The 72,089-nt window shown below is 34.9% G+C and overlaps 4 protein-coding genes and 1 pseudogene across 4 annotated transcripts; 3 read left to right on the forward strand and 2 right to left on the reverse strand.

Moving 5' to 3' along the window:
* Window positions 1–640: 640 nt before the first annotated feature.
* LOC134245864 (uncharacterized protein K02A2.6-like) lies at window positions 641–8,211 on the reverse strand. Its single transcript, XM_062728109.1, has 3 exons — window positions 6,214–8,211; window positions 5,347–6,132; window positions 641–1,099 (listed from the first exon to the last, which is right to left on the reverse strand). The coding sequence occupies exons 1-3, from the start codon at window positions 8,209–8,211 to the stop codon at window positions 641–643; spliced, it is 3,243 nt and encodes a 1,080-aa protein (XP_062584093.1).
* A 327-nt stretch (window positions 8,212–8,538) lies between these two features.
* LOC134245861 (uncharacterized) lies at window positions 8,539–9,711 on the forward strand. The gene has a single exon (XM_062728106.1). It carries the CDS (start codon window positions 8,539–8,541, stop codon window positions 9,709–9,711), a length of 1,173 nt encoding a protein of 390 aa, XP_062584090.1.
* A 12,409-nt stretch (window positions 9,712–22,120) lies between these two features.
* Window positions 22,121–54,089, forward strand: LOC134245862 (uncharacterized; annotated as a pseudogene).
* A 3,490-nt stretch (window positions 54,090–57,579) lies between these two features.
* LOC134245863 (F-box/LRR-repeat protein 21-like) lies at window positions 57,580–59,652 on the forward strand. The gene is made up of 2 exons (XM_062728107.1): window positions 57,580–57,595; window positions 57,897–59,652. Exons 1-2 carry the CDS (start codon window positions 57,580–57,582, stop codon window positions 59,420–59,422), a joined length of 1,542 nt encoding a protein of 513 aa, XP_062584091.1. The 3' UTR covers window positions 59,423–59,652.
* Window positions 59,653–59,665: 13 nt separating this feature from the next.
* On the reverse strand, window positions 59,666–62,686 carry LOC134245865 (B-cell receptor CD22-like). The gene is made up of 8 exons (XM_062728110.1): window positions 62,512–62,686; window positions 62,060–62,356; window positions 61,585–61,875; window positions 61,128–61,421; window positions 60,696–60,836; window positions 60,419–60,443; window positions 60,180–60,259; window positions 59,666–59,970 (listed from the first exon to the last, which is right to left on the reverse strand). Exons 1-8 carry the CDS (start codon window positions 62,570–62,572, stop codon window positions 59,966–59,968), a joined length of 1,194 nt encoding a protein of 397 aa, XP_062584094.1. The 5' UTR covers window positions 62,573–62,686; the 3' UTR covers window positions 59,666–59,965.
* Between the last annotated feature and the right edge of the window lie 9,403 nt (window positions 62,687–72,089).

Consider the following 72,089-nt stretch of genomic DNA (forward strand, 5'->3'; position numbering starts at 1 on the left):
AATGAAGAAAACTCGCGCGAAAATGCTACTGTACCAAAATTTATAAACAGATTACAGTGTTGCATTTAAATGTGTGGGATAGTCTCAAAAATTAGAACCCTTGAACTCATTGAATATGTTTCTCAATTTGATATCGTATATTTCACTGATACTAAAATTGATGTATATGATGATATATGTATTAAATGAACTTCTGCAAGATTGGTCAATTAAATTCTTGTACAGTTAAATATAATTGTCTAAATCGGACAATATAGGTAACGAAAAAAATGGAATAGATTTTTTACAAGACATTTGCAAATTTACTATGATTTTTGACCACATGACATTGATCTTAAAGCTTATCCTAATTAGAAGAAATAACACCACTTTCAATTGACATTTATGTCTTAAATTAAAACATTTAATTTAAGACAATTATGTCTTAAATTAAAACATTTTTTTCTCGCTGGTTATGCGATTTGTTATTTTGAAAAAAGTAATTTGTTTATTTCAGGTGATGCATCAGTGCCGGCTCTTGCTCTGGCTATCCCAGGTAAATTGATCAAGCCATAAATCTTGCTTATATTTTAATCTTTATTTAGTGAAGAACTCTTTATACCTTAAATCATCATAACAGTGCTTGTATGCATTTGTAATTTCATTCATTCTTATTGTTCTTGCCGCTTGTAGGCCCGCTGTTGATGAACCGGTTCCCATTCAGGACGTTGGTCATTTTGTTGTTGGTCGGGTTACGGATCTTTTCATACTTAAGATCACTTTTCGGCGAAACCCCTAGTTTATTTAACATCTCGTGTATCGCTGAGTCGTCCACAGATAGGGGAACACCACATATTGTTACTTTTAAAGCTTGATCTCTTGGACCTTCCAGGCCAGCGGAGTACGGATTTGTGTCGTATGGAGATATATGCTGATTTTTAAAATCGAAACCTTCCAGTAGAATTTTACTTCTGCTGTGGGCATTGGTCAGATATATTCGCCACAAATCTCGGTCTAATTGAATGCATTTCACCGCATCACCGACGCACGAAGTAACAGCTTGAAGCATCTCAAAATTCGTGATTCCTTCATCATCGCTTTCAGATAGAAGCTCGTTGTTCTTCAAGTATACTGGTTTCAGCATTTGATCCGTTTAAAATATTCGATTAAGAATGTATTCAGCTATAACACATACATACAAAGTTTAGATAGAATTCTGCTCCTGAGTAAATAACACACCTGAGTAGGTACTCACCAGGTAAACACAGGGTATATCAGCTCAGAGTAATTTAAATCCCAAACGTGCAGTAAATGCACAAAGAATCACACTCTATATATACTTGACACTACACACACTATAGACACAATATATTTCTTTCCAAACAGTCGTAGAAAGAAAATATACGCTTTTTTAGCGAAAAATGTCAAGTCGATCGGAGGACAGCGAAAACACGTCCGCTGCCCACTACGCCGTGACCTAAACTCCAAGATTAAGTTATTTCTATCGTCAACTTCCCTTACTTATGCACCAATATACCTTCTTCACCTGCATACGGAGTATTTATATCTCAGTTGATTCGATATGCAAGAGCATGCTCTACGTATGAACAATTTCTTAAACGAGGTAAATTATTGACAAGCAAGTTGATGAAACAAGAATATCAACAGTCTCGTTTGAAGTCATCATTTCGTAAATTCTATGGTCGATACAATGACCTTGTCAGCAAATACAATTTATCATTGAATGAAATGCTGACTGATGTTTTTCATACCAATTGTTAGTCCATTATTATACACTGGATTGACCACGGAATTTTTCCGTTATATCCTGATTATGACAACGAGCACACGGCGGGTGTGACCGGTCAGCAGGGGATGCTTACTCCTCCATGGCACCTGATCCCACCTCTGATGTTTCGGGGGTCCGTGTTTGCCCTGCTCTTATTTTGTATATTTGTTTAATGGACGTTGAGATTAAATACTGTTCGTTATTTCCATATCCTTCATTTAAGTTATTCGAGTGATCAACATGTGTGGAGATGTTCCAACAAACAGTGCCACAAAAAGAATAGGAATCTGGTTTGAAAATCACAAATTAACACTGGAAAAAATAGTTCTAATTACATATTTGGGTATACAAGGCCAGCGAATCTTTCGTCCGTCATGAGTTAGACATAGCGTACCAGACTGTCGTGGACTGGTTTAACTATTCACGGGAAGTGTGTACCTGCATACTAGTATTAGAGAAGGATTCAGAGAAAATAGGAGGCCCAGGAAAAGTTGTAGAAATTGACGAATCAAAATTTGGGAAATGGAGGTTCCATTAGGGAAGAAGAGTTGACGGTGTATGGGTTTTGGTGGGCATAGAGAGAGAAACTAAGCGTTGCTTTTTTACAACAGTTGGCACTTGCAGACAGGACAAGAAACACCCTTTTAGAAATTATTATATGTAACATTTTACCAGGAACAACTATAATAATTGACTGTTAGAAAGCCTATGACATCTTGGATAAGGAGGGTTACGAACATTTAAAAATAAATCACTCCCTTAATTTTGTCGATCCAGATACAGGGGCACTTACCAATACTATAGAATCTACCTGGAGGGCACTCAAAAAATCTCTGCCAGTAAGTGGAACGACAAAATCTTCATATGATACTTAGTGTATTCGAAAGAAATATCTCAACTACTCTGTGGATCCATTTTTGAAGTTTTTTGACCTTGTAAGAACAGTCTACAATCCTAATCTGCTCGTCCTACAATTAACTACAACCAACAGTCAACCCAAATCCCCCAAAAGACAACGAATTACCATACATTCGATCGGCTTGAACAATAGTCTAGACGATTTCGTTTTGTAAGGTAAGTAGAAGAATTTATTTACTCTCATAATTAGAGAACTTTCCTATCTCGGCATCCGAAGCAATCATCATTCCAGCCACTGTAAAAGCTGTGTAAAACGTGGAGCGAGCTTGATATAGAAGAAAGCGCTCGAGGAGGAAACTAGAGATATGGCAGCAAAAAAACTAAGGGTAAAAAAAATCAAAAGTGAAAACGCCATTTTTCAACCAGCAACAGATAAAAAACAAAAAAAAAGAAGAAAAACGAATCAACCACCGCTGAAACAGAAAAAAAGAGTCACAGATAACAAAGGACTTGAAATTTAAAGAAATGATGGCATTTGCAGGAATAATTTCTGCAGAAGTGTTTGGATGGCTAGGTTCGTTAATTACAACACTGAGTTCACACACAAGTTTATTCAATATGGCGCTCAACTAAAAACTCAACAAGGTACATATCCAGTCGTACATAAAAAGGCTAAGCACAATTAGACAGTTCGTACGTTAATACATTCATTTACTAAACATCTCCCCTCTAAAAGTTTATGACTAGGATTTCACAGAAAATGACTAAAATAAAATATAAGCTACAAATAAAACTCATCTTGCATGCATTACTTGTTACATACAAATCAGATCATTATTACACAAAGAGTTCACAAATGTTCATTCGTAGTCTTTGAATCTGATGGTTTTGTGAATGACACGTCCTGAACGAGTTACGGTTTTGGACTTCATGGAAGGAGATGTAACTTCCTGGCTTGGCGGCTCAACGTCAGACGAAACACTTGGTTTACTGTCGGTTAACGGATACGGCACATTTACGGTCCATGTTAAAGTCACGTATTAAAAGATTGAGGGGCAAAATGAAAACCATCTATCCTTCTGTGTTCAATAAACCAGAAGTGAAAAAAGAATTAGATAGATTACACGATCAGTACGTACTGGTTCCTGCCGACAAAGCAGGTAACAACATTGTCTTCGTTTGTAAGGCTCATTATATAAATTGCATTTTAGAAGAACTTGGATTTAATTCTACAAGTGGTAATCCTACTTATACATATACTACTCTTTCTAAGGAAGAAATTCTTCAAAATCACCTGTCAGTTTTGAGTACTTTTAATATTCCACAGAGCCAAAATGAATTTGAACTACCTTATATATATTGGATTCCGAAACTTCATAAGAATCCTTACAAACAAAGATACATTGCAGGTTCCAGTAAATGTTCAACCAAGCCTCTTTCGTTACTTCTCACTAAAATATTGACAGTAGTGAAGGACAAACTTCAAGAGTACTGTACAACTATATATTCAAGAAGTGGTGTAAATCAGATGAGGATACTTAAAAATTCTAAAGAACTTTTGGACAATTTGAAATCACAAGACTTTACAAAAATCAACAGCATAAAAACTTACGACTTTTCAACTTTATACACAACAATTCCGCACGACAAATTAAAATCCAGGCTTTTTGATATCATTGACAGCTGCTTCTTCAACAAAAATGGAACTCGTAAGTTTACTTACCTCGTCATTGGTCATTTGAAAAATTATTTTGTTAAAACAGATTCTGATTGCACACATAAAGTACTCTGAAGTTGACATCAAGAAGATGCTTGAGTTCTGATTGACAATATATATGTGGTTTTTGGAGACCATGTATTCCAACAATCTATTGGAATTCCCATGGGTACAAATTGCGCTCCGTTATTAGCAGACTTATTTTTATATTCATATGAAGCAGAATTTATGCAAAATCTTTCGCGTGAAAAGAGAAAAAAAACACTTGCTGTGGCCTTCAACTCGACATTTAGATATATCGACGACGTATTGTCAATTAATAATGATAATTTTCATTCCTGCGTCGACACGATATATCCTGGTGAGCTTGAGATAAAAGATACCACAGAGTCCGACACTTCTGCTTCATACTTGGATATTTTACTTGAAAAAGACACAAATGGTAATCTAACAACCAAGCTATATGATAAACGTGATGACTTTAACTTTTCTATCGTCAACTTCCCTTACTTATGCAGCAATATACCTTCATCACCTGCATACGGAGTATTTATATCTCAGTTGATTCGATACGCTAGAGCATGCTCTACGTATGAACAATTTCTTAAACGAGGTAAATTATTGACTAGCAAGTTGATGAAACAAGAATATCAACAGTCTCGTTTAAAGTCATCATTACGTAAATTCTATGGTCGATACAATGACCTTGTCAGCAAATACAATTTATCATTGAATGAAATGCTGACTGACGTTTTTCATACCAATTGTCAGTCCATTATTTATACACTGAATTGACCACGGATTTTTTTCCCGTTATTTCCTGATTATGACAACGAGCACACGGCGGGTGTGACCGGTCGGCAGGGGATGCTCACTCCTCCATGGCACCTGATCCCACCTCTGATGTTTCGGAGGTCCGTGTTTGCTCTGCTCTTATTTTGTATATTTGTTTAATGGACGTTGAGATTGAATACTGTTCGTTATTTCCATATCCTTCATTTACGGTATGTGGCAATTCGGTGTTCACGTATCCAGTATGCTGCAAGTGCCTCCGATTTCTCCTCAATATTCCATGATCAGTTTCCACTAGGTATGATCGAATTTTGTAATTTGTGCTAGTGATCGTGCCACTATCTGTCCACTGTTTCTCTTTGTCGGTCTTGATGCGAACTTGGTCTCCGGGTCCAAGCGGGTGGAGTTTCCTAACCCCATATCGGTTGTCATAATGATATTTTGAAGTTTCCTTCGTTTGTGCGTCCTGTCTCCTCACTTGGTCCAAGTCTGGCCACTTTGGTGCTAGTGAAGACGGTTTGACTGGAACAACGGTTCGAATCCTACGTCCCATGATGAGTTCCGCTGGACTGGCTCCTGTGGTTGAGATAGGCGTTGAACGGTACGCCATAAGCGCAATAAAGATGTCATCCTGCTGTAATATACGCTTCGCGGTCTTAACAGCGCTCTCCGCCTCGCCGTTTGCTTGCGGGTAGTGAGGACTAGTGGTTGTATGCGCGAACCCGTACTTAGCTGCGAACTTCTTGAAAGCGTCTGATGTAAACTGGGTGCCGTTGTCGGCTACCAATTCCTCTGGAATACCCCAACGAGCCAATATGTTCTCGAGTTTTCCAATTACATGAGCACTAGTCAAAGAATCCAGATACGCAATTTCCAGATAACGAGAGAAATAATCTGTAACTACTAGGAAATGTCTACCCTGCAGCTCACACAGATCTGCAACTATCTTTTGCCACTGACGATCTGGAAGGATTGTAGTCTTCAACGGTTCTCGGTTCTGTTTGGGTTAATGAACAAGACAGAATTCGCAGGACTTTACGGTACGCTGTATAGCTGTTGAAATTCCTGGCCACCATACGGCTCCTCGTGCGCGTTCTCGGCACTTGTTCAGACCTAAGTGTCCTGAATGTATGTCTTGCAATGTTTCTGGTCTAAGAGCCTCAGGAATAACAATTCGGTCTCTGTACATTAGAATTCCCTTCCAGACAGACAGTTCGGATCTTACGGAAAAGTATGGTCGGATTTCTGCTTTCAGTGATCTCTCATGGTCTGGCCACCAGTTCTGAGTCTTCTTCAAAACTTCAGACAACTCTGGATCATCTGCTGTTGCTAATCGAATGCACTCTAGTCGTTGGTCCGATATCGGAATATTCTGTATAACACAGTCGACATAGAGATTGACTTCCTCTTCTGTATCCTCAGCGTTTCCAGTTAGCGGACTCCTGGAAAGAGTGTCGGGAACCACAAGATTTTTCCCTGGCACATGTTCTGCCATTGGATTAAATCGGCGTAAGCGCATCAAAAGTCTCTGACATCTCACAGGTGTCTTATCTAGAGCTTGAGTGTTAATGAGCGGAACGAGAGGTTTGTGATCAGTGATGAGCTTGAATGAGTCGAGTCCAATGATGTAGCGCTCGAACTTCTCACAGGCCCATACAGATGCTAAACACTCCTTCTCTATCTGTGCATATTTGGTTTCTGCCGGTGACAGTGTCCTCGATGCAAACGCAATAGGTTTAAGTTGACCATCAAACTGCTGAAATATAGCGGCTCCTAGGCCATAACTGCTGGCATCTGCACTAATCACAACTGGCTTTGAGGAACTGTAGAAGGCTAATGCATGTGTTTCTGTTAGCATATCCTTCACTCTTTTGAAGGCCTCTTCCTGGGGGTTGTCCCATATCCATACCGAGTCACTCTTCAAAAGATCAGTAAGGGGGTGCATAACCGTAGAAAGGTTTGGTAAAAATCGACCGAGATAATTCACCATTCCAAGAATTCTCTTAAGTTCAGTCACATTTGTTGGTGCAGCCAACTCACGTATTGCACGCACACGTTCTGGACATGGACTGATGCCATCTGAACTAATCATGTGTCCAAAATATTCAATACTCTGTTTCCTGAACTCGCATTTCTTCTTATTGAGTTTCAGACCAACTTCCTTGATACGGTCCAACACGCGGTCCAGACGCTCATCATGTTCCTCCACCGTACTCCCATATATGATGATATCGTCCATTATGGCGTCCGCTCCGGTAATATCTGCTAATATCTCTGACATACGACGCTGAAATATTTCAGGGGCTGACGTTATACCAAATGGAACCCGCTGAAAGCAGTACCGTCCAAACGGGGTTATGAAGGTAGTAAGGTGACAACTCTCTGGATCTAGAGGTATCTGGTGAAACCCACTACTAGCATCAAGTTTCGAAAAGACTGTAGCCTTGCACAGCTTTGGGGCAATGTCGTCCAAGTTGGGTAACATATAATGTTCACGTTTGACTGCCTGGTTTAGTTTCTTAAGGTCCACACACAAGCGAACATCCCCGTTTTTCTTGAATGCTGTAACGATGGGTGCGCACCAATCAGTCGGTTCTGTGACTTTCGCAATGATTCCAGCGTTCTCCAAGCGATTTAGTTCGGCCTCGACCTTGGGCATCAATGGAAATGGAATCCTGCGAGCTGTCGTAACGCAATATGGTGTGGCTCCTTGCTTAAGTGTTATCTTCACGGGTGGGCCCTTAACGCATCCATGTGTACCAAACACATCCCGAATTTCCTCGATTTTCATAACGAGTTCCATACGGTGTGCGACACTTCGACTGAGCAAATTAGAACCACTGTTAGAGTTCTTAAGCACGTATACTCGAAAATGAACCCCTGTGGGGACCCGGGGTGATAAGAATAGGTCCCTGGCACCTCCTTGCTTGTCGTAAGAGGCGACTAAATGGAGCAACCTGTTTGCCGTGGGTTGCGACCCGTGTTGGTGGAGAAGGGGATCCTGGTGGCTGAGGTCTGCAGGTGCTTGGTGTAATGCACCTGATAGACCAACACTCCACTTTGGCCTCATATTCATCTAGACGGGAGGTCAAGTTTGGCCCGACTTGATCAATCGGCTGGTCACGCCGAGCTGATTATATCTACATGCCTTAGTATTGATGTTTTGCATTTTTATTTTAAATATCTGATTCAGATTGCAGCTTCCCAATACGCCGACGTTTCCATGTTGATATTCGTATATCAAGCGGTGGCTCAGGGTCAATCAGGCATTTAATGTCTGAGTATAGTTTCTTTGTATCCTCTTGGTGTCTGACTTACTGGATATCCGTTTGATTAGATATCGCCCTTGTTGGCGCTCCAAGGCGGGCGGGGAGCAAGGATTCCGAACTTTTTTCTTCTAACCATGGCTACTTCAAATTCCAAAAAACGTTGCTACCCATCAGGACTTGAAATTACTTTTAATGACGAACAAATCAACTCTGTTGTTGAACACTGGCCTCGCTTTATCACACTTGAAGCACAGCTCTCAGACCAAAATTCAAAGCCCCTCACAAAGGTTTCACCTTTTCTTATTCAAAAGGGAATACAAGGCATTATTGGTACACCAAAATCTGTTAAAAAGTTGAAATCTGGTGCTCTTCTTATTGAAGTCACCAAGAAACAACATTCAACTTCTTTGTTGGCTTTAAAAATGTTGGCAGACATCCCTGTAGTTGGAAAAATTCACAGTGGACTTAACCAGAGCAAAGGCATTTTGTTTGACAGAGATCACGATCTGGACGACATTCCTGAACAGGAAATCCAACATGAATTGGAATCCCAGGGAGTGATCTCTGTGAAACGATTCACAAAAAGACGTAATGATGTTGTTGAACCAACAAACACTTACTTGTTGACCTTTTGTGTTCCAAATCTTCCAACCAATATTAAAGTTGGACTGTACCAAATGAAAATAGAAACATTTGTACCTAATCCTTTGCGATGTTTTAAATGTCAACGATTTGGACATGGGCAAATGAACTGTAAAGGATCTGAAGCATGCTTCAGGTGTGGTGAGGACGGGCATGATGGCAAAACCTGTCAAAATACTCCAAAATGTAAGAACTGTAAGGGAGAACACATGGCGTCTTCAAAACAGTGCCCCATCTGGAAAAAAGAAAAAGAAATCCAAAAAGTTAAAACTGAGAGCAAAATACCTTATCCAGAGGCTAAAAAATTAGTGAATTTGTCCAGTGTCCCTAAACCACAATTGACATACGCAACTGTTGTTAAGGCATCCTCTTTGAAGGAAGCAGCTACCCAAGTCTCTGAGAAAGATTTTCTCATGAAGTCTACTTCATCTGAAGCACCTTTGGCATCTAATGACAAAGGCAAATCTACACCACCTGCATCTGCAGGTCATGCAGCTATTGCTGCACAAAAATCTGTAGCTGTGGCTGCATCCAAGTCAGAGGCTGCAGGTTCCTCCAAATCATCTGGGAGACAAAACAAGTCTCCCAAAAAAAAAAAACACCCAGAAGCAGCCGACAGATCGGTTGCCCAAAAGGGCGAACGACCTCGTCGCTCTTCACAATAAATTTGGAGTCCTTGAGGAAATGGATGTAATACCTTGCCATTCTTCCTCACAGGTTGGAAGTGTATCACCCAATAAAAATAAAGGGAGAATATCTCCCATTTCCTTTAACAAAAAATAAGTATGGATCATCCTTCAATAATACAATGGAATTGTCGAGGTTTTAGAGTTAATTTTAACGAATTATCATTACTTATACAAGACCATAGTCCAGTAGCTTTGTGTTTACAAGAAACACATTTAAAAGAAACAGATAAGATCAATATTAAAAACTATAGCATGTATAACTATTATGCTCATACTGATAGAGCATCTGGTGGAACTTCTATAGCAATAAACAATAAATTCATTCACAGCCAAATAAACTTGAAAACAAATCTGCAAGCAGTAGCAGTACGCCTTTCCCTTGATAAAACAATTACTCTTTGTTCTGTTTATATACCCCCACACTATCAATTACAACCATTAGACCTCAGAAAACTAATAGCACAACTCCCTGCTCCATTTCTGATTGTTGGTGACTTTAATGCACATAATCCGCTTTGGGGTAGTGACAAAATCACGGATAAAGGTAAAATAATTGAAGATATTATATCGCATCATAATCTGTGTATACTTAATGATGGTTCAAACACCTATCTGCATCCGGGAAATGGCTGCTATTCTTCGATTGATATCAGTTTAGTAGACCCTTCTCTTCTTCTAGATTTAAACTGGTTGGTACATGACGATTTATGTGGGAGTGATCACTTTCCAATTATTATAACAGTAACTAAACCCTCCGAAAATAACAACGTTCAAAACTGGAAATTAAACAAGGCTGACTGGGATAAATTTTCAAATTTGTGTTTACAAAATATTTTGGTTGAAAATTTTGAAAACCATCCTGATCCTATTCAAAGTTTTACTGAAATACTATTAAATATTGCAAATGAATGCATACCTAAAACCTCGACAAATTCTATTAGAACTAAAAAACCATGGTTTACAGAAGAATGCAATGAAGCGATAAAAGCACGTAAAAGGGCAGAAAGATTATTTAATAGATTACCTTCATCAAGAAATTTAAGCAACTTCCGCGTATTTAGAGAAAAAGCTCGCAGGACTATTAATTTTAATAAAAGAAAATCCTGGAAAAAGTTTGTTTCAAACTTAAATTCACACACCTCAATCAATAAAGTTTGGAACGCAATTAGAAAAATAAAAGGAAAGGGTTCTGAAAAATATCAACATCTTAAGATTGAAAATCAAATTATTACGGATAAGAGAGAAATATCAAATGAAATAGCTAAGACAATTTCGAATAACTCTTCTACAAACAATATGAGCCCCAATTTTAAAATATTTAAAAATAAACAAGAAAAGAAAACATTGGATTTTACTTCTGAAAACAAAGAATGTTATAATGAATCATTTACTTTTGATGAGTTGCAAAAATCTTTAGATAAATCTCACGATACAGCTGTAGGACCGGATCAAATACATTATCAACTAATTAAACATCTACCTAAAGAAAGTAAAGAGTGTCTTCTGCACATTTTTAATATGATCTGGGAGGGAGGTCAATTTCCATCTTCATGGACCCAAGCTACAATAATTCCTATTCAAAAACCTGGAAAGGACCATGCAGACCCTAACAATTATCGACCAATTGCATTGACAAGCTGTTTATGTAAAACCATGGAAAGGATGATCAATGAACGCTTAATTTGGTTTCTTGAAACCAATAACATACTTACAAACATACAATGTGGTTTTAGGAAAAACCGAAGTACAACTGACCAGCTAGTACGACTGGAAACGTATATTCGAGATGCTTTTGTTAAAAAAGAGCATGCTGTATCTATATTTTTTGACTTAGAAAAAGCATACGATACTACATGGAAATTTTGTATTTTAAAAGATTTATATGATATTGGTCTCAAGGGATATTTACCTAATTTTATTAAGGAATTTTTAAATGATCGTAATTTTAAAGTGCGGTTAGGTTCTACAGTTTCAGACAATTTTGAACAAGAAATGGGTGTACCACAAGGAAGTATCCTTTCAGTCACGTTATTCAGTATTAAAATAAATAGTTTAGTTGAAGTACTTAAAAATGATATGCATGGTAGCTTATATGTTGATGATTTTGTTCTTTGTTTTAAATCTAAAAATATGAATTTTATTGAGCGACGATTACAATCATGCTTAAACAAAATTCAAAATTGGGCCGACATTAATGGTTTTAAATTTTCACAGAATAAAACAGCCTGTGTGCATTTTTGCTTAAAACGGAAAACCCATGATGATCCACATTTGCAATTAAACGGGAATCCAATTAAAACAGTTAAAGAAATGAAATTTTTAGGTGTAATCTTTGATAATAAACTCTCCTTTATTCCACACATAAAGATGCTTAAAGAAAAATGTTTAAAAGCATTAGATATTATTAAAGTTATAGCCAACACAAAATGGGGAGCTGATAAAAATACCCTTCTTAAACTTTATCGCTCTCTTGTTAGATCTAAATTAGACTATGGATGTATTGTGTATGGATCAGCAAGGACTTCTTATTTCAAGGCTCTTGACGCAATCCACCATCAAGGTCTTAGATTGTGCTTGGGGGCTTTTAGAACTTCGCCAAAAGATAGTTTATATGTGGAAGCAAATGAGCCACCTCTGGACTTAAGAAGAATTAAACTAGCTTTACAATACATAATTAAATTAAAAGCGAATACAGACAATCCTGCTCATGACTGCGTATTTCATCCTCAAAATGTACATTTATATGATAAAAACAAGAAATGCATAAAACCAATTTGTTTGCGATTAAAAAATCATATTAGAGATTCTGACCTACCATTAGATATAGTAAAATCAACTTCTCTGTCTGAAATACCACCGTGGAAATTAAGTTAACCCGTTGTTAATCAATCCCTTTCCGAACTTAAAAAATCAGAGACAAATCCCCTCGTCTTTAAACAGAAATTAGCCGAAATAAAAGATTCTAAATCTTCAACAGTAGAAATTTACACAGACGGCTCAAAGGATAAAGGCAGGGTTGCGGCTGCTGCAATTGTCAATAAAAATGTTTTTTCTGTAAGACTTCCAAATGAAGCAACACTTTTTACGGCTGAAGCTAAACCTATACAACTTGCTTTTGAATTTATTAATACCTCGGATGAAAACTCTTTTACAATATTTTCAGATTCACTTTCGTGTTTACAGTCCATACTCAACATGAACAGTGATCATCCGTACATTTTGGATATATTAAATAAGTTCTATCATCTTGCTAAACAAGGTAAAAATGTCAAATTTTGTTGGATTCCAAGCCATATTGGTATTCCCGGTAATAATAAGGCTGACAGTGCTGCAAAATCTGCTCTTCAGTATGAAATCGTACCTTTTAAAATTCCCTACACAGATCTTAAGTACTTTGTGAAACTTTATGTAAATTCTCTTTGGCAAATCTATTGGGATTTTTGTGATGGTCATAAATTGTATTCAATACAAAACAAAGTTAATCAATCATCCGACTTTGGTCTAAAACGTCAGGACGAAGTTATTTTTTCAAGATTAAGAATTGGACATTCAAGGTTTACCCATTCCTATTTAATGAGCGGGGAACATCAACCTGAATGCATATCTTGTGAATGTGCCATAACTTTAAATCATATACTTTTAGAATGTTCTGATTTCACACCTGTTCGAAATAAACTTTTTAATGGTATAAAAACGATGCATGATCTTTTTGCAAATGTAACTCCTAGCGCTATTTTACAATACCTGAAGGATACAGATTTTTACAATAAGATTTAAATGTCAATATTTTCATAAACATTATTATCTTTGTATATTTGTATTTAACTGTTTTAATTTTTAAACTCAAAGTCCGTCGGATGGGACGTTAAATGGTGCCCCGTGTCAAGGATAACAACCCCCTTGGCACGCAAAAGATCGTTTCTCTGGAGTTCGAAAAAGAGTAGGCTCACTGGGGGCCGCCAGAGAAACCAAAAACTTTCAAAACCGTTTATACAGTATTTAAATTTCTCCGCCGAAATATGGCTGAAATATTGCCGACTCGGCGTAAAAAAACAATAATCAATCAATCAATCGAAAATGAAACTCATTGTTCTTGTGGAAAGTCTTAGCAACAAACATGCCTTTACACTCCACTGATCCTCCTGGGCTGTACAGCTGATTTGTCGAAGCCTGTAGTTTGGGCTTTACTGGCAATGAATTGTACGTCGCTTCAGTTATCACGGATGTGTCAGCACCAGTGTCGATCTTAAATGTAATGTACTTCCGACACACCTTCAGCTTTACTGTCCATGCGTCTGTATTGTCCGAATTGCTCAGGTCAATAGAACCCATGTAGAATGAATCAGGTGATGAACATGCACCTTGGACTTCCTCTAGGTGTTTGGGTTTACTTCGACAAACTACCTTAAAGTGTCCTTTTTTCCCACACTTAAGACATTTCTTCCCTGATGCCGGACAGTTTCCAGGATTGTGCTTCATATTACACTTGTCACAGTTATTGTAAACTCTTTCCTTAGCTTTAGGCTGTCTGCTGTAATTGTGTTTAGGTTGTTGGCCATTCTGCTGCCTAAATCTCACTGCATCTAAGTTTTTAGATTGTAAGTCTTTAATCTGATGTTTCACTAACTCTGAATTACGTGCCATCTCGACGGCTTTCGTGAGTGTAAGTTCAGATTCAAGCTGTAGTTTCTCGCTAAGTTCTTTGTCTATAATGCCCACGACTAACCTGTCTCGGATTTGGTCGCTCTTATCTCTAAAATCACAGTGCGCCGCCAACTCGTGTAAACTTCTGACGAATTCCTCAACTGACTCTCCCTGGCGCTGGCTCCGGATGTGGAATTTGGCGCGCTCATGAATCACGTTTTTCTTTGGAACGAAATACTTATCAAAACTTTCAAGTACCTTCTTGAATTTCTTCTCATCACCATTAGCGAGTGCGAAAGACTTGAATATTCCTTCTGCCTCTGGTCCCATGGCGTATATCCATGAACTTATCTGTATTTGTTCATCCTCGTCAGTCAGCTTCGTGGCGATCTGAAACCCGTGAATTGTTGTTTCCATTCCGGCCATTCATTTGGCCTGGTAAAGGCGAAACATTCAGGTGGATTGAACTTCGGCATTTTTCTACACTAGAAACACTTCTGACACCATGTTTGGATGGCTAGGTTCGTTAATTACAACACCGAGTTCACACACAAGTTTACTCTATATGGCGCTCAACTAAAGACTCAACAAGGTACATATCCAGTCGTACATAAAAAGGCTAAGCACAATTAGACAGTTCGTACGTTAATACATTCATTTACTAAACAAGAAGGTTATCAAGGAAACGGCAGAAAATCTTCAACTGTTGATGCCCTAGACAACGTTCAGTCTATATTCAGTCCTACATAATTATGTATCTGTACTTAAAAGTGTCTGTAAACTATTTTCCTCTCACAGGTTTAAAATTGCCCATTGAATCTATTGCCAGAGACATCGTTAAGGTTTCTATTATAGCTTACAGTCATACTGTTATTGTTCAAAAAAAGGTTGTGTATGCATCAGATGAAATGTCTATGTGAGAAGTAAATTCCATTTCAGGAAGAAATAAACAGTATAGCCTAAAGAAACAAAATATTTCAACTGTTTAAGAACAAGTTTATACAAATATATACAGGCATGGAGTATCGTTTGGCAACCAGAAAAATTATTTTACCCTTTCGTACTTCCCAATACCTCTTATCTGTTTTATGAAAAGAATTTTTAATTTATGTTTCAATTATATTTAGAACAATTTCAGCACATTGAGTTTATACATATTAAAAACTAAAATTGAAAAAGTTTTAGGAAACTGATTTTTTTTAATTTGTATTTTGTCCAACATTTCAAGATTTATATCACTGGCCCAAAGTGGTAAATGATGAAATAACAAGGGTTTATTTTTCCTTTTGTAACCCTTGTGTGTGGCAGGAAGCCTGTCAGGAGGCAATCAACAACGAAGCAGAAGTTTTATAAAGGCGATATTGATCAAGAAAAGATAATTTTTCTTAGGAACTTTTAATCTGATTTCCATAAACCTAAGAATACAAGAATGCTGGATTTATTTTTTTTTAACACGTACAGTGTATCTGTGGATTCATATGTAATAATATTATAATTTGGAAGAATCTGGTTATTTGCAGAAATTTATTATTAGTCATGTGTAGTAGGGTCCCAAACCCATGACTATGTTTGTTCTGGAGGATGTAATTAGAAGATATGCGAAATGTGACCAGTCTTATGGCACAACATGGACGCTGTCAAGTGACACTGACAACCAGATGTTGTAGCAGGTCAGCATACATGAGAAACACATCAAGATGTCGAGCAAGATGAGTGCTTTTCTGGTTGTGAAGTACACCATGCTGGAAGATGGAACTGTGAAGCTTGGCCAACAGACTGTGGTATGCGATCATTTATTAATACAGATAAAACTAAAGAATAGGTTAATTTAATGTTATTGTAATGAAATGCAATATTACTTTTACTTAATAAAACTAAAATTATCAAGGATATCAATTTGCTTTTAAGCAACCATACCTGATCACAATGAATTATTGTAACAGTTATGACTTATAAAGCTGAAACTTTTATTGGTGCGTTCTGTACCGCTTTTTCATCCGTTCATGGTATTATAGGTGTATACCCTTTGCATTTAAAGCAAAAGACACGCAACGAGCAGTAATGTAAAAATATTTGATTTTTTTCAATTATGGTTTCCAATAATGAATCCATTCAACTCACTTTTCAAAACATCGAAAATTTGCTTAAGGTTATGTATGATAATCTTTTTAATTAAAAAATTAACATATGATTGTAAAAATACCTATTCCCGAGATTCAATTACCGTAAAGTTTGCAAATTAATTGCAGCTTAATTTTAACATTGCTGTGTGTTTATAATTATAGAAATCTTAGTGAGGGTTATATTCTATGCCATTTTAAAATGCCTGTTTTTTTTCAGAAGATAGGTATAATTTCTTAACTAACGTACTGTGGTAACACTTATACTTTCAGCCAACGGAATGTTATTAAGGTATATGTAATTTAATTTTTTATATGAATTGGGTCTGGTGAAATTTGAAACTGGCATTTTAAAGGAAGTTCCAGAACACTTTCGCATTCGTAACGTGAGAATTGTGGAATTAAATGACTGAAATCTATTGTAACTGATTTAAATGTAAGAATTGTGAACTAATGCGAACTGTGAATGTGTAAAATGAAAATTTTATTGTCATACATATCATGATTTACATAATTTCATTGTTTTGTTTATATTATTCACAGATGTCACAACGTACAGTCGGATTTATTTTCATTAATGTTTCTTCTTGTTAATAATTGTACATGAATTTGAATATCTTTTATGACTTTAATTGATTATGTCATGTATAAGTATTGCTGATTTTATTTGTTATCATATGTTTTTCTGTTTCATTTTATACAATGTTTCGCTTAGCTTAGGTTTTTTATCATAAATTTTCTTGAACAGAGTTAAATGTTATACCCTTTTTGTCTTGGAAAAATCCAAGTCTGCAGGGGGGGGGGGGTTAATATTTTACAAACATTTGTTGTTATATAAGGAAGGAATTTCTGGAAGAAATGATGCATTTCTATTCAATCAATATAGCCCTGTCCAAACACTGAACCCTGCTTATTCTTTCAACAAAGCATTTTAAAAAATAGTAAATATTTCGCTTGAATATAACATCACAAATATTAAAAACTAAGGCCTTTAATATTTCGACAAGTATATTGAAGAAGTACTATGAAGTAGAACTACTGAAGAATTCCAAGAAAATTACACTGGGATTGCTCTTGAACATTGTAGAAAAAGACAGTTTGTGCATTCATGAAAAACCTTTTACTCATAAATCTTTGGATTAAAAAAGGACTGCTGTACTAATTCTTGAGACTGTTTTGGCACTAGGCAGGACGTATCGGAGAGACGTGTTGGTTTTCGGTGATGATGCAGAATGAACCAAAGCCAACAAATATCGAGGAAACAGTCGGTGTGTCTACGGTTAGGGGCTGGACACAGGAGAGTGATACCTTCCTGTTTTGTATGGATTGATTGTATACTGTTTAACGTCCCTCTCCAGAATATCCTGATCTTTTTGGCCAGTATACTGTATTTGTTCCTGGTCCATTAGGCTAATTCTGTCAATTTGTGATATCCATCAACAAATTCATGTCCTTTAAACATAAGATTGAAAGCGACATTCCAAAAGTCAATGGTACACTTGAAAAAAAGGAACAAACAAACCATTTTCTTGAAAAGGAAACTTGAGGCAACAGAACCGCAGCTCAAGAAGTATAAACTTGAGGTGGCCTTCCTTAAATCAAAACTGGATATAACTCAGCTCAGATGGAGCTACAGATCTTTACACAAAATTCAGATATAACATGTCTTGTTGGGACCCCCGAAAAAAGAAGTAGAAGAATGACAGATTGTGTCAATTGAAGGTACTTCTACACATTGTAAAAATTCTGAAAAAATTAGAAACCAGCGAGGGATGAATAATTAAATTAAATATCTCAAAAAAAACTCAATATATCAAATTAATATTTATATTTCTTTGGTGTTTTTTTTAATTGAATTTTGTTTTTGTATAATGTTGGTGGTACGTTTCTGATTATGAAAGACAAATAGAGTCTATTTTATATGTAATAATTGATATGACTTCACATAACTACATAGGAAAAAGGACCAGATTTCACATTCAAAAAATGCGGAAAGCCATATAAAACAAAATTGACGTTGAAAAACACTTGGCCCCCTAATGGGCAGACTGTGAGTCGTGTGGACAGATTGTCTGCATAAAATATAATTTGCAAAGGCATTAATACCATCTCTATCAGTATCAGTACATAAATGTGACCAATGTACATGGATTTACAAACGTGAAGCAAATTTTCAGAATCACAATTGCCCGAATTTTATAATATGTAATGTCTTTTAACAACATAAATACTGCAAACAGAGCCTATCCCTAAAGCCAGATGAAAGACAAACCAGAAGTCTCACGCCATCGGGAAACAAAGAAAGATGCAAATGTAAAAAAAAAAAAAAAAGTACTTTAACGGTGAATGGGTCTTCACTCCATCTTATTGTAAATCAAAAAATGTAAATCTACTTTTAGAAAATGGTTGTTTTTGTTCTTTTTAGAGTGTGTATGCTCTTTAATAGGCAAAAATTTTCAGTTTTTGTAGGACTTTTGTAAATCATAGAGATTTTAAATTTAGTATACCTTTAATAGTATTAAATGAAATATGAATTAAAATTCAGAAAATCCCCCATGTTTTTCAATATAAACAATTTGAGGTTTATAATGATTAATAAATGCTTGTTATACCTTTTCCAATATTCTTCTCTTTTTTTCAAATGTTTGAGTTCTTTTTAGTCTTGGAGGAAGAAGAGGAGAAAAGTGAACATAGTGGTAGGAAAGAAGACACAAGAGAACACTATGGCAGTAGAGAGGGCACAAGAGAACATACTGGCAATAGAAAGGACACAAGATATTACTTTATCAAAATATGATACAGTATCAATGGAAAGCTTGAATTCTTCCTTATCAGTATATCAACTAGATCAAATACTAGTTGTATGTGACATACCGTGCGATAGAGCTCATATCTAGATCAATGCAGAAATCTCTTTTAATTTGCTGTTTAATTTGTTTACTCTTTGTTTTGTTTTGCCAAGTAGCATTTCAAATACACTCAAAGTTGTACAGAAACTTATTTTATTCCATTCGGCACAATAATATTGTTTGAATATTAACCTATTTGATTAACAATATTTTAAAGAATATTTCTTGTTTTCATTTAATAGAAAATATAATAAAACACATATCAACTTTTATCTGTTCGTTGAGCAACATGATAAACGTCATAAAAGAAACACATTGCCCTTAAAACATAATGCACTTAGGTTAAATTAATAGTAGTGTTCTTATTACTAATATGCAGAAAGGTAGAAAGTGGAAGTTACGATCATAATCCTTGTAAAAATAATTGTATACTTCAAAGGCAAAAGGTCATACGTGTACAAAAGTAATAAAAACAATGTTATAAAACACATTTAAAAACTTTTTTATCACTTTCTAATCATATTTAGCTATTCAGCACAATACTGAAAAGTGTTAAAGAACACTTTTAGTTTTTCTACGAATGAAACAGTTTTTTTTTTTTCATTATTCTCTCTTATTTGAAATCAAATAACGCACATACTTACGACCTTTTGCGTCTATGGTGACGATATAATCACAGATCACACCCTCTCAGATATACTAATGGTATAAATAGTATAAGTGAATACAAGGGGTTGCACTGCATAAAATATTAGTTAACACGTACCCTACAGTTATGAAGAACTATTATTGAATTATAATATAACTGCAGAACATCCTATATTGATAAAAAAAAAAATAACGATTTAATACGTCATGAAATAATTCTGTAAAAAAAAAATATTCCTGTACAATAAATATGGCAGAAAAAATATTCCTGCACACTAAAAGTGGCAGAAAAAAAACACTGCCTACATTCTCTGTATAGAACACACGAAACCCGTGTATTTATTACCGTAAAACGCGCAGTTAAAATTCGGGAAAAAATATTCCGTCTTACAATTTTTTTCACACACTTTTCCGGAGAATGATATCTTCACCCAGATAGTTTTCCTTTTTTCCTTTTTCAATGTTTTCGTTTCGACAAATTCACTTTCTTATCAAAATGTTATTCTTGCTATTTTGGTTGTGCGTGTCAGTAGATGCAGATTGTCAGACATTTGAAGAGACTTTATATAGATGCGGGGAGATCAAGAGCAAACTTCAGGTAGCGGAAGGAATGGAGAAAGTGTACATCGCCAGGCTACAGACAGGGACGCTGGTTTTCGCGGGAAACGCCAAAGTAATGATCGAGGAGACCTCGGACCCTGTAGCAGCGTGTGAGAACGTCAAGACAGCCGGGATAGTCATCGTCAAGGGCAGAATCTGTTTGGTAAGATTTATATCTGTATTAATCTTAATGATTTAATCATATTAAATACTTGCCCATAACATTATACATAATGTGTCAATAATACTGTTACAGAACCGTGAGGCCACATCAACGACGTATTATGGGTTTGAGGATACAACGACCCACAGATCTGCCACGAACACCCTGGCACCTAAAGTTTCAACGAGGGATGCCGTTATTGGAGTGATTGCAGGAGGTATGTTTACTTTTATATATATTTAATTTTAGAAAATTAATTAATTTTTAAATGCAGTGCTTAAAATTTGGACTGTAATAAATCTCATTTTATTTTGTAAAATAGGAATAACAGGACTGATGGCATTAGCCATATTCACCATGGTCCTAATTCTAAAACACCAAAGGAAGAGAAGGAATGAAAGAATTAAAATGAATAGTTTGAGTAGCTCAAGTGACATAGTGTTCCCTGAGCAGCACAGCAAACTAGCATAAACCCTATTGAATGTTTACAAGGTTGCTTCTCGCAGTAATATGCTGGTCAATCTACAGAGATGCTCAACCGCAGCTACCCACTGACAATGTACGGGAGCCTCAAGCATTGCCACAGCCATTATAAAAACATGATCAAGCCCGGGGCCAAGCAGCAAACAGAATTGGCAAAGGAATTGTTGAGACAAGTGGGACTACCTTCCAATAGGAAATGCACCATCTTGAACATTCAACACTTTAACACTTTGAGACTTATCTGGAGCGAAAAATTATAGTGTTTGACGCTTCCCTAGGGAACCGGATATCTTATGGAGGCCAAGATACGGAATTCCCTCAGCTGTTTTTATACTTGGTAGAGGACGATCATTTCAACGCCGTCGTGTCCGTTGCTGAATTTTTCTGTTCATCGTACTTCTGTAAACTGTGCCTCAAACCCTACACCGACAAAAACCAACATTATTGCGGCAAGCCCTGTATCGTGTGCAAGAGAGCCGGAATATGTCCCAAGACGGACCAGTCTATTCCATGCCCCTAGTGTTACATGGCCTGCCGTTCCATGGCCTGTTTCGAAGCCCTTAAAGAAAAGGACGAAGGCAAAAAGCAGAGCCAGTGTGAAAGGTTATTTTTTTTTCTTTTTTTTTTTTAAAAAAGCATGCATTAAAAAAAAGTCTATATTTTATACACGCTCATTGTAGGAACTTGAGGTGTCTCACATGTCACCGAGTTGTAGATCGGCACGATCGAGACCTGTACAAGCAACCTCACGTATGCGGAGAATGGCACTGTAAGCAATGTTACAGTAGAAGAAAGCCATTTATGCTACATGCGATCACTATCACCCGCCGAGACCCGCTGGCAAAAGTTGACATTATTTGATTTCGAATGCTGTCAAAATGACAGGTAGGTACTTCCGATACATACGAAATTCTCAAAACGGATGAAGAAATGTCAAATGTTCTTTCAAAATTCAATTTTATAAACAGCATAAGGAAGCCCAAAAATCTCAGAAGAATACTCTGTCCTTCCAAAATAACGAAATCTACAAATTCCGTGACAAAATGTAAAGATCCGCGATGTGGCACATGTTTTGTTTTAAGAGAAGGAACATCATTTAATTTCAAAGGAAAAGATTTCTTTATTTATTCAGACATGACATGTGAGTCCAAAAATTAAAATATGCTATTACTTGCGGAGGATGCAACCAATTCTACATCGGTGAAACGGGGACCACCTTGAGAGCCAGGCGACCGTTTCACTAACAGGTCGTAGCTAGTAAACGTAGACGTAAACTTGAACGCAGCACGTAAGTGCGTTTCACTAATAGTTACGACTTGCGAGTTACGATTAAACGTGATCGTAACTCCACGAGTAGTCAAGGGCACTCTTAAAATACTTACGTGTGAGTCATTTCTTGAAAAAAAAGACACAAAAAACAAAAATATAAGCAAGAAACTAGGTTATTTGTCACTATTTTGCATTTCTGTCTGCTTCTTATAAACAATAGTATTTTGCGTAGATCGAGTCCGATCTTAAAACCACAGTCAAAAAAAAAAAAAAAAGATAACATTACAATTTAAAAAAAAATCAATTAGACAACTTTTATAAGAGATAGTTTGAATTTTCAATTTTATTTTAAAGCTCAATTTATTCTGCTCTCATAAAAATCAATTAGTAAAATTACAGTTTAAATTAGATCGAATGCATTATTGTGTGTATGCTATCGCTTAGAACTGAGTTAGAAGAAATCTGCACATTCACCCCCTTTACAGAAATAAATAAGACACAGAAATAAATATAAACTAAAATACTCTATTTCTCACTGTTTTTTTTTTTCTTAATAAATAAATTATCACTGGAATATGCACATATATATAATTATATATGCAAATTTATGAAAATAACCAAATTTCTTTAAAATGAAAATTTAGTTAAGCTGACGGTACTGGGTCAGTGAAAATAAAATCAAATAAACCTTTTTAACTTATGAAAACTAATAAACTTGTATATAAATGTAAACAAGAGTCTGTAGAACACAGAAGGTATGTAAACTCTTGGGGCATAAATTTTTCTACAAAGAGGACATGTAGAAGATCTTTCTTAACATGCCCCCCCCCCCCCCTCCTTCTCCGTTCCCACCTTTTGTTGCTGTAAGTTCGGGTACCGGCAAATTCTAGGATTTGGTCAGTTTATAAGTTCCTTTGCTTTTCAGATAACTCTTGGGAGTTACACCCTCCTTTTTCGAGGAAGGGGTTAAAATTAAATTTTGTACAATTTCAATTTACTTCTCGGGCCCATTTTTATGAAAACATTACTATGGGCATACTTCTAATATACTCAAACTATACAAGGAGTGCTTTGTCGGTTGTTGGATCAGTGTTTGTTAAAGACAATTTGAATTAATTTGGATTGAATAACTTTGATTGATAAGATTAATTTGCAATTTGTGAAAGTAAAATATTCCTTTTGAATAAGTTTCCCGGTGTTTAAGATTAGAGCGAGATATTTGCTAAAATCTTTGCTTACTTATTCATATATAAAAATCTTTTGAAAAAAACATGCATGCGTTTGAATTTTGGCAATATTTAAAATAAACATGCCGAATTCTATCACATGTATCAATTAATTGTGATTCTTACAAAAACATGAATCGGAAAAAAAAAACTTTATATATGTTTCGTTTCGCGGGTGCGTCATAATTTTTAGTAAGGAGGGAATTAAATTAAGATTTAAGTAAAATAAAACATTTTACTCCATTGTAGACTGTGCTCTTTAACTAAGATACATAGAATGCAAGAATGAATAAAGATATTTTGAACGTAAAATTTGATCCTAGTTATAATTAGAGAAAGGAACTTATATTAATAGTCACTGGCAAATTGTATGCAATTAATTTTTTTTTTAGAGATCTACATGTATTTTCCATCAACTTATTGTCTTTTTTCTCTTTCTTTATTTTGAGGACTAAGACAAATAATGAAATATATTTTTATTTCATACTGATTTTTCTTTCTTTCTCTCTCCGCTTCTCTCGCTCTCAAACAAATACAAATACACCTCCTTTGTCAGAAGAGTTCCAATAAGTTGGTCGTAACTCGCCAGTCGTAAGTGCTACGTTTACGATAAGTTTTGTGAAACGCTCGTTTACGTGCACCTCTAGCAATCGTAAACGTGATCTTACGTTCACGATTTGTTAGTGAAACGGTCGCCAGAATTCGCGTGCACAAACAGCATATTCAAGTTCCTGAGTACCGTAAAATCAAACTCAGCGAACACCTTGATAGATTCGGACAAGGACAATTTAAAGTGTTCCCATTTTATAAACTTATTCAAGACAATATAACAGAAAGAAGAGAAAAAGAAAAATATTTCATTCAAAAATTTAATCCCAGTCTTAACAGTTTGATTTAATATGATTTCTGATAAAACTTTCACACAGAGTTTAACCTTTCGATGTTTTCCGGCTAAGAGTATAAGCACATGTCATATTTGGTTTCAAAGGTTTGAACAAACTGATCTTTGGGTGAAGGGGAATTTAAATTGGTAAAATCAAGGGCCAAGACCCCTTCCAAGGGGAGATAATCAAGAAAATACGAAAATAGGGTGGGGTCATTAAAAAATCTTCTTCTCAAGAACCACTAGGCCAGAAAAGCTAAAATTTAAGTGGAAGCATCCTGGGGTAGTGTAGATATTAAATTGTTAAAATCATGACCCCCGGGGGTAGGGCGGGGCCACAATAGGGAATCCAAATTTTACATAGAAATATATAGAACAAATCTTTAAAAATCTTCTTCTCAAGAACCACTGAGCCAGAGAAGCTGAAACGTATGTGTAAGCATCCTTGGGTAGTGTAGATATTAAATTGTAAAAATCATGACCCCCGGGGGTAAGGCGGGCCACAATAGGGAATCCAAGTTTTACATAAAAATATAAAGAACAAATCTTTGAAAATCTTCTTCTCAAGAACCACTTGGCCAGGAAAACTGAATCTTATGTGGGAGCATCCTTTGGTAGTATAAATATTAAATTATTAAAGTCATGACCCCCGGGGGTAGGGAGGGGCCACAATAGGGAATCCAAGTTTTACATAGAGTTTATTGAATTAATCTTTGAAAATCTTCTTTTCAAGAACCACTGGGCCAGGAAAGCTGAAACGTATGTGGGAGCATCCTTTGGTAGTGTAGATATTAAATTGTTAAAATCTCGACCCCCGGGGGTAGGAAGGGGCCACAATAGGGAATACAAATTTTACATAGAAATATATAGAACAAATCTTTAAAAATCTTCTTCTCAAGAACCACTGGGCCAGGAAAGCTGAAACTTAAGTGGAAGCATCCTTGGGTAGTGTAGATATTAAATTGTTAAAATCATGACCCCCAGGGGTAGGGCAGGGCCACATTAGGGAATCCAAGTTTTACATAAAAATATATAGAACAAATCTTTAAAAACCTTCTTCTCAAGAACCACTTGGCCAGGAAAGCTGAAACTTATATGGAAGCATTTTTGGGAATGTAGATATTAAATTGTAAACATCATGACCCCCGGGGGTAGGGCGGGGCCACAATAGGGAATCAAAGTTTAACCCCCCAAAAATATATAGAATAAATCTTTAAAAATCTTCTTCTCAAGAACCACTGGGCCAGGAAAGCAAAAACTTATGTGGGAGCATCCTTGGGTATAGTAGATATTAAATTGTCAAAGTCATGACCCCCGGGGATAGGGCGGGGCCACAATAGGGAATCCAAATTTTACATAGAAATATAAAGCCTATTAGAACAAAACATTTAAAAATCTTCTTCTCAAGAACCACTCGGCCAGGAAAGCTGAAACTTATGTGGAAGCATCCTTGGGTAGTGTAGATTTTTAAATTGTTAAAATCATGACCCTCGGGCGTAGGGCGGGCCACAATAGGGAATCCAAGTTTTACATAAAAATATATAGAACGAATCTTTGAAAATCTTCTTCTCGAGAACCACTTGGACAGGAAAGCTGAAACTTATGTGGGAGCATCCTTTGGTAGTATAAATATTAAATTATTAAAATCATGACCCCCGGGGGTAGGGAGGGGCCACAATAGGGAATCCAATTTTTACATAGAGTTTATTGAACAAATCTTTGAAAATCTTCTTTTCAAGAACCACTGGGCCAGGAAAGCTGAAACTTATGTGGAAGCATCCTTGAGTGTAGATTTTTAAATTGTTAAAATCATGACCCTCGGGCGTAGGGCGGGACCACAATGGGGAATCCAAGTTTTACATAGAAATATATATAGAACAAATCTTTTAAAAAGATCTGCATCACCCAAGTTACTCAGGTGAGCGATGTGGCCCATGGGCCTCTTGTTTTGTAAGTGTATAGGTGATATTAGTTGTCTAAGTTAGTCATTCTAAACACAACAAACAGTTGAAATTCTTGTTAGTTGTCTAAGTAAGTCTAACTAAGGGTTTTCTTCTTGAAAACCCCAAATTCCAATAATCAAAATAATTCTAAATTCAAATAATACACCCTTTGAAGGAATAAATCATTTATAAGTCACTTATCAGAAATTTCTTTAAAGGGTTGTTAGCTCTATTTCTCTGTTGTGTTATATTTTCAGGAATCATTCTCATATTGGGGTGGAAAAAGCAATGATCAGAGGGAAATCAATGTCCTCCAAAGCAGATATCCTCTGTATCAGGAGGAAACCTTTAATGGAGAAAGAAATAATTTGTGTTTGTGAGGTATGATTGATATCATAAGTACTAGTGATGAACTGATTGTTGCCAACAATTTGATTGTCGATATTTTGGAGCTCTTTAATACTACTAATTGAGTATTTTTAAAAAAAAGTCGCCAACATCACTGACAGAATAAACCCTTATTATTTATTTAAGCAGCGATGTCAGCGCCTTGTTTCATAATCGATAAGTAGCAGGAATCGAAATTTAACTTTTTTGACCACTAGCAAATTTTAGCTAGTGGAATTTTTATTACTTGCAATATTGAACTCTCACTAGCCTTCGTATTATCTCACTTGAGCTGAAAGCTCAAGTGAGTTTTCTCAACACCAATTGTCTGTCTGTCTTGTCTGTTTGTCGGTCCATCTGAAAACTTTTATTTTTTTGTGTGTTCTGCACATAATAAACCAGATGACTTCAGAGTAGCTCTGGCATTGGCAGCGAGATAGGGTAAATTATTCACGAAAATGTGGCTAGGAAGTGTTCGCGGGAATGTTAAGGCAGCACATGGACCAAAATTCGGCGATTTAAGACTTTTTTATAATTATGGAACACTAATCGATCGGAAAAGTCAAGCATAAAACTTTTGTTATAACTATGCATTCTATGGACTTTAATGGGATTTATACTACATGAAGCACTTCACCACGAAGTCACCACGTGACGTCTATATTAAGAAAATATGCCTTAATGAAAAAGTGAAAAGTTCAACACTACCCCGGGGATAATTAATTTCAATTTGTAATAATAATTATGTAAAAACATCTCTGTACCATGAAAAGTGCTGCTAGAATCCTACTGTCCTATCACAGAAATAATTATTCAACACTTTCTGACGAAACCTTCCGAAAATTTTGACATTTTGTTCAGAACATCGAAAAAAATGCATTAATCCCCGTAAACCATACGATTCTAGCAACACTTTCCAATAACAATAGAATAAGAACTTAAGATTGAACAAAAAATAAAGTTTCAAAGTGTGCGGCGTAGTGTTGAACTTTTGCATCTTATTTGTTACGAACGACAGAGGAAAGGCTGATCGGCAAGTAAACATCCTCCCTGCTTTAATTTTACGAAGAAATTATTGACTTATATTACCATACCTTATTCATAAGCTTTATTTCCACATGAATCACACATGATAATCATTCTAAATGCTTTTAATCTCCGATTTCTTGTGTTTGTTTACATGAATTCTCATTACGTTTCACTTTCACTCTGCTACTGCATGATCAACAGTTATGACGTCACAGGTTTGGTATTTAACCCCTGTGATAACTACAAAGACCCAGAAACGACAAAATTCTGTTTGTATTATGCCTCTGCATATTTTGATTAATTTTTACGACCTCAAATCAATCTAAGATATCGATTATAATAAATTGTTATCTCTAAACTTCACGTCATATAGCTTACTATGACGTCATATCACATAGGCAAGTAGAATATTTGGTTGTAACCTTAACCTACCTGCGTTCAAATCATGACCCTGGGGAGTAGGGCGGAGCCACAATGGCCAATTAAGTTTTACATAGACATATTTCAGAAAATTCTTTAAAAATCATGTTTTGAAGAATACCAAAGCCATGATTGGTCATGGGACTAGTTTTAAACTGATTTCTACTTTTTCCAAGCCACAGTGCTAAGGTGAGAGATGTGGGCCATGGGCATCTTGTTTGGAATAGTCAGGATATGTAAATAACATTGGCAACTATGATGTGTGACCTAGTCCTGGAATACTAAAACCTTGGATAATGTAAAAATGATAAACAGAAAAGTTATGTTTCGTATTAGTTTTTACCACCCATTAATATCATTCTATAGAAATGTACTTCAATCGATCTCTCTTCAATTCATTCAAAGAAGAAGGTACGGTTTGAGCTTTATCGTGCCTAGCTGAAATAATGTAGCCCTCTCCGATTTTTTTATCTGATATTTTCTGGAGAGGGCTACAATTCCATCGCATCTTCGTAATGGTGCAAATATATTTTTTTGATACGGGCGATTGAAGGCAAAAAAAATTTATTTTTACATTAAACTTACTTCTTATGAGACGGAATTTTTATTCACTGTCAACAACATAGCCTGTTAAACTCGAAAACCATGTAAAATAAATTTGTGTCTTTCCCAGCTGCATTAGTCAGCAGCCATGACAGTTCACGCGAGACGTACTGAGACTTTCGCTTGAAATATAGAACAACTAAATAAATCAAATGTTGATGTTTATAAACGACTGTGCTGAAGTATATCATAAAAACATCGATAAATAAAATCATTTCAAGTGTTATTTTTGCGCAAACAGCGATACGTATGCTTAAAATAAGGGAATTCCTAGTAGATCCGCTCCTAAAGAACCTTAATTCTCATTGGCTGTCCCAAAATACAATCCATCAAGGTCAGTAAACATGGCGGATAAATTCAAGTTGTGCTGTTGACATACACGAAAAATAACCGATATATGGATGATGCAGGATCGTTGTGAATATTTTTGGATCGATTTATGTTTTGCATAATTACATTTTTGGATTCCAGGTAAGAGATGATAATAAAATAGCCGTTTACTGATAATTTGAGCCGAAATCCGTGCGGGAGTGATCTACTCCCGCATCTTGCACCATTACAGAGATCCTAAGGAGTTGTAGCCCTCTCCAAAAAAAAAATCGGAGAGGGCTACATTATTGCAGCTATATTGTGCCCTAAAAATTACATGTTCTTAAAAAGTAATGATTGATTGTATATTGTTTAACGTCCCTCTTGAGAATTTTTCACTCATATGGAGACGCCACATTTTGCCGGTGGAGAGCTGCAAATTTTGTCCTTTACTTGGCACTCAGGCCATTGAGCAGGGAGGGATCTTTTTCGTGCCAGCACCTACTGCAACACGGGACCTCGGTTTATACGGTCTCATCCGAAGGACCGGTCTCCATGTCCCGCAGTGGGATTCGAGCCCTCGAAATATGGATTGACTCCTTACTTTGCGACTCTAGAGCAGACGCTCTAACCACTGCGGCGACCCAAAAAATAGTTATGAAATTGGCTTTAACAATAGTTAAGTAGATGAATACTATAAATCATTAAAGAATATGGCATAAAGGAGGACCCTTCTGGAAATATGATGTCATTAATTTGGTACATTTCTAAGTTAAATGCAGAAAAGCCTCAAAATGACTCATTTCTGTGCTAATTTTCCTTTACGAAATAGTGTCTGCCTCCATTGCCCACTTTAATTTTTGGATATATCATGTAATTTAAACTGCTATGAAAAATCACATACGTCAAAATCTTTCTGGGCGACGGTGGTAGAGCATGTTTTCTGAGAGAAAATTCCACTGAAGATCTTCTGCAACTTTTAAAGACAAGAGGCCCTCGGGCCTTAAAGGTCACCTGAGTATCATGTATCAACTTTCCAGTGATTATATTTGGTTCGTGTTTTAATCCAAAAGCCATGAAATTCACAAATTTTGAAAGAGGCACCATTGCTTATCAAAGGGCAAATTTCAAAGCATTAATTCATTTTTAGTCAAAGTACCCCCCTGGTACCCCTGACCCCGCAGCCCTGAGAAATTATCTATTTTGAAAGAGGCCCCTTTCTTCATTATAAGGCCAGCATTTTTTTATGTTTAGATTTAGTTATGAACATGAGAATAAAAAAGTCCCGAAGGAAAAGGAAATAAATTTTTTTTTGATAAATCAATTATTAACATTGGTACATTCTTTTTTTATGCTATCCTAATAGGCTCCTTACCACTGGACACATAATGCTTACAAATAGGAAAGTAGAACATTTAATTGCTTATTTCATCATCCGCCAGTTTGGGCCAATTACATAAATTTTGTGATGTTGATCAAAATATATTTCAAAATATCTTCATTTCTTTGATATGTGTTATAATGAATGTGTAGACATTGTTCTAAAATTTACTTGATGCCTAAAATTATAATTAATATCATAAAACAGACAGGGAGTATTGGGGAGTAGGGTCAACATTTTTTTTCAATTAAGTGTAAAATAATTTTTCTGGTTGATACAAATGATACTACATGCCTGTATATATTTGTATATTCTTGCCTTTCAATATTTGAATTTTTTTTATTTCTTCAGGTTATTGTTTATTTCTTCCTCAAATTTGAATTCACTTCTCCCATAGTTTTATTCATTAACCTGATGCATAAGCAACCCTTTTCTGAGGAATGATGCTTAGACTGTAAGCTATAATAGATACCTAAACAATGTCCCTGGCAATATGCAATAGCTATCACGGGCAGTTAAAAACCTGGGGCTGGGGGAGGAAAATAATTTACAGTTACTTTTGAAACGAATACATAATTATCTCACCATCATGTCATTGTGCAACAAAGTCGTCAGCATTTTATTTGTCTTTTGAACGGGTGAAACGTTTTGAATGGCACTCTTATCGATGAATTTTACACTAAACCAAGCTCTTCTCAGATCCTAAAACCGGAAGTGCGAGTTCGTAAATGTGAAATCTCGATCCCGACTCAAATTTGACATTGGAAAGAAAAAAATGTTTTATTTTTTTTCTGAACATTGAAAACCTTGAGCGGATGGTTTAAAAAACTAAAAAAAAAATAAATCCTGGCCTTAAATATGTAATTAGATCATTAGCATATTAACCAGGGGCAAAGGATAAGATGTTCAAAGAATTCATGCATTTCCCTATATAATCATTAGAGCCCCACCCCCTTTAAACAAGAACCCCTGACCCTGGGGCCATTAAATTCACAACTTTGGTAGAGGCACACTTGCTTATCATAACTATGTACTTAATTTGTTTATTTAATACCCAGGAGCAGAGAAGAAGATTTTCAAAGAATTCATGTATTTTCACTATATAATCAATAGAGCCCCGCCCTAACACCAGAACCCCTGACCCTGGGGCCATAAAATTCACAATTTTGGAAGAGGCACTCTTGCTCATCATAACTACGTACTTAGTTGGTTTATTTCATACCCAGGAGCAGAGAAGAAGATTTTCAAAGAAATAATGCATTTTCACTACCTACTTACTTAGCCCCACCCTGGCACTATAACCCCTGACCCTAAGGCCATGAATTTCACAATTTTGGTAGAGGACTCATTGCTGATTACAATCATGCAAACAGTTTGCCTGCTTGTTGTCCAGGAGTAAAGAAGAAGATTTTTAAAGATTGCATTAATTTTAGTGGTTTTGGCCCCACCCCTCAGGCCCCAGGGGGGCAGGGATCATGAAATTCACAATTTTTGTTCCCCTTCACCCATAGATAGTTTGTGCCAAATTTGGTTGAAATTGGTTCAGTGGTTGTAGAGAAGAAGCTGAAAATGTTCAAATGTTAACACACGACGCACGACACACGACGACGGACGAAAACGGATAGCAATAGGTCACCTGAGTTTACTCAGGTGACCTAAAAATACGTGAAAATGTACAAGTTTATGACGTCACAATTAGCATTTAGGAGGTCATATGAGAAAAACGATCTGTGTATCCTAACTGCAGGGAATAATTATGATTTAGAAAGAACAAATTTTGATATGACTTTCATACTATGGTTTTATCAATTTTCGTTGGCATCAATTTTCGTAGATTTTGAAAAATAGACATTTTCGAGGATATGTAATTTAGTGGACAAAAGCATTGCCTATACAAATGTATGTCATATTTCGTAATTCAATGAACATTTGAATTCGTTGATCTGCTCAACAACGAAATCCACGAAATTTGGTGCTCAACGAATATTGATGAAACCACAGTATTTAAGAAAAATATAGGGTATAATTTGTATTGAAACTGTACCTTGTTCTTTAAACTATAAGTATTCTCTATGATACAATTTTCTGCTGTCATGAATGAAAATTTCTTTTTGGACAAGTATTTTGCATGGGAACCGGGACTATATTTTTGACATCAGATTAGCAAATGAGGCACCAAAGTGACTTCAACTGACAAAGCAGCTGAATGAAAACTGCATTATGGGTTACGTACTACAGATACTACTGTACAGGATTTTTATGCTATTGTACTATCAGTGAATACAATTGTCATTAGGATTCCCTGGCCAACACACATGATCATGAGTATTGTTATATAAGAAATAATCCAAGGTCATTTTGGGAGGTTCAAGGTCACTGGAAGAAAAATTTCTTAATTCGTGTCCGGTCCATATCTTTCTTACTGATAAACTTGGTAGGTTCTCATTTCACACAAAGGTTGCCCATGACCCAAGGATGTCATGACTTTGATCCAAGGTCATTTGGGTAACTTCAAGGTCACTGGAAGAAAAATTTCATAAATCATGTCTGGTCCATATCTTTCTTATGGATAAACTTGGTAGGTTCTCATTTCACACAAAGATTGCCCATGACCTAAGGGTGTGTAATGACCTTGACCCAAGGTCATTTGGGGAACTTCAAGGTCACTGGAAGAAAAATTTCATAATTCATGTTTGATACATATCTTTCTTATGTAAAAACTTACTTCTGAGAAACCCAGCAGGGGGTTTTTTGTCCTTTTTTGACAGTTCTAGTTTATTCCAGATATGTAATATCTGGATGCTTTTTAGTTCACCTGAGCCGAAGGCTCAAGTGAGCTTTTCTGATTACATTTTGTCCGGCGTCCGTCTGTCTGTAAACTTTTCACATCTTCGACTTCTTCTCAAGAACCGCTGGGCCAATTTCAACGAAACTTGCCATAAAGCATGCTTAGATGAAGGGGATATCCGACACAAAGCAATCCCGGGTGAAGGGGGCGGTTCAAGTTTTTACAAATAAAGGGCCAAACCATCATTCAAGGGGAGACAATTAGTGAAAATTTGGTGGTATGTTTTAAAAAACTTCTCAAGAACCATTGTGCCAGGTAAGATATGGGGAAACATCCTCAGGTAGTGTAGATTCAAGTCTGTTCAAATCATGACACCCAGGGGGTAGGACAGGGCTACAATGACCAACCAAAGTTTTGTATAGAAATATATGGAAAAATTCTTTAAAAATCGTCTTCTCAAAGCCATAATTGCTCATATTTATATGGAAGCATCCCCAGGTAGTGTAGATTCAAGTTTGTTCATATCATAACACCCAGGGGGTAGGACGGGGCCACAATGGCCGATTAATTATTATATCAACATCTCTAAGCGACAGGGCTTTGACTTACTGAAACTTAAAGTTTTATATAAAAATAATAGGAAAATTCTTTAAAAATCTTCTTCCTGAGAACAGCAAAGCCATAATTGCTCATATTTATATGGAAGCATCCCCAGATAGTGTAGATTCAAGTTTGTTCAAATCATATTCCCTGGGGGGTAGTGCGGGGCCACAATGGCCGACCAAAGTTTTATATAGAAATATATAGGAAAATTCTTTAAAAATCTTCTTCTTAGGAATAGCAAAGCCATTATTGCTCATATTTATATGGAAGCATCCCCAGGTAGTGTAGATTCAAGTTTGTTCAAATCATGTTCCCCTGGGGTAGGGCAGGGCCACAATGGCTTACCAAAGTTTTATATAGAAATATATAGGAAAATTCTTTAAAAACCTTCTTCTTAAGAACAGCAACCGTTCACAGTAGCCCAGTCAGGAGAGTGCTCGCTTCATGATCAGGAGGTCGTGAGTTCGTATCGGCTGCGACTGACCTAGTCGTTAAAATTGGTAGCAACTGTTCCTTCGCCATGTGCTTATTAAATGTAAAGTACAATTGTTTTAGAAATGTCAGACGTTGGAGGTGTACCTGACTATCACGAGGAACCTCTACCAAAGCATGTGCCAGATTTCACTTAGGTTAAAAAAATAATTTTCTGATTTACCGCTTCACAGACAACAAGGGGACTATTCATGAAGGTGATTGTAATGATGGGGAGTTCGGAGCGGGGCGAATAAAGTTGGGAGTATTACAAGATCAGAGCCGTATCAATGTGGCCATCGTGATAACAAGGATGATGAATAGACATCTCCTTCCAAACTGTTTACAGATTTTGGAAAACACCATGATGGGTGTTCTATGGACTTTTTAATTGAAAACTATTCGTTGCTTTGATGTACATCAAACTTGCAGTACTAGACTAGACATTTGAGTGATTTGAAACAGTGTATTTTTTCTTACATCTTGTTAACATGAAAATATTTGCTTTTTAGGAGTGTAAGCGTGAAATAAGAAATGTATTATTTCCGGATATTTACCAAAGTTGTCGTTTTCTCTTTATACATCGAATATTTATTTACCAGCAGCGCCTTCTTTAAAATGAAACCTTGCTTGTAGGGGTTCACATTTGGAAAGATAAACAAGAGGATTTGCTTATTAACCTCTTATTTTGGAACAAGATCGAAAAGATTTAACACTTTCAATGTCAAAATATCTACAACACAAGCCATTAAGAATTTCAACAATCTCATCGCCGCTTACAGGTCATCTGTGGTTCTCAATTTTTTTTTATCCTTTTACAAAGTTCCTTTATAAGTTTTCGCCAAGAGTTTTCAATTATATTAATATCGGAGCTTTGAGAAGGCCAATCAATAGTCGGAATATTCTCTTGTGTCATAAATTCTTTTACAGTCCTGTCCCTATAAACGAGGGCATTGTCAGCTTGATATAGGTAATCATTTGATGAGAAATGTGCTGCCAAAGATAATTATGTTCCCCAAACGAAGTTTGGGAACATATTGTTTTTACTTTTTCTGAATTTTTTCTTTGTTCTCCGGTACTTTTTTGTCCGCGAGTGTTCTCGTAAACTACTCATCCGATCTAGGTGAAACCTTTTTAGGGTCACTAGGTATGTTATGTAGATGTGCGGAACGAAGGTCATTTTGCGTGCAGGTGCGCGCACGTGTAACACGTGAAATGACCAATATAATAGATTAAGCCGTAACTTTTTAAATATTGGATGAAATGCTTTGAAACTCATAATATAAGGATATAATAGTAGTATAGACATGATGACATGGTCAAAATAGCAAGATCTCACGCGCATGCAGGTGCCCTTCTCTGCGATTGGCTGAACCTTAAAGTCTAAAAATCTATTTTGTTTTCTGACAAAATCCTTTGAAATTTTGAACATAGTCTTACATTATGAAGATCTACAGCATGATATATAAGAATAATCATGAACGCACGCACATGCACGTGTGCTGCAATCTGATTGGCTAAAACTTTAAATGCCTACAACTTTCTTGGTTCTCAATAATACAGGGTGAAATTTCAAATATGAATAGATATAATGATTGCCTACATTATACTACTATCAAAAGTAAATACATGGACGTGCATGCACATGCGACCGCACACAATGTATTAAAAGACAGTATACTTGAGTGTTTGATGTTCATGCAGAATTAAGGACTTCTAAATGTCAAGACATGTAACATACTGAAGCATGCAGATCTTTTTACCCTTGACCTTGAAACTTAGGTCAAGGTCACTGGTAACCTGAATAAAATGTTGATATTAACTATTTACCAAAATCACCTTGACCTATGAACTTGAAATCGACCTTAACCTTTGTCCTTGACCCAAGGGTAAAAAGAAACATGAAGTACATGTACATGTATCTAGAAACACCTTTCAGAGTTTATTTCGGTTGACAGGTTAGAAGTTGAAGAGGTGGTGGTTTTTAATGACCTTGACCTTTCATCCAAATGTCACAATCAATCTTAAGTTCTTGGAATAAGATACAAGATTCAACTCCAACGTTAAATAGGTTAAGAATAAAATTACCCCCCCCCCCCCACCCCACACACACAAACAAATCAAATTAATGGCAACGTAGAGAATCACTGTTAAACTCAAATAACACCTCGGACCCACATAAAATTTCAGGAAAACTGCAGAAAAGAGCTCGAGGCAAGTGTATTAAAATATTTCATTTGAGTTTCCAAAGTATATAGAAATTATTAATTTATACAGAAAAAATTACAAATCCTGTCGTGTTTAAAATTAAAGTGCAGATGACCAAAGTTGGCATATAAGCCTTTTATAGCCTATTTATTCAGATGTCGTTAATAGCATTCGATTCTACTGATTTGAAATAATATTTTAATACCAAGCATCCTTTGTTTAATTTACCTTTGAAATTTATTTGAATTTTTTTTAGAATTACGCAATCCCCAGAAATAGCGATTTTCGGTATATTAAAAAATCAATATACATGTACGCTCCTTCGTAAAATAATCAGATATTTGAAGGTGTTAAACAATATAGGTCACATTAGCTGACACGAATGTCTTTTTAAACATCTCTTGTAAAACCCAGAGAGTAGCCCCCTATGCATTGTAAAAAATGAATAGTTCCGGTCAAAAAACCTTTATATATTTATTTACAAAGTATATAAAATTTACCAGGCACAGGTACATGTATCAAAGTTGTCAAAATGGCCTGAGAGGAAATATTTTAAAAAAATTCTGAACAGAAAGGAAAATCCCTTTTCCATGTATGGAACTACTATTGAATATAACCAACCCCGAGCCCGATCTTAAAAACACGGTAGTAGAAAATTAGAATTTCGCTGTTTTATTAATTTTTTTGCTTTTAACTTCTTTTCTTGAAGCCAAATGATATGAAAACACCCAAGAAGGTGAAAAGACTTCATATTGTTATCTGAATTAAAATCAAAATTGTAATCTGAACAATTAGTCTCCTTATTATGTTCCCCAAACGAAGTTTGGGAACATATTGTTTTTACTTTTTCTGAATTTTTTCTTTGTTCTCCGGTACTTTTTTGTCCGCGAGTGTTCTCGTAAACTACTCATCCGATCTAGGTGAAACCTTTTTAGGGTCACTAGGTATGTTATGTAGATGTGCGGAACGAAGGTCATTTTGCGTGCACGTGCGTGCAGGTGCGCGCACGTGTAACACGTGAAATGACCAATATAATAGATTAAGCCGTAACTTTTTAAATATTGGATGAAATGCTTTGAAACTCATAATATAAGGATATAATAGTAGTATAGACATGATGACATGGTCAAAATAGCAAGATCTCACGCGCATGCAGGTGCCCTTCTCTGCGATTGGCTGAACCTTAAAGTCTAAAAATCTATTTTGTTTTCTGACAAAATCCTTTGAAATTTTGAACATAGTCTTACATTATGAAGATCTACAGCATGATATATAAGAATAATCATGAACGCACGCACATGCACGTGTGCTGCAATCTGATTGGCTAAAACTTTAAATGCCTACAACTTTCTTGGTTCTCAATAATACAGGGTGAAATTTCAAATATGAATAGATATAATGATTGCCTACATTATACTACTATCAAAAGTAAATACATGGACGTGCATGCACATGCGACCGCACACAATGTATTAAAAGACAGTATACTTGAGTGTTTGATGTTCATGCAGAATTAAGGACTTCTAAATGTCAAGACATGTAACATACTGAAGCATGCAGATCTTTTTACCCTTGACCTTGAAACTTAGGTCAAGGTCACTGGTAACCTGAATAAAATGTTGATATTAACTATTTACCAAAATCACCTTGACCTATGAACCTTGAAATCGACCTTAACCTTTGTCCTTGACCCAAGGGTAAAAAGAAACATGAAGTACATGTACATGTATCTAGAAACACCTTTCAGAGTTTATTTCGGTTGACAGGTTAGAAGTTGAAGAGGTGGTGGTTTTTAATGACCTTGACCTTTCATCCAAATGTCACAATCAATCTTAAGTTCTTGGAATAAGATACAAGATTCAACTCCAACGTTAAATAGGTTAAGAATAAAAATAACCCCCCCCCCCCCACACACACAAACAAATCAAATTAATGGCAACGTAGAGAATCACTGTTAAACTCAAATAACACCTCGGACCCACATAAAATTTCAGGAAAACTGCAGAAAAGAGCTCGAGGCAAGTGTATTAAAATATTTCATTTGAGTTTCCAAAGTATATAGAAATTATTAATTTATACAGAAAAAATTACAAATCCTGTCGTGTTTAAAATTAAAGTGCAGATGACCAAAGTTGGCATATAAGCCTTTTATAGCCTATTTATTCAGATGTCGTTAATAGCATTCGATTCTACTGATTTGAAATAATATTTTAATACCAAGCATCCTTTGTTTAATTTACCTTTGAAATTTATTTGAATTTTTTTTTAGAATTACGCAATCCCCAGAAATAGCGATTTTCGGTATATTAAAAAATCAATATACATGTACGCTCCTTCGTAAAATAATCAGATATTTGAAGGTGTTAAACAATATAGGTCACATTAGCTGACACGAATGTCTTTTTAAACATCTCTTGTAAAACCCAGAGAGTAGCCCCCTATGCATTGTAAAAAATGAATAGTTCCGGTCAAAAAACCTTTATATATTTATTTACAAAGTATATAAAATTTACCAGGCACAGGTACATGTATCAAAGTTGTCAAAATGGCCTGAGAGGAAATATTAAAAAAAATTCTGAACAGAAAGGAAAATCCCTTTTCCATGTATGGAACTACTATTGAATATAACCAACCCCGAGCCCGATCTTAAAAACACGGTAGTAGAAAATTAGAATTTCGCTGTTTTATTAATTTTTTTGCTTTTAACTTCTTTTCTTGAAGCCAAATGATATGAAAACACCCAAGAAGGTGAAAAGACTTCATATTGTTATCTGAATTAAAATCAAAATTGTAATCTGAACAATTAGTCTCCTTATTATGTTCCCCAAACGAAGTTTGGGAACATATTGTTTTTACTTTTTCTGAATTTTTTCTTTGTTCTCCGGTACTTTTTTGTCCGCGAGTGTTCTCGTAAACTACTCATCCGATCTAGGTGAAACCTTTTTAGGGTCACTAGGTATGTTATGTAGATGTGCGGAACGAAGGTCATTTTGCGTGCACGTGCGTGCAGGTGCGCGCACGTGTAACACGTGAAATGACCAATATAATAGATTAAGCCGTAACTTTTTAAATATTGGATGAAATGCTTTGAAACTCATAATATAAGGATATAATAGTAGTATAGACATGATGACATGGTCAAAATAGCAAGATCTCACGCGCATGCAGGTGCCCTTCTCTGCGATTGGCTGAACCTTAAAGTCTAAAAATCTATTTTGTTTTCTGACAAAATCCTTTGAAATTTTGAACATAGTCTTACATTATGAAGATCTACAGCATGATATATAAGAATAATCATGAACGCACGCACATGCACGTGTGCTGCAATCTGATTGGCTAAAACTTTAAATGCCTACAACTTTCTTGGTTCTCAATAATACAGGGTGAAATTTCAAATATGAATAGATATAATGATTGCCTACATTATACTACTATCAAAAGTAAATACATGGACGTGCATGCACATGCGACCGCACACAATGTATTAAAAGACAGTATACTTGAGTGTTTGATGTTCATGCAGAATTAAGGACTTCTAAATGTCAAGACATGTAACATACTGAAGCATGCAGATCTTTTTACCCTTGACCTTGAAACTTAGGTCAAGGTCACTGGTAACCTGAATAAAATGTTGATATTAACTATTTACCAAAATCACCTTGACCTATGAACTTGAAATCGACCTTAACCTTTGTCCTTGACCCAAGGGTAAAAAGAAACATGAAGTACATGTACATGTATCTAGAAACACCTTTCAGAGTTTATTTCGGTTGACAGGTTAGAAGTTGAAGAGGTGGTGGTTTTTAATGACCTTGACCTTTCATCCAAATGTCACAATCAATCTTAAGTTCTTGGAATAAGATACAAGATTCAACTCCAACGTTAAATAGGTTAAGAATAAAAATAACCCCCCCACCCCCCCACCCCCCACACACAAACAAATCAAATTAATGGCAACGTAGAGAATCACTGTTAAACTCAAATAACACCTCGGACCCACATAAAATTTCAGGAAAACTGCAGAAAAGAGCTCGAGGCAAGTGTATTAAAATATTTCATTTGAGTTTCCAAAGTATATAGAAATTATTAATTTATACAGAAAAAATTACAAATCCTGTCGTGTTTAAAATTAAAGTGCAGATGACCAAAGTTGGCATATAAGCCTTTTATAGCCTATTTATTCAGATGTCGTTAATAGCATTCGATTCTACTGATTTGAAATAATATTTTAATACCAAGCATCCTTTGTTTAATTTACCTTTGAAATTTATTTGAATTTTTTTTTAGAATTACGCAATCCCCAGAAATAGCGATTTTCGGTATATTAAAAAATCAATATACATGTACGCTCCTTCGTAAAATAATCAGATATTTGAAGGTGTTAAACAATATAGGTCACATTAGCTGACACGAATGTCTTTTTAAACATCTCTTGTAAAACCCAGAGAGTAGCCCCCTATGCATTGTAAAAAATGAATAGTTCCGGTCAAAAAACCTTTATATATTTATTTACAAAGTATATAAAATTTACCAGGCACAGGTACATGTATCAAAGTTGTCAAAATGGCCTGAGAGGAAATATTTAAAAAAAATTCTGAACAGAAAGGAAAATCCCTTTTCCATGTATGGAACTACTATTGAATATAACCAACCCCGAGCCCGATCTTAAAAACACGGTAGTAGAAAATTAGAATTTCGCTGTTTTATTAATTTTTTTGCTTTTAACTTCTTTTCTTGAAGCCAAATGATATGAAAACACCCAAGAAGGTGAAAAGACTTCATATTGTTATCTGAATTAAAATCAAAATTGTAATCTGAACAATTAGTCTCCTTATTATGTTCCCCAAACGAAGTTTGGGAACATATTGTTTTTACTTTTTCTGAATTTTTTCTTTGTTCTCCGGTACTTTTTTGTCCGCGAGTGTTCTCGTAAACTACTCATCCGATCTAGGTGAAACCTTTTTAGGGTCACTAGGTATGTTATGTAGATGTGCGGAACGAAGGTCATTTTGCGTGCACGTGCGTGCAGGTGCGCGCACGTGTAACACGTGAAATGACCAATATAATAGATTAAGCCGTAACTTTTTAAATATTGGATGAAATGCTTTGAAACTCATAATATAAGGATATAATAGTAGTATAGACATGATGACATGGTCAAAATAGCAAGATCTCACGCGCATGCAGGTGCCCTTCTCTGCGATTGGCTGAACCTTAAAGTCTAAAAATCTATTTTGTTTTCTGACAAAATCCTTTGAAATTTTGAACATAGTCTTACATTATGAAGATCTACAGCATGATATATAAGAATAATCATGAACGCACGCACATGCACGTGTGCTGCAATCTGATTGGCTAAAACTTTAAATGCCTACAACTTTCTTGGTTCTCAATAATACAGGGTGAAATTTCAAATATGAATAGATATAATGATTGCCTACATTATACTACTATCAAAAGTAAATACATGGACGTGCATGCACATGCGACCGCACACAATGTATTAAAAGACAGTATACTTGAGTGTTTGATGTTCATGCAGAATTAAGGACTTCTAAATGTCAAGACATGTAACATACTGAAGCATGCAGATCTTTTTACCCTTGACCTTGAAACTTAGGTCAAGGTCACTGGTAACCTGAATAAAATGTTGATATTAACTATTTACCAAAATCACCTTGACCTATGAACTTGAAATCGACCTTAACCTTTGTCCTTGACCCAAGGGTAAAAAGAAACATGAAGTACATGTACATGTATCTAGAAACACCTTTCAGAGTTTATTTCGGTTGACAGGTTAGAAGTTGAAGAGGTGGTGGTTTTTAATGACCTTGACCTTTCATCCAAATGTCACAATCAATCTTAAGTTCTTGGAATAAGATACAAGATTCAACTCCAACGTTAAATAGGTTAAGAATAAAAATAACCCCCCCACCCCCCCACCCCCCACACACAAACAAATCAAATTAATGGCAACGTAGAGAATCACTGTTAAACTCAAATAACACCTCGGACCCACATAAAATTTCAGGAAAACTGCAGAAAAGAGCTCGAGGCAAGTGTATTAAAATATTTCATTTGAGTTTCCAAAGTATATAGAAATTATTAATTTATACAGAAAAAATTACAAATCCTGTCGTGTTTAAAATTAAAGTGCAGATGACCAAAGTTGGCATATAAGCCTTTTATAGCCTATTTATTCAGATGTCGTTAATAGCATTCGATTCTACTGATTTGAAATAATATTTTAATACCAAGCATCCTTTGTTTAATTTACCTTTGAAATTTATTTGAATTTTTTTTTAGAATTACGCAATCCCCAGAAATAGCGATTTTCGGTATATTAAAAAATCAATATACATGTACGCTCCTTCGTAAAATAATCAGATATTTGAAGGTGTTAAACAATATAGGTCACATTAGCTGACACGAATGTCTTTTTAAACATCTCTTGTAAAACCCAGAGAGTAGCCCCCTATGCATTGTAAAAAATGAATAGTTCCGGTCAAAAAACCTTTATATATTTATTTACAAAGTATATAAAATTTACCAGGCACAGGTACATGTATAGTTGTCAAAATGGCCTGAGAATTTTTTAAATATTGGATGAAATGCTTTGAAACTATTTAAAAGTATATAAAATTTACCAGGCACAGGTACCAGAGTTGTCAAAATGGCCTGAGAGGAAATATTAAAAAAAATTCTGAACAGAAAGGAAAATCCCTTTTCCATGTATGGAACTACTATTGAATATAACCAACCCCGAGCCCGATCTTAAAAACACGGTAGTAGAAAATTAGAATTTCGCTGTTTTATTAATTTTTTTGCTTTTAACTTCTTTTCTTGAAGCCAAATGATATGAAAACACCCAAGAAGGTGAAAAGACTTCATATTGTTATCTGAATTAAAATCAAAATTGTAATCTGAACAATTAGTCTCCTTATTATGTTCCCCAAACGAAGTTTGGGAACATATTGTTTTTACTTTTTCTGAATTTTTTCTTTGTTCTCCGGTACTTTTTTGTCCGCGAGTGTTCTCGTAAACTACTCATCCGATCTAGGTGAAACCTTTTTAGGGTCACTAGGTATGTTATGTAGATGTGCGGAACGAAGGTCATTTTGCGCGCACGTGCGTGCAGGTGCGCGCACGTGTAACACGTGAAATGACCAATATAATAGATTAAGCCGTAACTTTTTAAATATTGGATGAAATGCTTTGAAACTCATAATATAAGGATATAATAGTAGTATAGACATGATGACATGGTCAAAATAGCAAGATCTCACGCGCATGCAGGTGCCCTTCTCTGCGATTGGCTGAACCTTAAAGTCTAAAAATCTATTTTGTTTTCTGACAAAATCCTTTGAAATTTTGAACATAGTCTTACATTATGAAGATCTACAGCATGATATATAAGAATAATCATGAACGCACGCACATGCACGTGTGCTGCAATCTGATTGGCTAAAACTTTAAATGCCTACAACTTTCTTGGTTCTCAATAATACAGGGTGAAATTTCAAATATGAATAGATATAATGATTGCCTACATTATACTACTATCAAAAGTAAATACATGGACGTGCATGCACATGCGACCGCACACAATGTATTAAAAGACAGTATACTTGAGTGTTTGATGTTCATGCAGAATTAAGAACTTCTAAATGTCAAGACATGTAACATACTGAAGCATGCAGATCTTTTTACCCTTGACCTTGAAACTTAGGTCAAGGTCACTGGTAACCTGAATAAAATGTTGATATTAACTATTTACCAAAATCACCTTGACCTATGAACTTGAAATCGACCTTAACCTTTGTCCTTGACCCAAGGGTAAAAAGAAACATGAAGTACATGTACATGTATCTAGAAACACCTTTCAGAGTTTATTTCGGTTGACAGGTTAGAAGTTGAAGAGGTGGTGGTTTTTAATGACCTTGACCTTTCATCCAAATGTCACAATCAATCTTAAGTTCTTGGAATAAGATACAAGATTCAACTCCAACGTTAAATAGGTTAAGAATAAAAATAACCCCCCCCCACCCACACACACAAATCAAATTAAAGGCAACGTAGAGAATCACTGTTAAACTCAAATAACACCTCGGACCCACATAAAATTTCAGGAAAACTGCAGAAAAGAGCTCGAGGAAAGTGTATTAAAATATTTCATTTGAGTTTCCAAAGTATATAGAAATTATTAATTTATACAGAAAAAATTACAAATCCTGTCGTGTTTAAAATTAAAGTGCAGATGACCAAAGTTGGCATATAAGCCTTTTATAGCCTATTTATTCAGATGTCGTTAATAGCATTCGATTCTACTGATTTGAAATAATATTTTAATACCAAGCATCCTTTGTTTAATTTACCTTTGAAATTTATTTGAATTTTTTTTAGAATTACGCAATCCCCAGAAATAGCGATTTTCGGTATATTAAAAAATCAATATACATGTACGCTCCTTCGTAAAATAATCAGATATTTGCATTCATGAAAAAAATATTAATAAGAAGGTGTTAAACAATATAGGTCACATTAGCTGACACGAATGTCTTTTTAAACATCTCTTGTAAAACCCAGAGAGTAGCCCCCTATGCATTGGAAAAAATGAATAGTTCCGGTCAAAAAACCTTTATATATTTATTTACAAAGTATATAAAATTTACCAGGCACAGGTATCAGAGTTGTCAAAATGGCCTGAGAGGAAATATTAAAAAAAATTCTGAACAGAAAGGAAAATCCCTTTTCCATGTATGGAACTACTATTGAATAAGTTCATTTTGATTGGTTAGGTATTGGCGTGATACCCTTAGTCGACTTTAACCCTGCCTTGTCGTCGGAATAAAACCAACTTTGAGCCCGAGGTTAAAATAAGTAGAGAAATAAAATGTGAATCGATATATTAAAAATATGACATATGCTTGAAAAATGGTAAATTTATATATGTATTTTTTTCTTTGATTCGCGGGATAGAAAGATATGTTAATCGCTTAATCAACATGCCATAATCATCTTGCATATGCATGTACATGTACGTGTGCGCGCATGCAAAACGTTAAACAATATATCGTTGATAGTTGATATCATTGTAACTTTTATATTCTTAAATGAAATCTTGGGATACTTAGCATATTTATAAAAGGTCTTAGAGGAATAAGACACGGTAAGGGACATGGGGAGCGTATGGGGAACATCTGTAACGGTCCCCGTTACAATTAGCACTAGTTATTCTTTTTTTTTCTTCTTTGTTCTCCGGTACTTTTTTTGTCCGCGAGTGTTCTCAGAAACTGTTCACCCAACTGAGCTAAAACCTTTTTAGGGTTAATAGGTGTGTAGTGTAGGTGTGCAACACGAAGGTTATTTTGCGCGCATACGCCTGCACGTGCGGGCGCGTGAAATGAGTGAAAGGACAGATATACTTTATATTGCCATAACTTTAACATTTTTTGATGAAATATTTTAAAACTCATTTAACAACGATATATAAATAGTGTAGATAATGTGACACTGTCAAATTAGCACGAACTCACGCGCATGCACATGCGCTTCGCTCTGATTGGCTGCAACAAAAATCTCAATATCTTTTCTGTTTTTTGACGAAATGCTATGAAATTTAAAATATAGGCATACTTTAGGATGTACTACAATATGATATATAACAATTGTCATGTAAACACGTGCATGCACGTGCGCTGCAATCTGATTGGCTTAAACTTTAAATGGCTATAACTCCCTTGTTTTTCAACGAAACAGTATGGGATTTAGAACATAGACAAACATAATGGACTCCCACAAGGAGGTATGGTCGTCATGCACATGCATGCACGTGTGCTTTGCTGTGATTCGCTGAAACAAAAATCGCAATATCTTTTTTTAATTTTTGACGAAATGCTTTAAAATTTTAAACATAATCATGCATAAGGATGTCCTACAATATGATATATAACAGTTGTCGTGAAAACATGCGCATACACGTGCGCTGCAATCTGATTGGCTTAAACTTAAAATGGCTATAACTTCCTCGTTTTTCAACCAAACAGGATGGGATTTAGAACATAAACAAACATAACAGACTCCTACAAAAAGATACAGTCGACATGCACATGCATGCACGTGCTCGCACGTGAAATGAGTAAAATTACAAATACACTAGATTAAAACGTATTTTTTATACTTTTGGATAAAACGCTGTAATTTCTAGTATATAAATAGTGTAGACAAGATGATATGGTCATTACGCACATGCATTCAAATGCGCATGCGCGCAATGCATAAAATTGAATATACTGAATATACTTCTGGGAAAACATTGTTATAGTCTAAAAGGCATAGAGTTCGTCTTATTTAATGAAGCTTACAGGGAATATGGCACTAAAAGGGAGGTGGGGAGCGTTTGGGGAACATCTGTAACGGTTCCCGTTACAATTAGCCCTTGTTATTATTTTTCTTCTTCTTCCTGGGTACTTTTTTGTCCGCGAGTGATCTTGTAAACTGTTCGTCCGATGTAGGTAAAACCTTTTTAGGGTCAGTAGACATGGTATGTAGATTTGCGGAATCAAGGTCATTTTGTGCGCACGTGCTTGCAAGAGCGTGCACGTGCAACACGTGAAATGACCGATTTAATTGATATAGGCGTAACTTTTTACATTTTTGATGAAATGCTTTGAAACTCATAATATAAGGATATATTAGTACCATAGACAATATTACATGGTCAAAATAGCAAGATCTCACGCGCATGCACGTGCGCTTCCCTCTGATTGGCTGAAACTAAAGTCTCAATATCTTTCTTGTTTTTTGACAAAATCCTTTGAAATTTTGAACATAGCCATGTATTAGGATATCCTACAACATGATATATAGCAATTATCATGAAAACACGTGCATGCACGTGCGCTGCAATCTGATTGGATTAAACTTTAAACAGCTATAACTCCCTTGGTTTTCAACCAAACAAGATGGGATTTGGAACATAGATAGATATAATTGAGTTCTAAAAAAAGTATGGTCACCATGCACATGCATACACGTGCGTGTTCGTGCACTGCAATCTGATTGGCTGAAACTTTAAACAGCTATTACTCCCTTGGTTTTCAACCAAATGGGGTGAGATTTACAACATAGATAGATGTAATGGACTTCAACAAGACGGTATGGTCACCATGCTCATGTATGCACGTGCGTTGACGTGAAATGAAAAAAATCAAAAATACACTTGAATTAGCGTATTTATAATACTTTTGGATTAAATACTTTAATGTTTAGTATGATAAAATATATAGATTGTGTAGACAAGATGATATGGTCATTACGCACATGCATTCACATGCGCACAAGTGCAATGCTAACATTTGAATGAACTTGGTACACTTCTGGGTAAACGCTGTTAAAGTCTCAAATGCATAGAGTTTTATCTTATTTAATGAAGCTTACAGGGAATATGGCACCAAAAGGGAGCTGGGGAGCGTTTGGGGAACATCTGTAACGGTCCCCGTTACAATTAACACTAGTTAAGGTCTTCCGTTTCCAACGGAAGACCTTCTACTGATTCGTTTGTTTCTTTTCCACTATTATTATTATTATTTTTTTTTTCTTACCGATTTTGTGCAGGCGATTTCTCGAGAACGCCTCGACAGATCTTTATGAAACTTTCAGCAATGATGGCAAATCATATGAACTTAAGGCGTTTTTTTTTATTTTGCCGTCGTCACTTCCGGTCGCGAAATACGGCCAATTTTCACTTTTTAAAATGTCATTTTGTCCGGAAGTGTTCTCAAAAATGGTTTCAGATTGAGTCTTGAAACTTTCAGGGATGATAGATTGTGACAGGCTCTCTTGAATTTTGTATAAAGTTTTTGTTGCCGTCACGTCCGCTGTCCACCGGAAGTAGTTTAAAAATATGCAAAATTTTATTTTTTTCTTTTTTAAATGTTTCCTATATAGGCAAATAGAGTGTCTCGAGTATTATTATGTCCACCGGAAGTTTTTTTTTCAAAACCGGAAGTAGTCCAAAAAATTAGCATTTTTCATCGAAATTATCAGGGATGAATCCTTCACACTCAGAGAGGAGTTATAGGTCATTTTTAGTACTTCCGGTCACACCGGAAATAAATAATAAAGACCGGAAGTTGTCTGAAATTTACATATTTCACTCTTAAATGTGTTCTCACGTATTTAGAGGAATTGATATGAACTTTTTTTTTCATTTTAAATTGTTTTATGATCGTATCTAAAATCGAACGGAAGACCTACTCGTTGCTTGCAACGAGATCTCCTCTAGTTATGTTCCCCAAACGAAGTTGGGGAACATATTGTTTTTACTCTGTTTCTTATTATTATTATTATTATTTTTCTTCTTCCTGGGAAAATCTTTTCCGTGAATGATCTTGAAAACAACACGTCCGACCTAGGTGAAACCTTTTTAGGGTCAGTAGGCATGTTATGTAGATTTGCGGAACGAAGGTCATTTTGCGCGCACGTTCTTGCAAGAGCGCGCACGTGCAACACGTGAAATGACCAAAATAATAGAGATAGCCGTAACTTTTCTACTTTTTGATTATATGCTTTGATACTCATAATATAAGTATATATTAGTAGTATGGACGTGATGACATGCTCAAAATAGCAAGATCTTACGCGCATGCACTTATGCTTCGCTCTGATTGGCTGAAACTAAAGTCTCAATATCTTCCTTGTTTTACGTCATAATCCTTCGAAATTTTGAACTTAGTCACAAATTATGAAGATCTACAGGATGATGTATAATAATTTTCATGAAAGCAAGTACATGCGCATGTGCTGGCAAGAGCGTGCACGTGCAACATGTGAAATTACCAATATAATGGACGAATCCGTAACTTTTCTATTTTTTGATGGAATTTTTTGAAACTCACAATGCATGAATATATTAGTAGTATAGACAAGATGACATGGTCAAAATTGCAAGATCTCACGCGCATACACGTGCGCTTTGCTCTGATTGGCTGAAACTAAAGTCTCAATATCTTTCTTGTTTTTGAACAAAATCCTATGAAATTTTGAATATAGCCATGCATTAAGATATCATACAACATGATATATAGCAATTATCATGAAAGCTCGTGCATGCACGTGTGCTGCAATCTGATTGGCTTAAACTTTAAATAGCTATAACTCCCTTGGTTTTCAACCGAACATGGATTTGGAACAAAGATAGATATAATAAACTTCTACAAGAAGGTATGGTCACCATGCACATGCATACACATGCGTGTACGAACGCTGTAATCTGATTGGCTGAAACTTTAAACAGCTATATTTACCTTTGTTTTCAACCGAACGGGGTGGGATTTAGAACATAGATAGATGTAATGGACTTCTACAAGAAGATATGGTCACCATGCTCATGTATGCACATGCGTGCACGTGAAATGAGATAAATCAAAAATACACTTGAGTAAGCGTATTTTTTAAAATACTTTTGGATTAAATACTTTAATATTTAATATATAAAAAAAATATATAGATACTCTAGACAAGATGATGTGGTCATTACGCACATGCATTCACATGCGCACGCAGACAATGCTAAAATTTGAATGAACTTGGCGTTGTTAAAGTCTCAAATGCATGGATTTTGTCCTATTTAATGAAACTAACAGGGAATATGGCACCAAAAGGGAGTTGGGGAGCGTTTGGGGAACATCTGTAACGGTCCCCGTTACAATTAGCACTAGTTATTATTATTATTATTATTTTTCTTCTTCCTGGGAAAATCTTTTCCGCGAATGATCTCGTAAACTACACATTTGATCAAGATGAAACCTTTTTAGGGTCACTAGGCATGTTATGTAGATTTGCGGAATGAAGGTCATTTTGCGCGCACGTGCTTGCAAGAGCGCGCACGTGCAACACGTGAAATGACTAATATAATGGATACAGCCGTAACTTTTCTATTTTTTGATGAAATGTTTTGAAACCCATAATATAAGGATATATAAGTAGTATAGACAAGATGAGATGGTCAAAAACGCAAGATCTCACGCGCATGCACGTGCGCTTCGCTCTGATTGGCTGAAACTAAAGTCTCCATATCTTTCTTGTTTTTCGACAGAATACTCTGAAATTTTGAACTTAGTCATACATTAGGGAGATCTACAGCCTGATATATAAGAATTATCATGAAAGCATGTGCATGCACGTGTGCTTCCAAGAGCGCGCACGTGCAACACGAGAAATGCCCAATATAATTGATATAGACGTAACTTTATAATTTTTTACGAAATGCTTTGAAACTCATAATATAAGGATATATTAGAAGCATAGACAAGAGGACATGGTCAAAATAGCAAGATTTCACGCGCATGCACATGCGCTTCTCTCTGATTGGTTGAAACTAAAGTCTTAACATCTTTCTAGTTTTTCGACAGAATCCTTTGAAATTTTCAACATGCTTGTACATTATGAAGATCTACAGCATGATATATAAGAATTAGCATGAAAGCATGCGCATGCATGTGTGTTCCAATCTGATTGGCTGAAACTTTGAATGCCTATAGCTTTCTTAGTTTTCAACAAAACGGGATGAAATTTAAAGTATGATTAGGTATAATTGATTCCTACATTATGGTACTATTAAAATTGAATGCACGAACAAGCATGCATGCACGTGCGCGCGCGCGCAAAATACGCAAAATGACCAATATACTTAAGAAACAGTAGCATGTATATCTTAAACATTTTTTTTATTGATTCTTACAAAATATAGATATGTTAATGGTTTAGACAAAATGCCATGATCATCTTGCATGTGCATGCACGTGCTTGCGCGTACAATGCATTAAATGACATATAGTTAAGATCATTGTAGCTTTCATAATTCTTTGATGAAATACGTCGATACTGATCATATTTTAAAAATGTCTTACAGGAATTAGGCACAAAAGGGAGTTGGGGAGCGTTTGGGGAACATCTGTAACGGTCCCCGTTACAATTAGCACTAGTTTAATAATGTGTTTATCCATTATGAAAATGTTTGTTGTATTTCTACCTGTACGCTTCAATAAAATGAACATTAAACATGTTAAAGATAGGCGTGTCATATCCGTTCACTAGGATCCTGTATACATTGATAATACATCTTATAATTCTTGAATCAGTTATACTGTATACAGCTTCTTTGCATAGGGACTATTCAGGTAGTTGACTCTTTAAAAAGTGCCCTGTGTCTTAATGAGTCGTCCTTTTAGAATGATATACAACTATACCATTAAATGTTTGTTATACACTATATATGCAAAGCTAATTTGTCTTCTTCAAATTGAACAAGGGGACTGCAAAACGAAGCATCCCCTCGCAGACTGCATTTAGGCAGCATTCGACATCGATCCCAATGCAAATTACTTCACTTCCGTTTCACACAGGACGTAACACATCAACAAACATACACACAGGACATAACACATCAACAAACATATACACAGCTAGGACATAACACATCCACAAACATACATACACACTATTGCATAACTATATTCCCTCCGTTGCGAGGGGATAATAAATTTAATTTATATCTGGTATACAGAATACTGGCAGATATACATGTATACAGAGGGGATCAGGATCCCTCTTTTGTGACCAAAATATACATAAGATTTTATAGATCATCTTTTTATAAGTGGCTAAGGGTCCTACCCCGACCTCAAAATTGGTCGGGATCGCCTTTACAAGATGCCGGAATCCGCCACATCAAATGAAAATCATTCTTCCTTATCTTCTGTTAGATCATTAATTTATGACACTCATACATGTATAAAAAAATATTATAAAGTGCCGCAGCGCAAAGTTTGTGATTGTTCTTTTTTGTAACAGCTGTGTAATTCCTTTACCAATTTTAATTTGTATTTCAGTTAAAGAGAATGCAAATGAGCATCCAGCAAGGAATGTAGAGGATTCACCTGATTTTGGCAATCTCCCGATTGTCGTTTGGATTGGGGTATTGGAATATTTGTCATTTAAAGACAGATACAGTGCATCTCTGGCGTGTTCAAACATTTACAATGCATTTAATCACCCCACACTATGGCAGAAAGTAAAACTAGATGTAGGGGAAGCTCAGGAAAACACAGATACTTCCACTTTGTTAAAATTCCCAAAAGAAATTTTCATCTCGTTCGTCGATTTGCAAAAATGTTCCATGACGTTACCTTTTGTATTTGGGGACCATTGCATACATATTTCGGACAATGGAACACTGTTTTAGAAGACAGCATCAAGGATTTTAATTTGGGTCATCTAACATTAGACGTAGGTGGTTTGAGAAATATATCAAATGTATCGGAAATGAAAACTCGTACTGAAAATATGAAGCCTATGGTAGACTTAGTTAGAAATCAGTCGCATTTAAAGACTCTTATCGTAAAGTCATGGCCAGTATTTGCTAAATCCTTACAGAATCCTGATGAAAATATATTTCAAGCTGCTATTGAAAATGACAAAATTAAAGATCTGAGAAAAAATGCGAGTCCACGGCTTGGTCTGTGCGTAGACCACATTTAATTTCATCAGAGTTGACTTTGAAATTGGTGGATCATTTCAAGAACTTGACACATTTAGCCTTAAGATCGCCTATGATCACGTCAGATCTTATCTCGAGTTTATCATGTAGGGTTAGAGAGAAGCTTCAACAATTAGATGTAACAATAAATTTTATTCCTGAAGACGAATCCTTCAAAATGCCTGCAGTGAATGAATCAGTTTGGAAAGATTTCTCAAATTACAACACCAACGTGAAAGTGAAAGTTTTGGTTTTGTCAAGAGCACCGCATTACAAACTAGAATGTTTCCTAAGGCCTTCCTGTCCTCTCTATGAAATAAGGTTTGGAGAGTATATCAGAAGTGACAAGGAATTTATCTCTTACCTGGCAGATTCTTTCAATTCGACACTGGCTACATTTGAATACAAAGAAGAGGATGGAGATTTTGAAAGAGAACTAGTTACTCTTGTGGAAAACTCAGACCAACTATGTAGGTTAAAATACTGCGGGAAAATCAACTGTCAGAATGTTATACATCTAGCGGAACTAAGAAAAAATAATTGGGAGTCGTTTCACTTGATTAGAAAGAACATTTATAAAAAGAATGTCGAGAAGAATCTGGAAATGACCAATGACAGTGACCAAGTTATAGCAAAAAATAAGGACGGAATGTATGTCCTTGTGGATCTAGTGAAATTTCAAGAACAGGTTTCTATGTTAGACCATGAAGAAGAGGAACAGATAATGATTGAGAAAGTGTCGGAATATTTGGGTCGAGATTGGTTTCCTGAGGAGTTGGATCAATAGTCGATGTACAAAGATTAATGTTCTGTTCAGGAAATATTAAGCATAATGGCATTAAAGTAAATTGTCTAATGTTTTATGATATACATGTACACCATTATATGTAGTCAATTCATTGAAGTTTGAGCTGTATATAAGGAATACTGACTTTTATATTTTATTTTTATTATAGTATTTGATCTGAAAAGTATTAAGTATTTGATTTGCTCTCAGTTCATTGGAAATATTTAAACTGAATATTTCTGTCTCATAACAAACATTTTAAAAAATGTTACAGTAATTTATCTAAATTTTAAGATGTATGACTATAACACTAAATATTATTTTCAAATGTACCTCATATATTAAATTCTATGTTGAGATAATTAATGATTGATCGTTCTGTTCATTATCTTTTTTTTATGACTACCCGGTAGAAATTAAAAGAAAGCTGACATTAATTGGATTAAAAGCAATGTGTAAGAGGTATACAATTACATGTAAGATTTGCTACGATCAAGATATATTAAATAATAAAATGTTGTTCATCCTTTCATCTCAAGTTGTACATGGTAACAAGTATAATAATGTTTTTTTGTCCATTCTTTCAAATATTTGAAGGAGTAATACATTTTTTAAAAAATGTCTTACTATAGAAATTTCATAATATACAAGCATAAGTAATAAACGTTTCCGCGCCCCCCCATTTTTCTTTTTTTTTCTTGGGGGGGGGGGGGTCCGAAATATTTCATAACCGTACATTTTGAAGATATCTGAGAAACATCATGGTTTTTTTTAAAAGCTTTATCTATTTGCGACTAAACAGAAGAATGGAAACTAGGTTACCACAATGTTGTTTTTTAGATGAATATGGCAAAATACATCACGTCAGAAAAGTTCACCCGGACAGTTTCCTTTGTTGGAGTGGATGTACATGTATATATATTGCATCTAAAGTTTGTACGGAAATTATCTACAAGAAAATCATTGTTATTAACGAGAAACATGCAGGATATGTACTGCATGTTAAGCAAAAAAAATTCAAAATTATCATTTACATTTACACAACTTGAGATTTTTTTCTTTATTCCATTCTTTTTTGTGCACATTATATGACTCCATCTACATGTATATTCTTTCCCAGCATTAGCTGCAGAACTGTAGCTCTCTACTTGAGAAAATTCGGACAGATAAAGCAGAGAGCTACAGATCCAAGCGTTGTAAAAACCTTCGATTTACGCCGACGATTTTTTGTCGCTACTTTAGGTATTTACTTCCTGTAGTTTAAGCTTTCTCTTGCTCCTAGAATAGTATCCTATAATAATTCATATATACAACTCTTATATTTGATACTTTGTTTACCTTTTCACGGTCCCAAAAAGTCCTCATATACGAGTTTTGTAATGTCGGTTTATAAGAGTTCCATTTTGAAGTCCGTAACCACAAACAGCCATTTGTAAGCGTTGAGGGGTAAGTAAATGATCAGGAATTGAGGCTGAATGTATGATTAATTATTAAATACCATTTAAAACTATTTTCAATGCTGGGGAAAGTATAAAATACACGAAAAAATACCCATAATGTGCGACAAAAAATCGTCGGCGTAAATCGAAGGTTTTTACAACGCTTGGGTCTGTAGCTCTCTGCTTTATCTGTCCGAATTTTCTCAAGCAGAGAGCTACAGTTCTGCAGCTAACCCAGCATCACAACGAATGAGGTTTTGATAATAAAAGTACATTAAACAATTTTGAAAATACTTATAATTTAATAGCCGAAGAATGCAAGAGTTTAATGATGAAAATAACGAAATATTCAAAATTAATTTTAAAAAATTCTCCAGGGGAGGGGGGGGGGGCGGGGTTGTTACAGTCGTCTGTCCCTTGTGGATATTTCGGCATTGAATCAGATTGTTGGTATAAAGGACATAAGGACAAGTATAAAGGACAAGTAATTATTTTTCCTGGCATTGTGACTTTATTAGATAAAATCTGTCTGGAAATATATAGCTACATTTATACATGTAGTTCAGTCATTTGATCAGTGCACAATTTAATGGCTGTGCAATTTTAAAACTTAATTTGTGTGCACTTTACATAAATCTTGTGGAAACCAACAAACACTGGGAAAAAAAGAAAAATGGGAAAGACCATAAATTTTTAACCCCTCCCCCATTAAACAAAAAAAAAAAAAAAAAATCACATTGTGTAAATGCCCCGCTTCATTGTCATTTATGCATGTAAGTATCTACCTTGTAATATAGCGTTTTGTTTGTACTGCCTGTCTCGCTAGGGATGTTTTTATTATTTTTTAAATTTATTTTAAAACAGTGTTCTGAATTTTAAAATACTATACTTTAAATCAAAATGTTTCTTAATTCTGTTGCACCGAGATCAAAAGGAAAACTTTAATTTTGATAGCTGTTTATTAAATACATGTTTGTGAAATACTGCTTATATGTTTTTTAAGTCTTTATCTCGGCAGATTTAATTCTTTTGACAAGGTATTTTAATAAGTAATAAATATAATATGTAACTATTTTCTATTTGCTCAGCTGTGTCAGTCGACCCTATCGTACATTTGATTTGGACATTTTAATCTATGAATGGTTCGTTCTCCTATTACAAATACAGAAATAAAATGTGGCGTGTGTTTTTAAAAATTTTATCTAACTTACTGATTATGATCAAAAATATTCCTCAAGAGAGACGATCAAGTGTACATATTCATCAATCCTGTCCGTACAAGATTCATGACTAATGTACAAAGGTAGATAACTGGTTTTGGATATCATAGCTAAAGATAGGTTTCTAAAAATAGACATGATCTTGGAATGTAAACAAACGTCCATACATCGGTATTTCTACAGCGAGAAATAAGACGTAAGTTTCTGTTTAATCCTATAATTATACTTTTACTTCATAATTGTATATAGTTTGCAGCATTTTATTTATAAAATATTACTTTTGTATTTCCTTTAAACATGTTAAATTAATATTTTATTTTGTACACACAGAATGTACTTGTTTCAATATACATGTTCAGACTCGGACTGATTTCTCCTCAGGATGTTATTATTTTTTTCTATGTAAAATTGTGTCATATTGCTCTACGAATTTCAAAGTTACATATTGTTTTCTTATTTAATCTGTTCACCAGGATAATTTTGACAATGCATGATCTCTCAATAGTCATTATAATACACCTCAGAATTGTTTCCAAATGTCAGACATTGCTGCCTCGTAATTGATAATGTGCCAGACAACTGTACTTGTTTTTGTTTTGTATTATTTCCGCAGACTTGAAACGCTTATTAGAAATGATTAATGGAAGCTCACCGGATCAAGATCAAGGTGTACCCGACTTCAGTAGGCGCACTTGTTTCATATGCCGGGTCAAGCCGGTTAATATTCCGGAACCGGGCAAGTCACTTGTTTCAAATATATTTAAGCCGCCGGGCGGTCAGAAAGTAGCCCGGATCGCCCGAAAAATTTCGAGCGGCCAAATGAAAAGCAATATGGCGGAAAACGGAGGTAGAAATGTTCTTGATGGTGAAACATTCGTTTTTTATCATTTGTCGTAGTCTCGGTGGCAATAGACAAACACAACTGAGATAATAAGAGACTTTTACAACATATTTGTTTACATTTGCACGACAAAAACATTTTATTTTTAAATTTTAAGCTGCTTTCCAGTTCTGTGGTTAACGAGACCCCTTATATGCTCCAAATTCACAAATTGTACATAGAATGGAACTAGTAAATATTAAAACGAAATATATCCACTAAATCGTTGTTCTCATGCGTTCAGATAATTTGATAATTTTTTTTACAGCAACAGCACAAATACCAGCCAATCCGGCTTATTTTTCACTCGTTTCAGAGACACTAACCGGGTCAATATGCCATGTGATAAAAGTGAACCGGGTCATCGCCCGGCTGTCTGAAACAAGTGCGCCCATTGACCTGCCCACAATTGTTTGGGTCAACATCTTAGACTACCTTGACCTAAATAACAGGTACCATGTCTCAGTCACCTGTTCAAGACTTAATGAAGCGTTTAATCATCCTACTTTATGGCGGAAAATGAAATTATTCGTTCTGGGAAACAACGAAAATTATGGTTTTTATAATCAGGTCGTGATACCAACCAAAAGCATCAATCTTGTCAAACATTTTGGAAAATATTTCCAACATTTAACATTTGTTATTAGTGGACATTTGGATCAAGACTTTGGTAACTGGAATGATCTCGTAGAGGAAGTTTCTAAAGAATGCAGACTTGAAACGTTAACACTGTACGCAGGGGTTTTGACGTCAATCCGCCATTTTGCAGGGAATCGATCATGCAGTCGAAATTTGAAACCTCTTGTAAATATTGTAAAGAATGCATTTCGCTTGAAGAACCTGAACATTGTCTCTTGGCCCATGTTTCCTCGAAACTTGGAAAATCTAGATGAAAACATCTTCGAAGCAGCCATGTTAAATCCTAAACTTAAAGATCTGGAGCACATGAGTTTGTTTTGGTCCAACACAAATGTATGGACAGAAAGACAACCGATCCTGCTTTCTCCCAGGGAAACAGCTGACTTTGTCGGACATTTTAGTAATCTGAAACATCTAGCTCTGCGTTCTCCTATGATGAACGAGCAGCTCCTGGAAGTTCTATCATCCAAACAGAGACAAACATTGAAACGCCTACAAATACTCGTCAATTACATACCAGAAGATCCTGATTTCGCAATTCCTGAGATATCTGACAGGGTTTGGGAACGTTTTTGTTTGAAGAACGTTGGTGTAGAGGTAGAACTAACTGTAATGTCTCGAGTCCCTCTAGTGGAATTTTCAAATCTGTTAAAACCTTCTTGTCCAGTTTCTGTCACGAAATTTATGGCGTATTCTCGTTGTGACGAAAATGTTGTACAATATGTTACAGATAAGTACAAAAACACACTGAAATGCTTCGAATCATTTGGAGAAGACACGGCTTTTGAAAACGATCTCGTAAGCATGGTGGAAAAATCGCCAAACCTTCTTCAACTTATATATCGCGGAAGAATCAGTTGCGAAAACGTAGAACGGCTCGCAGCGCTCCGATCTAATTCATGGATGACCTTTGATTTTTTAAGGGAGAATATATATGTAAACAATACAGAGGATCAATACGATGAAGATCAAGTGATTGCTAGAGGCCCGGATGGAAAATACGTCCTTGTGGCGATGCTCAGGTTTCATCAGAGAGAACAAATGGAACGAGAGAACGATGTTAGGAAACAAGAAATGATTAAAACTGTGTCAAAGTCTGTCGGATATAAATGGATTCCCACGCCTAAGAAAATTCAGCAGGTGGCACAGAATTGAAAATACAATGTATGATATTTATAGGAGTACGGGTTTATTTTTTCCGTAAAGTTCGTGGAAATATTGATAAGGCAAATACTGGAATGTGAAAATATTATTTTTTAAATTTAATTCATTTTATAAATATGCAAGTTTTTATCACGAACAAAGAATACTCATATCCGGAGCACTAAAACGAAAATCCTTGACATTACGTCAAAAGCTAAATACATGTACATTGAACTTTTTTCAACATAGTCACCGTTTAACTCAACACATTTCTTATTTCGCTTTAACCAGTCATAAAAATGTGCACAACCTGTTCTGGTTCCATATGTGAAATAATATTAAACACTTCTTGTCTCAGATCCTGCAAATTTTTAAATCTCTGTCCGCGTAAAAACATCAATACAAGTAAAAATTTATATATGTACATGTATATTAACATATTTATAAAGGATCATTTTTCAATAGTGCAGGAAGAAATTATTTTTGTGGAAAATTCATCAGTAAATGAATAAAAATGCGACTCTAATATATCTCAGAGAAATTCCATGTTGTATGTTAATCTGCAAAATAAAAAAAAGAATTATTGTCGAGCGTCTACTTTCTTCATATTCAATTGAACATTTTTGAGTTTAAAATAATTTAATCTATACGCGAAAAAAAAAAATCGGCTACAAAAGGCCATAAAAGAAATGTGATACGATATCATGCAAGCATTTTCCCAACTTATTAAAATTACTATATATTTTAAAAAAAAAAAAAATCTACACACCTTTGGAGTGGACGCCTTCTTCCCGGAGGGTTCTGTAATTTAGATTGTCTTGTCCACCACCTGTGTCGTTTACGTTCTCCCTGCGCAAGACAGCAAAGATCATTGTTTCTTTGTAAATTAATATATCTCCTAAATTTGTTGTAACTTTTCAAAAATAGCTTGCATTGAAGTAATGTACAGTATACTAGTACATGTATATTTTTGGCTTGTATATTATAATAGTTATACGAAAACCCTACCTTGTCCCGGTAGGAAACTGTTTACCTAAAATTGTAACTTAAAGTGTTTTTATCATAATATACAAAAATAAAAAAAAGGTTTTTTTTGTTATTGTGAGCAGTCGGTTATCAAGTCAGAAATGTTAAAAAAAAGCAACAAAGCATCACAAAATGCAAAACATTTAAATGCATTCATGAAATGTTTCTTTATCAAGATAATTGTTATATTTTCCCCTTTTTTTCATAAAATCATTTTCATGTAACTAAAATATTGCTTAACGCATTCAAGCCTACAAACCTATATCGTCAATTCTTCTATGGTGAATAAAAATAATAGCACCGGCAAGGATGAGCATCAGTACAAAAATCCCGGTCACGGCACCAAAAACCCCGGCACTGATTCCAGCACTAGAGTTGCTAGAAGTTGGCTTAACTTGGGCTAGAAGGATTTTTCAAAGATTAATCGACGAAACAAACATTAAATACCATATCATACGAGTATTCAGGAAGTTTCTACAAATTTTCAAATAAATATATCAGGTAGGCCTATATGTTTTAGTTAGTCTTTTTTCTGACAATGCACGAAGCATACACATAAAGCTACTACATGTACAGTAATTAGTACAGACATTAAAATATTAATTAAGATGAAATTATAATAGTAACGTTTTTGTAAAATATCAAATTGGATATTGATTCTAGAACATGTTACACCCTTCAAAAGTCTTACATTTGATTGTTATAATGGCTTTAGACGAATTTTTATCGTAATTTCCCCACTGCGATTCGCTTCTTGCCCGACAGTAACATGCAGTGTTGTGGTCTTTCCGCTGTGCAATTATAGTCAGTGCCGACCTCGAACCCGAGTGTTTGATGCCTCTCGTCTGCAGTTTGTTGTCACAGTACCACAGCCACGATACAGGGGGGTTTCCAGCAGAGCGCAGGGAACAGCTCAACTTGACTGGGGTATTCTCGTCAACAAAATAAACGGATTTATCTATTTCTGGTAAGCCATCAGGGGACGCTAAAATATGATGTCATAGAATGATAAACCTTAAATCAATCATGGTTTTTTTTTAATTCCGTTGCATGGTTTTTTTTAAATTCCGTTGAAGAAGAATGGGAGATAGAAATTTTAACCCACCTGCAAAAAAAACTTATTTATTGTAGTAAAGAGAGTTGCTTACAATATACAGTAAGAGAGATAGTATTGGATGCAGCTTCGTACTGTAGAGGGTAACTTTTCGCCACACAGTAGCAAACTTTCCCATTCAGATTTCTATCAGCATCAAGCACAAGTTTTGACGTCGCATTAAGGTTATAAATTCTTCTGTTGTATATATAGGCTCGATCGCACTTCCATGACCATCGAATGGGAGGGTTTCCCAGAGAATCGAGTGTACACATCAGGGTGATTTCATCCCCCGCCGATACAACTGTATTGGAGGCATTCAGGAAAGGCACGTCTCGTGGAGTATCTGCAAGAAAATAAAGAGATTTTATGATTTTCTCTGCATAGCTCCATTGATCGAAAAGCAATAGGTCATATTAACTATTGACTATTTTTGTATCGACTTTTGTCTGATAAGCATATATCAATTAAAATTGTTTAACAGGCGTCAGAACATGGAAAACTGAATGTATTACAACCATGCGACTTACATTTGACATTAATCGTCATGTGATTAGACATTTTGCTGTATGTTTCGTTTGCAGATCTCGGCCAGACTTTACAATAACACGCCTCACCGTTGTATTTCCTGTCCGCGCTAATCTTCAAGACAGATTCCTCTAATGTGCTCGTTGCATTCCTGGTCAAGTTGTCATTTCCACATTTCCAAGACCACGTGACTGGAGAAGAATTTGGGGATGAATGGATTGTACATTTCAGAGTGATGGGTAGCCCTTCTGTTACGTTGTTAGCACTCATTTGCAGCCATGGTGCTGCTACTGGATTCACTTTAAAAGAGGTTTTAAAAAAATTATATACCTGAATATATAATTTTAATATCAATCATCAAGGCTTGTTGAGATTGTTAAAATACTACTTTCCTTGCATAATTCGCAAAAATTGATTTTAAAAGCAAGTTTTCTAGCAACTGATTTTAACTTACCAATTAACGTTCCACTTACTATTCCAGATAACAACACAAATAGGAAAAAATGTAACATCATATTTAGAAATCGGTTATTCAACTGCAGTATGAGGGGCGTCACTTTCTCTTTTTATTAAAACACTGTCTTACTTTCGTGGCAAGCAACTGTAACTTCTAATTAGTTTTACTGATATGATGTGGTTTTAATCTCCAGCGATTGCATACTATCAAAATGAACTCAACATCATGTACTTATTATGAATATTAAATAGTGTGGCAGTATATATAACAAGGATATCTGTTACTTCAATTACAGAATCAGATTTTGCATAAACAGACAAGTAATGTGTGTGTGTGTTGTGGGGTGGGGTTACCCCAACTTTTGGCAACGTACTTTGATATTAAAATGTTCATTGAAAGTCTGATTGAACCCCTGCGCCTTTTATTTTATCATAGTTAAAATGACAATTTAGTAATGTGGTACCGGGGTAATATTTTTTGTTGTGAAAGATGGAACCTTTCCCCACTCAAATCAACCCTCATACAGAAGAATTTTGAGATTGGATTATTATTCCTCATTCTTTTTGCTTTTATTTTCTCTGTATACTTGTAAATTGTGAAAGTTTTTGCTACTCCCCTCTTTAAAAAAACGAAACTACATAATTTTTAAATATAGGCAAATAGATGATGTAGTATATATATTTGGAAGCTTACAATTGATTAAAGATATATATGTCGTATTGGTGTTTTATTTTTAAAGAAATAAATATATGTGGTGTCTCATTAAGTTATATAAGTTATATACTTTCTGCAAATAAGACAATTCCACTCCATCACTTTCAAAAGTTATAAAATATTATTTGGTAAAAATTATTTTCTCTTCTAGTCTGATGTAAAAAAAAAAAAAAACCGCCTCTTATTGAAATATTCATGATCACATTATCTCGCATGCTCACAGCAAACAATGGTCTAAACTCGTGAATGAGCCGAAAAGCATGATGGTCTACTACGGTTTTTTTTTTTACTACAAACACGTGGGTTAGGGAAATTTAGGATGAGATTTCAAATAACTGCTGGAAAGCCAATTTACAATTTTTTGAAACGTGTTTAAGAAAAATAAGAAGTATAGGTAGGGGGTTCAGGTGACCCGACTTACCTGTGTAATCGTGCCATTTACACACAATTTATCGATGTTTATATACGTAATTTTTGCCTTATTATTCATATTTATCTAGAAATTAAATATAATGAATTTTTTCTACATTGTTTTAACTTTCGTATGATGTGTGTGTTATGTCATTCTGAAAAGTTTGCATTAAAAGTTAACCCGGTTGAAGTTGTGCTAAAATTGGATACAGGGTTTCCCCATTGATGCATGGCACTGTAATTTTGTCTCCGCGACGTTGATAGCGTCATTTTGACGTCATTTTGATTGGCTTTCCGGGAGGCGATTTTTAAGAAATTTACGACATTGACCTATCACAGGAAAGCTTACATTTTGAAGATCAACATTATTAATGTTGCATCTCAATGCAATGTGCAGAAGTTTATGTTATGTATTTTCGTTTCAAAGGAAAGAGGTCAATATTACTACGGTAAGTAATCGAAATATTTTTATGCAACATACACTGTTAGAAAGCTGAGAAAATTTCCTATCTGAATATTGTGGTTCTGTAATAATTTCGGAAAATAATTCACCCGGATTCCAATCAAAAGTCGTCACCCCGACGCAACTTTTGAACAGTTTCTTATGTACCTTTAAATTCATGCACACTTTTTTATCGTAAAACCACAAGAGAAAATAGAAATGTGACATTAAATAATATTAGGATCGACTTACTGGAAAAAATAATCTATGAAAAATATTATAATTTCCTACAATGTACTACACATAAACAGGGACCTTATAATATACTAACGGTCCCTGATATAAAAGTACAAATTTGATTCTGTTGCCAGGATTTCATCTAGATTCTGAAATACATATAACGTACTTATAATAAATAAATAGCCCGAAGTTCTTCTAGGCCCTATAAAATCATTTATAATTTTCTTTGTTAACATGATACTTTGTGGTTATTTTTTTTTCAGTGAGTGTAAACAGTCAGACTTTGGGAAAATGCGAGAATCATTCCATCATGATTATGGTACTCGCCGGTAGTAGCAGATGTCTGGATAAACTTAACACTCAACTTGTCCAAGAAGCACGGATAATTTAGACTGAATATACAATTATTGATTCATACCGAAATTTGATATCATGTATTTTAAAGATTGATCAACACAAATTTTAAATAAAGTTGTGAATTAACTGTAGTGAATTCTTTTTTCCCAATCTTTGCCATTTTCATATTAATATTGACAGCTTTTGTCTTTGTGATATCCAGACAGAATTCTGACTTTTAGTGAGCATATTTGATTAAGATCGCCATTTTATAAATCTTTTAAAATAAATAAATTGTAAAGATTTATAAAATTTCATTATTTTTTTCCTAACTTAGATTTTGAAAGCATTTTATCAAAAAGGCTGTATCGGCCATTTTCACTATTGGTGGCCATAGTGGATATTTTGCTGCCATCTTGGATATTTTTTAAGCTGGCATGGAAACAGAAAATTAGGGCTTGCATAGACCTTTCCGAAAATATATAGTTTTCCATACTTCCAAATAAAATTAGACTCGTTACATAAAAATCTACCTAGACTTATCGGATTTTTCTTCCTTTCATGTGCCATCAGTAGGTACTCTTTAATAGTGAAATTTTCTTACATAAAATACCAGTATTCACAACATTGATAATTTCATAACTTCTGTTCTACTTGGAATTTTTTCACCAAGTAAAGTTTTTTATATTTTTGAATGTGTATATGTTTGAGCTAGAATATATTTATTTGAATATATCTCATCGAAAATTTATACCTGAACCCTAGTACAGGTACTTATTGAGAATTCTAATGCTCACATTGACAAACAAATTCAGTTTTCCTTATTAAATAGTTCTTTGAAATACCGCTCACAAAGTCTCCACAAGTAAATAAGACTCCAGTTTTTAAACTCGATACTCGTAAATTTGCCATGTAACTGGCTGAATTAGTTGTTGCTCAGTTATTTGTTACTAGAAATTAAAAATTCACGCATGTATAAAAAAAAAAGACTTAAGTTGCACGTTTTTTTAAATAACCTCTATATAAATTCTCATGTGCATTGATCGTAGAACGTGTATTGTGTAGCATAATGTATGTTCCGAAGTTGTATACCTTGTAGACATCGTCAATACGTGAGCACACCTCAGAATTGGTTGCTTTTTGTACCGAGGAATAGTCACGTAAAATTGACTTTTCACTGACAGTACAGCACGGGGAAACTGTAAACAAACGGACTTGTACAGTGGAGTAGGGAAAAGTTTTATCATTGTTAGTCATTTGTATGTAAATGTGAGCATGGGATTAGTAGATAAGAATGAACATTAAATGCATAAAGCGTGTAAAATGCTTGGAAAAATGCATCACCTCTTTCCGAGAGCGATTTAAAAAAACTAGCCTTTTCGAAAAAAACACATGTTGTATTTTATGGTTTTATGTACTAACCCATACATGCATATTTGGCCTCCTTAGCGTAAGACACAGAGACAGATGTGCACGAGATTTGCATGTATATTAGGCCTCCTTAGCCCCTGACCTATGAACCTGTCTAATTTACATTTCGGTAGAATTATCAAAAAATCAACTCCGCTTACTTTCAAAGAACTATCACAGGGGAAAAAAATGTATGTGGTTGCAGTTGCCAGTTCCTAAATATCTAGAAAATGAAAAAAAAAAACATATTACATAAAGTTTAGAACTTTTTCAAAATCTAATCTTGAAATTAAAATAGCATCACATTAAAAATTATAATAACGCATATGCTGTATCTTATGTTATGCGACTTTCATTAAAACTTAGTGAGGAGTAAGTTAAATTTAACGATTATGTTTAATTTAGCAAGAAAGCAGAAGACATCGATGACTGTATGATTCTTTATGATTTATTTTATATACGTTATTAGATATTTGCAGGTTTGTATAACATTCCAAATTAACAAGGGTTCGTTATTAAAATTACATGTATTTCAACAGTTATATTGACTTGAAATTTTGACTTAAGTCCGTTCTCTGTTTATGGTCTTGAAGCAAGATGGGTAGAATATAAAATCAACCTCTAAAAAAAATAAGGGAAACGGACCCCCCCCCCCCTTCTAAAAAAAAAACCCAGCAAATTGGTAGAAAGATTTTAAGGTATCCGATAATAGCCTCAGATTCGATGAATTTGAATGCATAACAGATATATATATTTGCCGAATATTCAGTATTTGTAAACATAATCTTTATGTTTTAGTTTTATTATGTAAGAGCGGAATGGGTCCTAATTTTTAGGCCCTTGACTCATCTTGGAAGAGATATCCCCTTTCCTTTTAGTCAATAAAATTCATTTTAAAAAAATCCACCTGGCAAAAAATTATTTTTTAATCATTTTTCTATTCTTAATAATTATACATGCATCTTCCCACCATAGGATTTTTTTTATATTCATAGTATTTTAACTTTTTATTTGAGAAAACGGCTTTCTCCAACAGACTTCAACGCATTCTTAATTAATCAATTACTGCTCAGGTCATTAAATTTTTGAAAATTTCTCCTGGTAAATTCTTTTCTACTCTAAACTGCTTTCAATTATTTTCAGAGTATTTAATATTGGATGGATATTTAAGACCGTATCCCAATGATAGCAGCTATATTTCCCACGGTTGAACCTGTAGAAGTACTTGCTTTCTCTGAGACCAGTGAACGCGCTATATTATCCCAATTTTATACAGTGTATGAACATGCTTTTAAACCGTATGCAAAGGTTTGAAATTTGACAATAGAACTTAAACTTTTATCATGATAGTGACAGGTTAAAATCATGATCTTGGTTTGCAATTCAAAAAAAATTTTATAATGGACAAGGAAGTGATTGAAAGTGATTAAAATGACAAAAATGACCGAGAGAACTGTCAAACAACGTTCTTTATACTTCAAACAAAAGTAAAAATGTTTTGAATGCAATAAAATATCCATAAAGTAAAAAACATCCACATGAAGGAAAGGCATCAAATGCTGAAATTTTGAAGTTAAGCTCAATCATTTTTTCTGCTTCTTTTTCATCCGTATATTTTGATAAGTTGGGACACTGAAATATAATAAAAATATTTATTTTGACAGCATCAAAATGTCATTACATTAATTTTATGTCTTATTCAAGATATATTATTTACAAGAGGCCCATGGGCCACAAGGATCACGTGTCAGTGTTATAGCACTTCTTGTTCCTCACCAGCAGATTATTCCCGCATTAAATTTGATCACCCTTTGTAACCCCACCCTATTTCAATGACTGGAACAAACTTGAATCTACACTCTCTTTGGATATTTCATTAATCCGTTTTAGGAAATTGATTTTTTAAAGATTCATTCTTTGTATTCCTATGTGAAACTCGAATTGCCCATAGAAGTCTCGTTCTAATTCGGGGGTCGTAAATTGAACAAACCTGTACATAGATAACATATAACTATGAGTGATCGTGGTTTTGGTATTTTTCATCAGAAGATGTTTTAAAGAGGATTTCTCGTATGTACTACATGTAACATACCTATAAAATACTTTGACCCTCGAGCTATCACCAGAGATAATTATTTTTAAAAAATCTACTGTGTCTACAAAATTTAAGTATGCTTCCTTAAAATTTGATCTATCTAGGCTTTGTAGCAACCTCTAATGATAAAACGCCGCCTAATGATACTAATAGCATTAAGCGTTGCAATTGCAACTCTTAATGCCATGAATTATTGCATTAATAGCTGACATTATCAACCGCTAATGCTAAATCGCCGCTTAATGACAGAATTATATCATTAAGCGTCACAAATGCAGTGCAACATCGACACTTAATGAAACAAACAAATATCGACATATTCAACGCTTAATGATACACAGTAGGGTATCATTAAGCGTTGCAGTTGCAACACTTAATGATATGAAATTTAGAGATAGCTTGTAATATCTAAGAGAAACACACATCCACCTTTCCTGAACAATGAGATATCACTTGTCAAAATATTTATATATGCCCTTGTGCTATATAAATGATAATTATTGAAGTTTTACTGTGTTTTCTATCTGGTCAAGGGAACGTCTTTAAGCCCCAGATAGCTGGAAGAAAGAGATACAAACAAAGGGATAATTAAAATGGTATTCAAATCCTTTAAAAGAACTTTTAACCTTTTTTGAACTCTTTTTTTACTGAAAATACAGAAGCAAACAAGCAAATAAATTCCTTTTAAATTTATACAATGATTTGAATAGTCAACCTGAAAAAAAAAAAAAAAAAAAAAAATATATATATATATATATATATATATATATATATATATATATATATATATATATATATATATATATATATATATATATATATATATATATATATATACGAACTGTTTTATTTACAGACAATTTGTACAAACGTTTATATTGTAAACATGTATTAAACAATAATATAAAAGTGATGATACAGCAAAGCTTTGTTCTGATATTTGATCATAAACACAGTGTAGCGTCAATCTTGCTCCGATCCTCGGAATTGTGTCGAGGTGTTTGATAAAACTAGAAGGTGTCCAGTGGATTCATAGGTATCCATATACTCCTTAGATAATGCTTTCTTCCGTATGCATATGCTGACGAAAAATATCCGTAAGTTGAGTAAATGGACAAAGAACGTACATCGACCCCCTTTCTCTTGCTTCGGAAGCATACATCCCGCGCACAACATGGTATACACCCCGCAAGCATGGTATACACCCCGCATGTTGGGATATACACGGTGTTTAATGAGCTACAAAATATTCTCGTCTCATGCAACTACGGCCAGAATGGGAGAGGATCGTACATTTTGACCGTGGTTTTCGACGTTCCAAAGTTTTCACTATAGCAAATCAAAGTTCCAAAGTTTTTACTTTGCTTCTCTAGTTAATTATATTAAACTATAGTAAACTATATAGTTTTCTATAGTATTTTTTTGTAAGGGACATATCCGCTATTGAACGTCAGCCGTGAGTGAAAAAACTGTCCAAAATTCAGACTTATAAGCAGAACCGACTAATAGGCGAGTATAAATGGTACATGTATACCGAAATTGATCATTATTTACTGACAATTGCAGTGGAGACAGACTGACATCTTTCTAGTTAGGAATAGAATTTACCACTTTTGAATAATATAAGAAATTATTATTTCTAATTATTCCAAACATAAAGTGCAATGCTTTGATATGCTTGGACTTTTGGAATTTAAGGCATAGCATTCTTGGCGCTACATAATAAGATGTTAAATCGATTCCACTTCGTTACTAGCTCATCTGATTCTATACATATAAAGTAGCACAAATGCAAGGAAAGAAAGAAACACAGAAGTCTTTCTGTGTGCTGTCTAGTTGGCAAAAATAAGCACGAGGTAGAGTTCTTATTGCAATGACATTTATTTAATTTCATTTTTATCGTTATAAAAAAAAACAATACTTTGATTGAAAATAGTTACTTTAAGACCCTGGGTAGCACATGTAATTTAGATGATTAAAAGAAACGTAGGTTGCATATAAAGCAAGTCTGTGGCAGTAAAAGAGAGGGCCTCCAAAAATTGAGAATAAAAAATCCCTAATCTTCCCAAAAACATTTAAGAAATATTTAACTTCAGTAGGATTCTTCTCTGGTTTCTAAGTAGATGGAATATTCAAAGTATATATGTTTTATATATCTAGATGTAGGAGGTTTAAAAGACCATATTTTTCTTTTCTCATCACAATTATACAACTTGAAATAGAAAAGGTAAATTGCGTTTGAAAACTAGCAGGGACTATATTTTTGGCGAAATCGTGGCGTATGAAAATATTTTCTTTTCTGCCTTTCAAAATTATTATAGAACATTGAATTTAGTTATAATTTTTACGCAATCAAAGACTAGACGAAATTTTCAACTGTAAGTTAAATTACTAATAAGGGACTAAAGTTTCAAAATATATCAAATAAATGAGATTTTTCACACATATTAGAACTATGTTTGCTTTTAAATGCTTCAAATCTAAGTACAGATTTGAGCCAAAAATCCGTAAAAAGTGTTATTTCTCTCTTAGTAAACGATCAAAACTATAAGTTTTTGTATCATTTTGTACCTTTATATGACAACTTTACTATATGTGAAAATTGGAAAATTTTAATATAAAAAGCATATAAAAATAACTAATAAATCCTAAAACAAATAAGAAAAAATAGAGGAAATTCGAATTAGCAAATATCCATTTTATTTGAATTATCCATGTCAATTTGGAAATATCATCTTATAGGCCCTATATGGTCTTTTTATGCAAAAATAAAAAAAAATCTTTTGATTTCGATGAACAGTGTTGCCAAGGTTACTAAAAATAGCATTTTCTGTGAGATTCCTTTAAAACACTACTTGTCCTACAATTTTTGTCTGATTTCAATATAACCTGGCACACAAGTAGACCACACTAAGATGCATAAAATAGTGCATCGGTTTTTGATTTTGATGAACAAGGTTGCCATTATTAGTAAAAATAGAAATGTCTGTGAAATTCCTTGAAAACGCTACCCCTTCTACAGTTTTGGTCTGATGGCAATGGCTTCATTTCTCATCCTTTGTTATAAATACAAACCAGTAGAGCTACAGTCTCGACAGAGACTTCTGGTTTAATGTTAAGGTCAGACGACACGTTCCTCAAAAATATTTAATTTTTCTTAAGAGATTGGCGTTGAAGAATAGGTACTTAAACAAGATCCCTCGCTAAAAAATAAGGGTACCTTACCAGCCATTTGGACAAGACACCAAAGGTTCATATTTTTTATATAACCCTTATGGGTAATCTTCTGAACGGCCTTTCTCACCATTTTTGGTGTACCTATATTTAAGAACATTTTGAAAACAATGTAGAAATCAGAAGAGAATGCCAAATATGAATATTTTCTATCTTATTCCAAGAGATACAAAACATATTATTAAGGAACGTGTCGTCTGACCTTAATGTCCAGGAAAAGGGTTATGAACTTGACCTGACTTTGCCCCTAATATTAAACGGTCAAATTTAATCTCACTGATATCATCAATTAGTGATATTGTCCTCTTGACTCTGTGAAAATTTCATTAACTTTTAAATACAAGAAATGTGAGAAGAACCCTACCTTACTCAGCTATGTTAAGGAAGGTCAGAGTTCACATTCCTTGTACATCGATTGTCATTGAAATTTATCAAGCCACAAAAATTAATTAACGAGATGATGATGCGTTAATGAATACTCGAATTAATTTATCTTATCAATAGTTTATAAAATCTTGTAAAACTGCAATACTTGATAGCAATACAGTTGAGTAATAGAAGAAATTCTTTCGTCAAATATGACGTCATCAGCCTTGACATGACACAACACAGGTGATTCAGAGGACTTAATAAGATTCACTGTTTTAATAATTACAAGAATACCTATAAATATGATACCATTGCTAATTTTTA

Source organism: Saccostrea cucullata, unplaced genomic scaffold (assembly GCF_032062105.1).
Source record: "Saccostrea cucullata isolate Sc308-1 unplaced genomic scaffold, CSIRO_AGI_Scuc_v1 ctg7513, whole genome shotgun sequence".
NCBI classification, from domain to species: Eukaryota; Metazoa; Mollusca; class Bivalvia; order Ostreida; family Ostreidae; genus Saccostrea; species Saccostrea cuccullata.

Excerpts from the sequence above, each read along its gene's own strand:
- LOC134245861 (XM_062728106.1), top strand. The coding sequence starts at position 8,539 with ATGGCTACTTCAAATTCCAAAAAACGTTGCTACCCATCAGGACTTGAA.
- LOC134245865 (XM_062728110.1), bottom strand. The coding sequence starts at position 62,572 with ATGATGTTACATTTTTTCCTATTTGTGTTGTTATCTGGAATAGTAAGT. Across the intron at positions 61,422-61,584 it reads TATCTCTCTTACTGTATATT|CGTCCCCTGATGGCTTACCA; the intron begins GTAAGCAACTCT and ends ATCATATTTTAG. Across the intron at positions 60,260-60,418 it reads CAGTTTCCTACCGGGACAAG|GGAGAACGTAAACGACACAG; the intron begins GTAGGGTTTTCG and ends TGTCTTGCGCAG.
- LOC134245864 (XM_062728109.1), bottom strand. The coding sequence starts at position 8,211 with ATGAATATGAGGCCAAAGTGGAGTGTTGGTCTATCAGGTGCATTACAC. Across the intron at positions 6,133-6,213 it reads GAGAACGCGCACGAGGAGCC|AACCGAGAACCGTTGAAGAC; the intron begins GTATGGTGGCCA and ends TAACCCAAACAG. Across the intron at positions 1,100-5,346 it reads ACACCGAATTGCCACATACC|AACAACGAGCTTCTATCTGA; the intron begins GTAAATGAAGGA and ends GTATACTTGAAG.